The sequence below is a fragment of the Ischnura elegans genome, chromosome 8 (genome assembly GCF_921293095.1).
Source record: "Ischnura elegans chromosome 8, ioIscEleg1.1, whole genome shotgun sequence".
Lineage (NCBI taxonomy): Eukaryota > Metazoa > Arthropoda > Insecta > Odonata > Coenagrionidae > Ischnura > Ischnura elegans.
This window is the reverse complement of record NC_060253.1, coordinates 60,890,631-60,962,719: the sequence shown is the minus strand read 5'-3', so window position 1 is coordinate 60,962,719 and position 72,089 is coordinate 60,890,631. Positions and strand designations below refer to the sequence as shown.

General features: G+C 37.8%; 1 protein-coding gene across 1 annotated transcript; it reads left to right on the top strand.

Moving 5' to 3' along the window:
* The first annotated feature begins 41,351 nt into the window (after positions 1-41,351).
* On the top strand, positions 41,352-68,862 carry LOC124164420 (ATP-dependent DNA helicase PIF2-like). The gene is made up of 2 exons (XM_046541745.1): positions 41,352-42,671; positions 68,653-68,862. The coding sequence occupies exons 1-2, from the start codon at positions 41,352-41,354 to the stop codon at positions 68,860-68,862; spliced, it is 1,530 nt and encodes a 509-aa protein (XP_046397701.1).
* The last annotated feature ends 3,227 nt before the right edge of the window (positions 68,863-72,089 follow it).

The following is a 72,089-nucleotide window of genomic DNA, read 5'->3' as shown; positions in this document are numbered from 1 at the left end:
ATGGGGAAATATGTTTTGCATGTAGTCCCATTTTCGATATATATCGAATCTGCGTTTTCTGAAAATATATCGAATTGCTATAACACATACGATTCGGCATCCACGGGCATATGTTCGATGGTAAGAGATAGTGGATGACCAAAGAATGAATTTCGAATCAATAGCTATGAGCATTTTGCCGTTAAGATGTCAGTGTTATCGAACGTTCGATTCGATTATAATAAGAAATAGGAATATGGACATAACTTGATAAGTATTTCACGTAGATGAATGAAATTTGGTAAATGGGTACATATTGGTATTTGGCATAATGCACAGGGGATATACGTTTTGTATGTCGTCTCACATTCGATAAATATCGAATCTGCGTTTTCTTCAAATGTATCGAATTGCTATACTACGTTAAAATTAAGCAGCCAAGGGCATAGTTTTGATGGTAATAGATTGTGGATGACCATAGAATGAATATCGAATCAATAGCTATGAGATATTTACCATACAGTTGTCAGTATAATCGAAGTTCAATTCGATTATTATATGAAATACGAATATTGACATTACTTGAGAAGTATTTCAGGTAGATGAATGAAATTTGGTAAATGGGTACATATTGGTATTTGGCATAATTCACAGGGGATATACGTTTTGTATGTCGTCTCAAATTCGATATATATCGAATCTTCGTTTTCTTCAAATGTATCGAAAACTATACTACGTAGTATTACGCATCCACGGGCATAGTTGTGATGGTAGTAGATAGTGGATGACCATAGAATGAAATTCGAATAAATAGCTATGAGCATTTTGCCGTACAGATGTCATTATAATCGAACGTTCGATTCGATTATAATAAGAAACAGGAAGATTGATATAACTTGAGAAGTATTTCAGGTAGAGGAATGAAATTTGGTAAATGGGTACATATTGGTATTTGGCATAATGCACAGGGGATATACGTTTTGTATGTCATTTCACATTCGATATATATCGAATATGCGTTTCCTTCAAATGTATCGAATTGCTATAACACATACGATTTGGCATCCATGGGCATATGTGATATGATAATAGATTGTGGATGACAAAAGAATCAAATTCGAATCAATAGCTATGAGCATTTTGCCGTACAGATGTCATTATAATCGAACGTTCGATTCGATTATTATAAAAAACAGGAATATTGATATATAATTTGAGAAGTATTTCAGGTAGAGTAATGAAATTTGGTAAATGGATACATATTGGTATTTGGCATTATGCACAGGGGATACACGTTTTTTATGTCATTTCACATTCGATATATATCGAATATGCGTTTCCTTCAAATGTATCGAATTGCTATACTACGTTATTTTTAAGCATCCACGGGCATAGTTGTGATAGTAATAGATAGTGGATGACCATAGATTGAAATTCGAATCAATAGCTATGAGATTTTTACCATACAGTTGTCAGTATAATCTAAGTTCAATTCCATTATTATATGAAATACGAGTATTGACATAACTTGAGAATTATTTGAGGTAGATGAATGAAATTTGGTAAATAGGTACATAATGGTATTTGGCATAATGCACAGGGGATACACGTTTTTTATGTCGTCTCACATTCGATATATATCGAATCCCCTTTCCCTAAAAGTATATCGTATTGCTTTATCACATAGATATTACCATCCACGGGCATATTGGTAATGGTAATAGATATTTGATGACCATAGAACGAAACTCTAATCAATAGCGATGAGTATTTTACTGTACAGATGTCAGTATAATAGTAAGTTCGATTTGATTAATACAGTAAATACGAATATTGATATAACTTGATAAGTATTTCAGGTAGATCAAAGAAATTTGGTAAATGGGTACATATTTGTGTTTCTCATAAGGCAAAGGGGAAATCCGTTTTGTATGTAGTCTCACATTAGATATATATCGAATCTGCGTTTCCTTAGAATGTATCAAATTTCTATACCACATAATATTTAGTATCCACGGGCATAGTTGAGAAGGTTTATAGATAGTGGTTGAATAGAATGAATCACTATGGATATTTTGATGAAAGTTTTGACTAGATTTACGTATTTTTCAATACAGATGTCACTTTATTCATAAGTTCGTTTCGGTTATTTTAGCAAATATTCAAATTGACATATCTTCATAAGTATTTAAGGTAGACCAATTAAATTTGGAATTTGAGTACTTATTATTATTTCACTTACTGCTAAATAGAAAAATAATGCAGCTTATGGGGTAACTTTCGATTACCATCGAGTATCCGTTTTGATAAAATATATTAAATTGCTTTAACTTGACGTGGTGAATCTTTCGAACTTTTCAACAACCTATGGACCCAAGACCAAACTACTTATGACACAACGATACACACTATACCCTTCACTAACACGCTTGAAGAATTCAAGCATTATATACTCGTTACATATATTAAAGCTGCAATGTCATTGATCACTTATTCATTGATACAAATTCGCAGCCCAAACTGCCGGGCCGATCGAGTTGAAATTTTCGGTGGTAAAACTAAAAAAAAATTCATCGGGAGGAAAAATCTCAAAATTCCAAAAAGTGCGATACTTTTCGATATATATCGAGTTGAATTAACATGGCAGCCTTATGGGACTAAAACTATTTCCTTAATAACGACTTAACTAGGCGTCTTAGGGTAATCGCCTCCAACTGACGTAAACTAGATTTTTTGGTCGATTTTTCGATACCTTAGATTTTCGTCGATCTCTTTCGATCATTGTCGAAATAATTTTTAAAAATCGACAATGCTTTTCTTATGGACCAACTTTGGAATTTTTTTTGACCAACTTGCAAAAGTAGTTGGACGTTCGCCGCCTAATACATTGTTACTAATTTTTAGCCTGATTTTTTGGCTATCTCGGAATTTTCGTTTGTCGAATAGATTCCGAGTTATTAGCATTATCGAAATAACATTGTCGAGATAGGACGATCGATAAATATCGATTTGAGAGCTGGCGCTTCAAAATTAGGCTATTCAGCTCAAAAAAGCATGCCTACAAACGTACCTTCGGTACGTCCAGGTTTTCATTTTTATTTAGATTTCGTCATATTTAACGAGTTATTTCATTCCGAAATTTTCCCAAATTATTTTCTTGAGCCCGCGGCAATCGCCGCCATTCCTCCCCGCCAAGCGGGCGGTGGTCGGTCTCCGGAAGAAATACACGCATTTCCCTATCCCATTCATGTATTTAGGCGGGTGAAATTTGCGGAGGGCTGACAGGACTATACCCAGTAAAGCCTCACGGCATAAATTTTTAAAGTATTGATTTTTTCATTACGTATTCGGTATCGCATATGCAACAGTCATTTGTTATATATACGGATTTCCCATTGACATTGGCCATAGGCTTAGAAGGTGAATTTACTGCAATGGTGAAATGGAATAGAGCATAACTTCCAAAGTATTTAACCTAGGCCTATGAAATTTGGCAGATAGGTACATCATTGTATTGTTATTATGACCATATAAAACTAAGTCCAATAATGGCCATCACTTTCGATATATATCGAACCTACGTTTTCTTTAATTCTATCGAATGTTAATAACTATTTGAAATACATATCTTGAGAGTTACTTATGCCGGCATAACATGTGAACCGACCAACCAATGGAAAAAAAAACAAATGAGATGCGTATTACCGAGAACATATGTCAGTATAATCGAATTTTCGATTCGATTATTATGACGAAAATGAATATTGAGATAACTTTATAAGTATTTGCGGTAGATGAATGAAATTTGGTAAATTGGTACATGTTGGTATTGCTCATAATTCAATGGGGAAATTTGTTTTGTATGTAGTCTTTTATTCGATATATATCGAATCTGCGTTTTCTTAAAATATATCGAATTGCTATAACACATACGATTCGGCATCCACGGGCATATGTGCGTTGGTAATAGATAGTGGATGACCAAAAAATGATTTTCGAATCAATAGCTATGAGAATTTTGCCGTACTGATTTCAGTGTTATCGAACGTTCGATTCGATTATAATAAGAAATAAGAATATTGACATAACTTGGGAAGTATTTGAGGTAGATGAATGAAATTTGGTGAATGGGTAGATATTGGTATTAGGCATCATGCACAGGGGATATACGTTTTGTATTTTGTCTCACATTCGATATATTTCGAATCTGCGTTTTCTTAAAATATATCGAATGGCTATATCACATAGAATTTAGCATCCACCGGCATAGTTGTGATGGTAATAGATAGTGGATGACCATAGAATGAAATTCGAATCAATACCTATGGGATTTTTACCGTACAGATGTCAGTATAATCAAAATTTCGATTCGATTATTATACGAAATACGAATATTGACATAACTTGAGAATTATTTGAGGTATGTGAATGAAACTTTGTAAATGGGAATATATATTGGTATTACACATAACGCACAGGGGAAATACGTTTTGCTTTTCGTCACACATTCGATATATATCGAATCAGCATTTTCTTAAAAATGTATCGAAATGCTATAATACATAGGATTTAGCGTCCACGGGTTTAGTTTTGATGGTGATGGATAGTGGATGACCAGAAGAAGAAGCTCTATTACATTGCTATGAGCATTGTACTGTACAGATGTCAGTATAATCGAAAGTTCGATTCGATTATTATAACAAAAACGAATATTGGCATAACTTGATAAGTATTTGAGGCAGATGAATGAAATTTGGTAAATAGCTACATATTGGTATTCCTCATAATGCACATGGAAAATACGTTTTGTACGTAGACTCACATTCGATATATATCGAATCTGGGTTTCCTTAAAATGTATCGAATTGCTATACGCCGTAGAATTTTGCATCCACGGGCATGATTGAGAAGGGTATAGATATACGATGAAAACAACTATGAGAAATGGGTAACATAATTAAAATGCGAATAGATATTCGTATTTTTCAAAACAGATGTTACTTTATTTATAAGTTCTCCTCGGTTATTGTAGGAAATATTCAAAATCACATATCTACATGACTTTTTCAGTTAAAGCAATGAAATTTGGAGTGTGTTCATATTAGTGGTCCACTTACTTTTAATCATAAATGACTAAGATAATGCGCGGACTCTCGATTCACATCGAAAATAAGTTTTCATAAAATTTGCCCAATTGCTTTAACTTGACGCGGTGGAATTTTCTAACTTTTTACCAACTTATGGACCCAGGACTAGGCTACAATTGACACCACCATATCTTCTACCCTTTACACACCTGCTTGATATATTCAAGCATCATCGACTCGTTGGATAATATAAAGCTGCAATGTCATTGATCACTTATTCATTGACACAAATTCACAGCCTTAACTACCGGGCCGATCGAGATGAAATTTTCGGTGATAAAACTAAAAAAACATTCATCGGGAGAATAAATCTGAAAATTCCAAAAAGTGCGATACTTTTCGATATATATCGAGTTGAATTAACATGGCAGCCTTATGGGACTAAAACTATTTCCTTAATAACGACTTAACTAGGCGTCTAAGTGTAATCGCCTCCCACTGACGTAAACTAGATTTTTTGGTCGATTTTTCGATAACTTAGATTTTCGTCGATCTCTTTCGATCATTGTCGAAATAATTTTTAAAAATCGACAATGCTTTTCTTATGGACCAACTTTGGAATTTTTTTTGACCAACTTGCAAAAGTAGTTGGACGTTCGCCGCCTAATACATTGTTTCTAATTTTTAGCTTGATTTTTTGGCTATCTCGGAATTTTCGTTTGTCGAATAGATTCCGAGTTATTAGCATTATCGAAATAACATTGTCGAGATAGGACGATCGATAAATATCGATTTGAGAGCTGGCGCTTCAAAATTAGGCTATTCAGCTCAAAAAAGCATGCCTACAAACGTACCTTCGGTACGTCCAGGTTTTCATTTTTATTTAGATTTCGTAATATTTAACGAGTTATTTCATTCCGAAATTTTCCCAAATTATTTTCTAGAGCCTGCGGCAATTGCCGCCATTCCTCCCCGCCAAACGGGCGGTGGTCGGTCTCCGGAAGAAATACACGCATTTCCCTATCCCATTCATGTATTTAGGCGGGTGAAATTTGCGGAGGGCTGACAGGACTATACCCAGTAAAGCCTCACGGCATAACTTTTTAAAGTATTGATTTTTTCATTACGAAACCAGTATCGCATAGGCGACACTCATTTGTTATGTATACGGATTTTGCATTGACATGGGCCAATGCTTTAGAAGGTGACATTGCTGCTATGGTGAAACGGAAATGCGCATAACTTCCAAAGTATTTCACCTAAGCCTATGAAATTTGGCGAAACGGTACATCATTGTATTTTGCAGTCGACCATATAAAATGTAGTCCAGTACTGGTCATTACTTTCGATATATATCGAAACTACGTTTTCTTGGATTTTATCGAAAGCTAATAACTTATTGGAATACTCATCTCCGGGGATAGTTGTGCCGGCATAACATGTGAACCGACCAACCAATGGAAAAAAAACAAATGACATGCGTATTTCCGAGAACCTATGTCAGTATAATCGAATTATTCGATTCGATTATTTAAACTAATATGAATATTGAGATAACTTGACAAGTTTTTGTGGTAGATGAATGAAATTTGCTAAATTGGTACATATTGGTATTCCTCATAATTGAATGTGGAAATATGTTTTGCATGTAGTCCCATATTCGATATATATCGAATCTGCGTTTTCTTAAAATATATCGAATTGCTATAACACATACGATTCGGCATCCACGGGCATATGTGCGATAGTAAGAGATATTAGATGACCAAAGAATGAATTTAAAATCAAAAGCTAAGAGCATTTTGCCGTACAGATGTCAGTGTAATCGAATGTTCGATTCGATTATAATAAGAAATAGGAATATGGACATAACTTGAGTAGTATTTCACGTAGATGAATGAAATTTGGTAAATGGGTAGATATTGGTATTTGGCATAATGCACAGGGGATATACGTTTTGTATGTCGTCTCACATTCGATATATATCGAATCTGCGTTTTCATAAAATATATCGAATTGCTATACTACGTAAAATTAAGCATCGAAGGGCATAGTTGTGATGCTAATAGATTGTGGATGACCATAGAATTAAATTCGAAACAAAAGCTATGAGCATTTTGCCGTACAGATGTCAGTGCAATCGAACGTTCGATTCGATTATAATAAGAAATAGGAATATTGACCTAACTTGAGAAGTATTTGAAGTGGATGAATGAAATTTGGTAAATTGGTACATATTGGTGTTCCACATAATTCAATGGGGAAATATGTTTTGCGTGTAGTCCCATATTCGATATATATCGAATCTGCGTTTTCTTAAAATATATCGAATTGCTATAACACATACGATCCGTCATCCACGGGCATATGTGCGATGGTAAAACATAGTGGGTGACGAAAGAATGAATTTCGAAGCAATAGCTATGAGCATTTTGCCGTACAGATGTCAGTGTAATCGAACGTTCGATTCGATTATGATAAGAAACAGGAATATTGACATAACTTGAGAAGTATTTCAGGTAGATGAATGAAATTTGGTAAATGGGTAAATATTGGTATTAGGCATAATGCACAGGGGATATACGTTTTTTATGTCGTTTCACATTCGATATATATCGAATCTGCGTTTCCTTGAAATGTATCGAATTGCTATACTACGTAAAAATTAGTAATCCGCGGGCATAGTTGTGATAGTAATAGATAGTGAATGACCATAGAATGAAATTCGAATCAATAGTTATGAGATGTTTACCATACTGTTGTCAGTATAATCGATGTTCAATTCGATTAGTATATGAAATACGAGTAATGACATAACTTGAGCAGTAATTGAGGTAGATGAATGAAATTTGGTAAATGGGTAAATATTGGTATTAGGCATAATGCACAGGGGATATACGTTTTGTATGTCGTTTCACATTCGATATATATCGAATCTGCGTTTCCTTCAAATGTATCGAATTGCTATACCACATAGGATTTAACATCCACGGAGAAAGTTGAGTATAGCAAATAGCAAATATGCAAACTATATAACTATAGCAAATATGCAAATTTGCATATCTTGACTAATAGCTCAGGTAGTCCTAGGAAAATTGGTGGATAGTTACATCATAGAATTTTCCTAACTGGACTATGGAGATTAGTTTGTTGGCCGGCCTTATTGAGAAATAGATTAAGTTATGCTTTTTTCGTTGCAGTAGACATTGTCGTTTTCATTCCATTATCCTTGCAAATACCCTACAAGGCATATATTGCTAAGTATTCCCGTTAGCTGGGCCGGTATTAGGGCGTGGCGAACGCCCCGGGCCCCGCGCTTTTGGGGGACCCGCGTTCGTGAAAAAAAATTAAAATACACGATAGTTTTGAATCTAGGTATCATAACGGCGTAATTACGAAGTCTGCAAGAGCTTTCCGCTAATGTGTAAGTTAATCACCAAACATCGGAAAAACAGAAATTGCCATAACGTATTTAATAATTCCAAGTGAAGCTGGACTGTTTTCTGTTTATTTGTAGTCGTTAACAGACGCGTTTATTATTTTCTTCGGTGCTGCTTAAAAAACACTTTGCCTGTTGGCGTTGCTAACGTAGCTCTGTATGTTACCAGTGGCACGCATTTCCTGTTTGTACGTAAATTTTCATTATGAATATGTATCAATTTACAGGGATGTTAATACAAAATTGCATTAGCTTACTTAGCTAGATTGATTTGCAGAGAATCCATTTTAAACTTCCGTTTGGGGACATAACGTATTAATCTCTTATTTGTTACGATACGGAGAGTTATCCTTCCCATTTCCGACGAATTAAAACCTATCCCAATAACCATTTGGTAATTCTTATGAAGTGACATTATTTAATGCTTTATGGAATACTTTGTTTGCCGATATTTCTGTGTATTTATATTGTTTCCCAAGGTACATCTTCCTTTTGGAAGTGGAAAAAAGCCATGTACTTTAAATGATCTTTGCTAATAGTATTAATCATAACCACGTATAATGATTTGTGAATATGTTACAATAAGAAGTGGTTATCTAGCCATATGCATTTTTTATTACGTCTGCGTTTTACCACATTCAATTTTACTTTTAACATTTAACCTCAAGCGAAACCTTCTCTTTCCGGATTTTCTTCATTCCTAGAATTTATTTGGACTATCGCTAATCTCTTAAACGGATTTAATGAAGAAAAGAAAATATATCGGTTGGTCTTCCATTCGATACGGATGTTAATACCAAATATTAAAGAACAGTCTTGCTGTTCGCACACGGGCCGGCTGTATTCCGTCGAAATAATTTTCCTGCAGTGTTTCCAACGGCCACGCATAGTGAACATAATGTTTTACGATCTCATGAACTCGCTGTTTGGTGTTTAAGGTTGTCATGACTGACGGCGACCCGTTCACAGGCGGTGGAGTGGGGGAGAGCGTCTGCCTCCCTCGGAGACGCGGCGGGCGATGTAGTGGGGGAATAAATAGTTGACTGTGATAGGCTAGAGGGAGGGAGGAGTGGGGAGGGAGGGAGTAGCATAGACTTTAGGAGAGAGAAGGGAGGAAAGAGGGGTGCGAAGGCGCGAAGCGTCCGACGCCTGTACGCTATGGGAGGGGAGAACGTGGGTTGGTGATTTAGTAGGAGGGTGAGGTTTTGACAGCGGGAGGAGGAGAAATCCCGCGTTGCATTTCGGGCGGAGGGGGCCAGAATTTGAACGCATTCGTAACCGACTTCTGGCCACCTGTTTCGACACGTGTCTTCATTATAATTGCCTGAATTGTCACACTAGAAGGACGCTCTTGACAACTTCTGTCAATGTTTTTCGTTCTGTGAGAGTTATTTCATAGTGGTTGATCTATAATTTCCTGCTTATCATCTTCAGGATTATTGTTTTACTTCTCTTCTGAGAAATTGTGATTCATCGTCTTAATTAGTGTCTTTTGCAAACGGGATTAATTTTGTTGCGCGTGGTCCTTGGTCCGTGGTGGTGATTCGTCATGGCGTCGCCACAGCCGGGGCCCAGCGGTGAGTATGGCTTTCTTTGTATAATTTTCCTGTGTCATAATTTATTTGCCGATGCTATAAATATTTATATTGTTGATTGTTTGTCAAAGATATCGATATTTGCCAGTGTTTCGAGGGGTTTACTAAGCCGCGTGCAGACAGCAGTGTTTCGGTGCGGTTATGACCGACGAAGGACGTTTAGAGTGTAATTTAATATAAATTATGTTTTAAAATTCAGTGTTTACGGCGATTTAACAAGTGCTAAAGTTTTTAATCTTCGTTGTAACGGTGAATGAATGCTGTCTTGCAAAGGGATACGTCATATGACTTTCGCACGGAATCGTTGCGGCGTATTATTTATTTCGTCGTAGTTAATCTCAAATTGATTGTTTCACATGAATAAGATATTGCTAATTACGTTTCGCTACAAAGCCATATGACTTCACCTATATTGCTTGCGTTTAATTTTCCGTGTGAAGCTTTGTACTATCATTTGCAAAAGTCTTGCAACAAATCGAGCGGCGCTACTTTCGCTCCACAAAGATTGTTCTCGGAAGCTATGGTTTTCGGGTATATTCAGCAAACCATCAAGAGGCATCATGGTTCAATATTTGGAGAACGGGTCATTAGGTGGGTGAGATATTTTTTCATCCTTTTCAGTCTCGGGATTTGATCGTTTCCATTTAAGTGAAATTAATGTTCATTATATTCCCCCAAACACATTGTAGCATTTGATGCAGCAGTAAAGATCGAAGGTAATTCATCGGAGAGATTTTGTAAAGTTTGTAGCTTGGCTCTTTTTCAGTGATCTTAGCTCTTTTCAGAGAGCAGGAAATCACGAGTCGTTCACTGTCAACATGACAGTTTTTGTTTACATCTATCGACTCGGGTTGGTGTTTTTAATACAATATTTACGACATAAGATTCAAGGCAGCTTTGATATTTCATGCGTTTCTTCATAAAAATATCTGATCAAACACGTAAAATATGAAATTAGTTAAGCTGATCGGCATTAATCGTTGCGTAAGTAATAACAGAGTTGTCCTGCGTCCGTCAATCGGTAAAGATGTATTCCTTTCCACGTATTCAAAGTATGACCGGGAAAACTTAATTCCAGGTAAAAGTCCCATTTTTTAATGATTTTCGGATTTCAACAGGTATTGTTTGATGGTATGTCTACTGCGAAATTCGTGTGAATGCGTATAACAACTCTACGCTGCTATGTGATTGGTGATTAAGTTATCATATTTAGCTGCAATCATTTACATATACTATGATAAATTCGGGATATTGTAGGATACTTACTTAGCATCATTAATTAAGTTCTCTGCTTACATTAAGTAGGTTACGTGGTATTAGGAAATGTTTTTGTTGGCAATACGTTTTATGTTTAAGGTAAGATTGAAATCAGTGGAACTGCAGCTTATTTCATAAAACCTTTGAAGTCGAGTAAGAAGGACGTAAGCAAATCTTTACAGAATTTCTGCTTGAAATGAATGTATACGCTTGCTTCATTAGAAATACTAATACCGACTTAGAAACGTAATAACAAATAATGATAACTTATAAGGTCGATACCATACCGAAGTCGCAGGCGACAACATCATAATATTCGTATTGTATACACTAACCAGCCGAAACATAAAGTATGCGAATGCCTCCGTGCTCAAGTTATAATCATATAAACAAATAAAATACTAAGGTACCGAGAGAATGATTATTTTTTATCATAATTCGTTCCATTGAGAAGCTCATGAAAGCAGCTTAGTGTTACAACGACACCAAATACTTAACATTTTCATGCCAGACTAACTTATTCAATTTAGCTCAGTGGATAAACTCTGGGCTGGCGATAGGAAGGTCCTGCGTTCAAGCCTCTTTAAAGTTCGAAATTTTTTATCCTCCTCACAGCTGTATTTCATTTTGTTTTTCATTTTTTTTTAAATGTATGTTAAGAGGGTACCAAATGTTGAATTTTAGCATGTTTTACAAAATTTCTAATTTAAATGATCGTGCGACGGGAATCCTGCGTTGTTAGCGCGATAGGACGAATCATTGCGTTTCCCTTGAAGTAACTCGAATCAGAATCACGGGTGAATGTGATTCCCGGTTTCCTTTACATGTCCGTAACTGCTCATCATTATTACCCACTCTTAGATGACAACCCAAGGTTCTTGGATGACACCCACTAGGTACTCACTCTTTCAACGGGTTAATATTTTCAATTATCTACTCCAGTCAAGTACGAGTGTAAAAATAATCTCAAACGCCGCGACGACGCAACAACATGTACGCTCATTTACTCAACTGAGCATCGTAATGATTTCCTACGTCTCACTCCCGTGTCACGATGACCCGTTCGTGAGTCGTTCCCGAGCTACTATGAAGAATCATACCCAGATAGTGATCATTCAAATGTATTGGTGGCCAGAAATCGACAATGGAGCGAAAGTGGCGCCGCTCGATTTGTTGCAAGACTAAGCAAGAACGTTTTTAACGATTTGTTAGAGTACCAGGTACATACCAAGTGGAATCATTGTATGCGAAGAGTTAAAAAGATAATTAACAATGGAAAACATTTTCCTGGAGTGGATATTTTGCCCAAAACGCTTTAGTGAAAGCATATTGGCCCTCCATAGGTATGTACAGTCAGTATTATTTACATCCTTTTCTTTCGTAATTCAAATTAATCCCGGATAATTCATGAGGCGTTCATAAATGTCTACTTATATTAATTTCCTGTTCTCCAACACGCGTTTTGAAACTAACTTTTTCTTCCTCATTTTTTAATAACCAATTTTTCCGATTGTCCTTAATTATAATTGATTCAATTGCTTCCTCATCCTATTTTCATTTGGTGTTTAAGGCGAAATCTGAAGTCATGCCCTACACCTAGGAATGGACGGATTTTTAATGGCGATTTTTCGTGTTAGTATTATCAACGTGTGTGGTTCCCAAGCTGGAGTCATTGGCGGCCCCGTATCTTTATTTCCGGTGAAATGCGCGCAAAAACTTTAACGTAAATCTTAATTCGCCATAACTTATTAGCAAGTTTTCCAAATTTCCTCATTATTATTGACTCTATCGCTTCCTTATCCTACTTTTATTCGCTGTTAAAAGCGAAATCTGAAGGTGTTTCCTACACCGCTTCAAGCAGCGCACGGGTGTCGAATGGCGATTTTTGGTGTTAGTATTATCAACGTGTGTGGTATTTGAAGCTACAGTGGTTGACGACATCACGGCATGGAAGACAGGATGCGCGAAAACCATAGTTGTTCTGGGAAGGATTGCTGAAGCGATGGGCTGGGGTGCTTACGGAAGGTAGAGGGGGGGAGCTTAGGGCGAGTTGGTGGCTCAGCGACAAGAAACAAGGGAAGGAGAAAAAGAGTAGGGGGGGAAGGAGGGTGGCGGAGTGGGGGAAGGGCCATGCATAGCGTTGCAGGAGGGGGCCGCGCTTTTGGCAGCCGTGCGATTAATGCCTAATATCCCGGGTAGAGGGACGCACTGCCTGAATTTATCATTTGTCCTAACACACTCTAGCAGTAGATGTAATTTTTTTCGGAAATTATGAAAAAAAGGTTTGTTAATGGCGCCCAAATAATTTACCTTCATGCCGGCCATCTTGTGAATATTTCTTTTGAGTTCATGCGGTTTTCGTCATATCTTATACGTGCGGAGGAATAAATTGAATTATGTCATGAATATTATTGGCAATGGAAGTGAAGAAAGAAGCACTATGTAATGAATATTTACTCAATTTTCAATACCAACATTTTTATTGTTGAAATTCGGCACACGTGCAGTATCATGGACATAAACAACATGTTTCCGTGTATCCAAGCGAACGTGCAAGTGATGCTTTCAAATTAGTATCTTCGAACATGGCACTTCTCCGATGATAGTGTTTCATTTGAACAGCCCAATGCGAAATTTCACGCGTCATTATGCCAATTTATCGGAGGGGATATTAAGTTCCTAAATTTCAAGCTCATGACTTCTGTACTTTTCAAGTGGACTCTTTACGGGTCCGAAGCGAGGCGCCTGATCATCCACAATACTTGAAGACACCCGCAACAGTTGCCGGGGTGGCCCTCCCGTCGTCTGGGTGGTGCGGGCGAGAATAATCGATTTAATTATTCTGTCAAGTCTGTGTGGCTTATGAGACTACAATTAATTCCTTAATATCGTCATAAATAGTCGTCGAAGAGGCATCTTCTCCCATTGACGTAAACTAGATTTTTTGGTCAACTTTTTGATATCTCAACCATTCTTCCGTCTCTCTCGATGTTTGTCGAAATAATTTTTTAATATCACTGCGAAAAAGTTGACAATCAGTTCGACAAAATAGCAATTCTGAATATGAGGAAAAACAGCATCATTTATTTTCTATAATGGTGCGACCTTATGACTATGAGTATTGTTAATGCATATTATTGTTTTTCCTTACTCGATAACAACATTTAACCTTTATCTTCTTCTGGAAAAGTAATAATGAAAGTACAAAAATGTTATGATTTAGCTATTGTCATTGGGTATTGGAGGCGGTTTCTTAAATTGATTTAGGACAGAATGTGCACTCCCCGTGTTGATGTTAACAGGACACATTTTGTGGTCGGCATTTCTTGGTGTAGATCAAGCCAAGAATTTTTTTCTCGATTTGATAGTGTTTTTAGACACCCATATTAATTCAATGTGGCAATGAATACAAAGCGTTCCAGTTTTCGTGGATTGAAAATGTTTTTTACACCAAACCCTCAGGTGAAACCGTGAACGCCACTCATTGGTATGTACGATCATTATTTTTCATATCACTTACTTTCGATGGTTGAAATGATTCCTGCATATTACATTGTCTATATTTGGCGACTTTTCATTAGTGCACCTAAAATAATATCCGGCGTCAGGATAGTGCGTAAAGAAAATTCAACTTTTTCCTCCCGTTCAATGGATTAGTGAAACTTATTTTACACAGTTGTTCAATTCGTGCCAGGAGAGTACTTACCCGGCGATAGATAGGTAGATACACCAGTCGTCATTGTGGACGACCTTTTCCGTATATATACGGGAGGGAGCTTAACGCTATCAGCATTGCTAGCGCGTAATATTCTGTTTTTGAAATTATAATATTTGAGCTTTGCGACCGTGAAAACTTTTGATAGTGTTCGGAGGAATTTTTTTACTTCTTTCTTTAAATGTGTCTAACACTGCTTGACTTTATGCCTCGGAGCGAAAACGACATGTTTTATTCATTTTTAAATGGAAGTTACAAGTGATTTCACTATGATTTTCCACGAGATGTGTTAATCATTTCCCTTGAGAATTAAAGAGTATGCAAGTAGTCTAACTATTCTATGATTAGGCGTCATTATGGCGGTATTTGAGAATTCAATGTATATACTGTCTATTTAAAAGGTTTTACGCTATTTTCTACCAATGCAAACTTAAGTGTCAATGTATCTTTTTCATCTTATCTCAAATATAGCGTAATTTTTTGTAGTTATCAGTAATAAATCAAAAACAAAGTATTCATATTTATTACATTTATAAGTAAAATATCAACCTCTTTCTCAATAGCAGTTACTATTTCTTCAAATCAGGTATCAGACCAATACGGGCTATCCGATCCTATGATTCCTCTTCGTCAGATTCTGACGGCTCTTCCATCGCCGACTCAGAGCCCTTGACGTCAGGTAATGTTTCCTATATTTAATATTGTTAATATTAATATTTCATTTCTTTTAATTTTACGTTAGGTATTTTATTTTGGACAAAAACAAATATTGCGTTACTTAAACATGTTTATATTCGTTTTTATGAATTTTTATTTCTCAAAGATTTTTCATTTCCCTTTTTGTTTATTTTCTTATTATTATTAATTTCCAAATTCATAATGCATATAGTAACAATTGTTTAAAATTTCCTTTATTAAGGTGTCCCACCAAAAAAGCGAGGTAGGCCGTTCAAAAAGAAGAGAGGGAGGCCGAAAACTTCCAGCCTTACTCGGTCACAACAACACAATATAGCATCTAAGAAGTATGCCTCTAAGAACCCAGTTCCAAATCGCGAAGCCGTTCAACGATATAGGGAAATCCATCCGGAAATTCAAAGGGCAGCTTCGCAGCGATATCAGGCGGCCAATCCGGAGGTGAATAGAGAAGCCGTTCAGCGTTACGTAGAGGCAAACCCTGATGCTCGCACTCAGGCCTCTCAGCGATATAATGTAGCTAACCCTGAAATAAACCGCGAGGCCGTTGACCGTTATCGCAGAGATGTGAACACCCGTGTCCGCAATTTAATACGAGGATACGCTGGTCCGCCGTTGTCTCAAATACTGTGCTTAGGTAATCTTCCTGGCGAAGCTCTAGAGCATGTACCATCCCTCAGACTGCAAGTGGAGTCCTTAAGGTCAGAAATGATTTTCCGTTGTCCGTACTGTAGGGCCGCGCTCTTCCTTGAAGAATCTAAAAGGGCTAAATGGTGCTGTGGGGGCGGGGATTACGTAGTGAATGCTTTACCACAACTTGAGGCTCCTTTTTATTCCGATAATTATTTTCTAAAAAACGCGCGAGCTTTCAACAACTTTTTTGCTTTTTCCGCTTTGGGGGTTAGTGGTAAATTTCAAAATCCCGACGCAGGTGTTGCCTTTGTAAAGATTCAGGGCAGGATTTACCACCGCGTATTCGATTTGAGCTGGAAAGGGGAGAAAAATAATATGGCGTTATACGTAGAGGACCCGCAGGAGCGACTCAGGTTAGCGAGGGAAATAGAATTGAGGCAGGACGTGGTCAATGACGTCATGGAATACCTAGGTCAGGTCAACCGCCTTATTGCAGATTTGCGGAATCTCAATAATCACGTCTCCGAGTCGGCGCACTTGGTTTTTAAACAGACCTCAAGGAGGACCGATGGACCGATAATTGGAGATGCACCCGCGACGAATGAGATAGCTGGAATCTTGAGCACAAATTTCGAGTATCATCCGCACCAGGTCGTTGTATGGAAAAAAGGAGAGGCGAAACCCCATCAGGTACATTATTTGAGTGAGACGTACGAGGCGTTGCAGTATCCTCTTATATTCCCACATGCGTCATCGGGATGGTCACCCGCGCTGCGCGATCGTTCGGGTAATAAAATTACTCAGGTTAAATATTATAGGAAACTTCTCCTCTCAGAGCCAAGATTCACGTTATTGCGTCGGCTTTCTCAGGAGTATTTCGTAGACATGTGGTGCCGCGCAGAAGAGGAGCGTCTGCAATACGTTAAGCATAATCAGCGTAACATTTTGAGAATCGCCTCGAGACAGGAGCTGGACGAGTCAATCGCCGCTGAGGGAGACATTGTGCCAGGGAAGGTTTACCTGCCGTCGACGTTCACGAGTAGTCCCCGCTACATGCAGATAAGATATCTTGATGCAATGGCGCTGGTTTCGAGGAAAGGGAAACCCAGTTTTTTTCTTACCGTTACCTGTAATCCGTCCTGGGTCGAGATTAAAAATAGCTTAAACCCGGGTGAGAATGCCGTGGATCGGCCAGATTTATGCGTGAGAGTGTTTCAGGAGAAGCTTCGTAAACTTCTCAACGGCATCAGGAACGGCGTTATTTTCGGGGAGCTAATTTACATTCTTTACGTGATAGAGTTTCAGAAGCGTGGCCTTCCCCACGCACACATCGCTTTTCGCGTCGCCGGTGGCGGCCCGACGCAATCAGATGAGATAGATTCTTTCGTCAGGGCCACCATTCCACCGAGAGAGGAGGCGAATGGCCGACTTCACACGTTGGTCCTTCAGCATATGGTCCACGGACCATGTGGCATTAATAACGCGAATGCACCGTGCATGGACAGGGAAACCGGGAAATGTTCGAAGCGGTACCCACGGTCGGCAAACGAAGTCACTCACGCCGACCGGAGAGGGTTCATTCTTTACCGTAGACCTTGCGATAGGACCGTCGAAATGGGAAGGAACCGAGTCGTAACGGATGAGTGGATCGTACCTTACAATCCTGCAGTTCTCCTCCTCATGGAATGCCACTGTAACCTCGAAGTGGCTACGAGTCAAAGAGTAGTCAAGTATTTGTTTAAATATATTAACAAGGGACCAGACCGCGCGAGAGTAGCGATCGTAGAGGACCAGTCGATGGACGAAGTTGAAAACTACGCCAACCTCCGATACATCAGTGCCTGCGAGGCCTTATGGCGTATATTAGAATATGACGTCAGTTGCCGGGAACCGACCGTGCTAAATTTACCTATCCATCTCCCTCAGCAGGATAACGTTATATTTCGCCCAGGACAGGAGAGGGAGGCGCTTCAGAGGAGCAAATCCAAGTTGACGTTGTATTTGAATAGGCCGGAAGATCCAGAATTCACGCCGTTGACGTTGATAGATTTTTACGAACAGTACGTAGTGGATACGACCGCTAAGCCAGGGAGCATTCCTTTCGACGATGGTAATCATTTCATTCATAAGCGACAGCGTGGGAGCAGCGTAGCTCGACTTCGGTGGCTCTCCCCCACGCTGGGGGAATTGTTTTTTCTGAGAATGCTCCTGGCGCGATTTCCGTGTAGGAGTTACGAGGAGTTGCGCACCGTAGACGCCGTTACCTACGGATCTTTTCAAGAAGCGGCAATGGCAAGAGGGTTGCTCGACGAACTAGACGAATACGGACACGCTTTAGAAGAGGCTGCGACTTTTAAGACGGGAAGAGCCCTGCGACAACTCTTCTTCGCCGTAATTATGTTTGGTGCTCCCGCAGCCGTTCTTTGGGAAAGATTTAAGGGCCCCCTGAGCGAGGACTACGCGGGACGTTTAGACGAAAGAGCGGCCTATCATCACGCCCTATGCGATATAGATCACATGCTTCGTCCTCACGGAAGATGTTTGAGGGACATGGGTCTTCCTGAGGTCGAAGACGTAACTACGGAAGTCGGTCGAGAAGAGGTACGATGGAATCCCGAGGACGCCGCCAGGGCAGTTGAGGAGTGGCGTCCCAAGCTGACCGAGGAACAGCTTAGCGTTGTCGACGCCGTAATCACCGCCGTTAGGAATGTTCAGATGAGGGATAGAGTATTTTTTATTGACGGGCCAAGCGGGACGGGGAAAACCGTGGTTTTAAATCACCTGACGGCTAGGATGCGTGCAGAGGGCGCCATCGTGTTATGTACAGCCTCAACGGGAATAGCTGCTTTGAATCACCAAGGGGGTATCACCGCGCATTCAATGTTTCAATTACCGCTAGAGACGGACGACCCTAATGCACCGTGCGGCATTACCGGAGGGAGCCAGAGGGCCGATCTTATACGTAGGGCTTCGCTAATCATTTGGGATGAGGCGCCCATGTCACATAGAAACACAATAAACATTCTCGACCGATCATTGAGGGATATTTGTCAGGTGGAAGCGGCGTTCGGGGGGAAAGTTGTAGTGCTAGCCGGCGATTTCAGACAAATACCGCCTATTATTCCAGATGGGTCAAAGGCCGACATAATCGACGCTTCCCTTAAGTCATCCGCATTATGGCCTATCATTATTAAGAAAAAACTCCGTTCCATTCTTCGCTCTCGAGACGATCGTGCGTACTCGAAGTTCGTTCTTGCTGTCGGGGAAGATAGAGTCCCAAACGTAGCCATGGGGGAATATCAAACTATTCCTCTCGGTAATATTTCATTCACAACATCATTGCAGGAGCTTATAGATTTCGTGTATCCCGCTGATGTTTTAAGTAATCCAGCCCTATGCTGTAACCGCGCCATTCTGTCGGGGACTAATCATAACATCTCGGAAATAAATAGATTCGTATTGGACATGATACCGGGAGAAGTTGTTCGCCTGTGCAGCGCCGATAGCACACCACCGTGCGCGGGGGCGGTGGATAATACACTAATTCACTCCGACGTTCTCAACGCTATAAGTCACTCGGGTGTCCCTGATCACATTTTAGAGTTGAAGGTTGGCTGCGTGGCCATATTGATTAGAAACATCAGCTTCGAAGATCGTTTAGTTAACGGGACGAAAGTTATCGTAGAAAAAATATCCCGGCGATTCATTGAAGCTAGAATTCCGAATGCGACAGACACGGTAATGATCCCTAGAATACCTTTTAAATTTGCCGTTTCAAATTCAGGGATAGAAATGATCCGTAAACAATTTCCTTTGAAAGTGGCGTACGGAGTCACTATAAATAAGTCTCAAGGCCAGACCCTGGAAAAAGTAGGCGTCGATTTGCGGAGCGATGTATTTTCTCACGGTCAGTTGTACGTTGCTCTAGGCCGCGTTAGATCAGTGAACGACGTGAAAGTCTTAGTAAACGAAAACAGAGTAAGTAATGACAGGGCCCATACAATTAATATCGTTATGAAAGAACTATTAGATACATGAACACGATAGTTACGTTTGCACGGGAAAAACATGTAATTTTTGAAAACGTTCACTCAAATAGAAACACAACGACGACGATAACAATTTATGGTAACGGTGACTATTTCCTCGCGTAATTCACGGTTTGAAAAATGCTTTTAACAGGAATAATTTAGAATTAAAGTAATCGGGAACCGGTGTCCAATGAAGGCGTCGCAGTAAATGAATGCCAATGAAAATTTATTCATTCCTGGCAAACACCAAAGTAGTATTGTTTTCTCCCATGGGAAATAGTATATAGCCTTGGGAAGGTCTCGAAGAGCAGAAGACAGAAGTAAAAATTTTTGTTATTGAAGAAAGAACATTGAAAGAGTGCCCTCATTTTGCCCGCATAATCCTCGAAGTTTCCGTACGAGAAAAAAGAAGACTATCCTACTGCGTGTTCACTATCCGAATCCATAAACATGCGCTGCGCTGAGTTGTGTAGGATTGCTACGAGAAGTACGAGAATGCCTTCCATGTCTACGCTTTGAGGTGCTTAGGGTGACCTTATCCTCGCTCGAAAGAGTTGGTCACCAAGAAGATTGTAGAGTAGGGACATGTGAAGGCCGAGTACTGGCCATAGGGATAGGGTGTGTGAAGACCCTACGTGCCTTCCATCGTAATCGTTCTATATTTTACGGAGACCCATTAGGACGCTGTGAACGGCTGGTCTCCGGCGTAGGGGGGAGAAGGCACCACGGGTAATTCCACCGCAGAGAGAGAGAGGTATCCAAGAAGATTGAAGACTAGGGAAATGGAGGGGATTAGTTTCGTAATTCGTAGGTAGAAACAGTAGTCGTTTTAATTTAAAAAATACAAAAACCCAAAAAAATGAAAAAACTAAAATACATAAATAGTATATTAATTTTTTAGTATTGCATGTTGTTTGATCAAAATGAACTTTGTTTTTCCATCACATTATTTCCGTATAACTTCGAAAACTTCGAAGTTCCGCATGACCGGAGGTCAATTTTTTTTAACACACTATGAAGAAATAGTGATTAATGCATGTTATGGAAAACAGAAACCAAAATCAAAATTAAATTCAAACCGGTATTATGGAAAATTAATAATTGTAGAGTAGAAAATATATTAGTACACCATATGATGTATGTCGACTCTAATAAGAAGCACCTAGCATAATATATTATTGCATGGGCTCCAAGAGGAGATTCTTTGGAGTACGGTGTTATTAATTTTATTTACATTATATCAACTAACTTATCCCCGGTATGACTTAAGTAATATGATTTTGACATTAACTGAAATGCGTGGAAGTTCCGCATTGCTGTTGGGGAATACATATTTATTCAGAGCAAGAATGATTATTATTTTATGCATGTAATAAAAAAGGAAAAAAATTAAAATTTCTTGCACAGGACTGTGGAGTTGTGTTATCATGTGGATGAGTAAAGAATTCTGCTGCAATATTTGATTGTATCTATCTTATCGTGAATGTTAATCAGCAAAGTATTTTTAGGGTAATGGGGCCTGTTTCGAAGGCGTCTTAATTATGGTGGCAGTAGGGCGTCAATGATTGGGGATCCTGTCAGTTGGTGAAACAGAAGGGGTCCGCAATCATTGGCGCGATGTACCGGCCATCGGCATTCATATTCATGTGTTTGAATGCTGGAAACGGGTTACTAACGAGCTGTTTGTGGTACCTCACGGGTCAGCATGGAAAACCACAGTTAACCGAAAGAATTCCTAATGAAGAAGCAGGATCAATTTCAACAATTGTAAATTTATTGATACTACCGGTTTCGCTGGTAACAATATATTTAAAATTGTGAAAATTGCTCTTTCTCCTTCAATGTGTTCCGTTTGCACTCCATATCGCTTAATACCTAAGATTATATTCGAAAGATATTCTGTCTAAAAAAACCGAACTCGATCGTCGTACATAGAATCAGGAAGCTATATTACGTATTCAGGTCTTACTATTTTTGCCATTTCTCACATGAGATAGTTCTACTTGAAACACATCCTTAAATATATTCGTGTCCGAACTCCCATAAACAATAAATTACTACAAAATGGACCCTTTCAACATTTTCACCGTGTCATGCGATACACATTCACCTTTTTCTACCCGTTTCGGTGACTTTTTATATGAATACTTGAATGGCTTATGGACTCAATACTAGATCTCATATGACACTACCATGTCCAAATACCCTGTACACACACGCTTGATATATTCAAGCGCATAGCAACTCGTTTACATATATAAAAGCTGCAAATTGGTTTATCACTGACTGATTGATACAAATTCACAGCCCAAACTGCCGGGTCGATCGAGTTGAAATTTTCGGTGGTTAAACTAAAAAATAATTCATCGGGAGGAAAAATCTCAAAATTCCGAAAAGTGCGATACTTTTCGATATATATCGAGTTGAATTAACATGGCAGCATTATGGGACTAAAACTCTTTCCTTAATTACGACATAACTAGGCGTCTTGGGGTATTCGTCTCCCACTGACGTAAACTAGATGTTTTGGTCGATTTTTTGATACCATAACTTTTTGCGTATCTTACTCGATCACTGTCGAAATAATTTTTGAAAATCGACAATGCTTTTCTTATGGACCAACTTTGGAATTTATTTTGACCCACTTGCAAAAGTAGTAGGACCGTCGCCGCCTAATACAATTTGTCTAATTTTTTACCTGATTTTTTGGCTATCTCTGAATTTTCGTATGTCGAATTGATTCCGAGTTATTAGCATTATCGAAATAACATTGTCGAGATAGGACGATCGATAAATATCGATTTGAGAGCTGGCGCTTCAAAATTAGGCTATTCAGCTCAAAAAAGCATGCCTACAAACGTACCTCCGGTACGTCCAGGTTTTCATTTTTATTTAGATTTCGTAATATTTAACGAGTTATTTCATTCCGAATTTTTCCCAAATTATTTTCTTGAGCCCCCGGCAATCGCCGCCATTCCTCTCCGCCAAACGGGCGGTGGTCGGTGCCCGTAAGATATACACGCATTTCCCTATCTCATACGTGCATGTATACGGATTAAATTTGGAGAGGGCTAACATGGTTATGATCCCAGTAAAGCCTCACCGCCTAACTTTTTTGAGTATTGATTTTTTCATTACGTATTCGGTCTCGCATATGCAACAGTCATTTGTTACATATAGGGATTTCCCATTGACATTGGCCATAGGCTTAGAAGGTGAATTTACTGCAATGGTGTAACGGAAAAGAGCATAACTTCCAAAGTATTTCACCTAGGCCAATGAAATTTGGCGAATAGGTACATCATTGTATTATTATTATGACCATATAAAATTAAGTCCAATAATGACCATCACTTTCGATATATATCGAACCTACGTTTTATTTAATTCTATCGAATGTTAATAACTATTTGAAATACATATTTTGAGAGTTACTTATGCCGGCATAACATTTGAAACGACCAACCAATGGAAAAAAAACAAATGACATGCGTATTTCCGAGAACCTATGTCAGTATAATCGAATTTTCGATTCGATTATTATAACTAAAATGAATATTGAGATAACTTGATAAGTATTTGAGGTAGATGAATGAAATTTGGTAAATTGGTACATATTGGTATTCCTCATAATGCATGGGGGAAATATGTTTTGCATGTAGTCCCATATTCGATAAATATCGAATCTGCGTTTTCTGAAAATATATCGAATTGCTCTAACACATACGATTCGGCATCCACGGGCATATGTGCGATGGTAAGAGATAGTGGATGTCCAAAGAATGAATATTGAATCAATAGCTATGAGCTTTTTGCCGTAAAGATGTCAGTGTTATCGAACGTTCGATTCGATTATAATAAGAAATAGGAATATGGACATAACTTGAGAAGTATTTCAGGTAGATGGATGAAATTTGGTAAATGGGTACAGATTGGTATTCGGCATAATGCACTGGGGATATACGTTTTGTATGTCGACTCACATTCGATATATATCGAATCTGCGTTTTCTTCAAATGTATCGAATTGCTATTATACGTAAAAATTAAGCATCCGAGGGCATAATTGTGATTGTAATAGATAGTAGATGACCATAGAATGAAATTCAAATCAATAGCTATGATATGTTTACCATACAGATGTCAGTATAATCGAAGTTCAATTCGATTATTATTTGAAATACGAATATAGACATAACTTGAGAAGTACTTCAGGTAGATGAATGAAATTTGGTAAATGGGTACATATTGGTATTTGGAACAATGCAACGGGTATATAAGTATTGTATGTCGTCTCACATTCGATATATATCGAATCTGCGTTTTCTTCATATGTATCGAATTGCTATACTACGTAAAATTAAGCATCCACGGGCATAGTTGTGATGGTAATAGATAGTGGATGACCATAGAATGAATTTCGAATCATTAGCTATGAGCATTTTGCCGTACATATTTCAGTGTAATCGAACGTTCGATTCGATTATTATATGAAATACGAATATTGATATTACTTGAGAATTATTTGGGGTAGATGAATGAAATTTGGTGAATGGGTACATATTGGTATTCCACATAAGGCTCAGGCGTAACACGTTGTGTTTGTCGTTTCACATTCGATATATATCGAATCCGCTTTTCTTTAAAATATAACCAATTGCTATATCACATAGTATTTAGCATCCACGGGCATAGTTGTGATAGTAATAGATATTTGATGACCATAGAACGCAACTTTAATCAATAGCAATGAGTATTTCACTGTACCGATGTCAGTATAATCGTAAGTTCGATTCGATTAATATCGCAAATACGAATATTGATATAACTTGATAAGTATTTCAGGTAGATCAAAGAAATTTGGTAAATGGGTACATATTGGTATTTCTCATTAGGCCAAGGGGAAATACGTTTTATATGTAGCCTCACATTCGATATTTATCGAATGTGAGGCTACATATAAACATTCGATAAATATCGAATCTTCGTTTCCGTAAAATGTATCGATTTGCTATGCCACGTAGGTTTTGGCATCCACGGGCATAGTTGAGAAGGTGAGAGATAGTGGATGACCATAGAATGAATATTATTCAATATCTCTGAGCATTTTGCTTTTAGTATGTAAGTATATTCGAAATATCGATTCGATTTTTATAACAAATACGAATATTGACATAACTTGAAAAGTATTTGAGGTAGATGAATGAAATTTGGTAAATGAGTAAATATTGGTATTCTTCAAAATTTACATAGGACATATGTTTTGTATTTAGTCTCTCATTCGATATATATCGAAAATGCGATTACTTAAGGTGTATCACATTGCTTTACAACATAATATTTTGTATCCACGGGCATATTCGAGAAGGTTTATAGATAATGGATGAATAGAATGAATTTGTATGGATATTTTGATGAAAGTATAAATAGATTTGTGTATTTTTCAATACAGATGTCACTTTATTCATAAGTTTGATTCGATTATTGTAGCAAATATGCAAATTGACATCCAAAAATTTCTCCAACTTTTCAACAACTTATGGACCCAAGACACAACTACTTATGACACCACCATATCTCCTTACCCACCACGACACGCTTGAAGAATTCAAGCGCCAACATAAAGTTATTACACAATAATATACATAAACCAAAATGCAAAACAAAATACTTAGTGCAACAAAATTTTTAAAAAGCCCTAAAAAACCATTTTTACAGAATACATGTCCCCGTATACATAGCACCAAATCAGCAATAATACAATACATATCTACATTTACATTGCCCTCAAAATCCATTTTTACACAATAATATACTAAGACCAAAGAAAAAAGACAAGAAACACCAAATTTAAAAGTATATAGAATTGCAAAGCCCTCAAAATTCAATTTTATCATCCTTTTGATAAATATAGTGGCGTGAGTTTGGAAATGGCTCAAACAAAATTTCTTCCGGTAAGCCATTCCAATTCTCTATCCCCCGATGTAGGAAGGAAAATTTTAGCCTATCTGTCAGCTGCCTTGGGGCCTTAATATTATAATTATGATCCCTCATCCCTAGATAACTTGGTCCTTCTAACCTATTCGTTAGCTCCTTCCACGCAGGATCACCACTGTAAGTTTTAAATACACACTTCAAGCGTGCTTTCTTCCTCCTTGACTCTAAAGAATTCCATCCCAGCGTTTTTAACATTTCCGTGACGCTTGCCTTCCTTTTCAAATTTCCCAAAACAAATCTAGCTGCTAATCGCTGAACTTTTGCTAATTGCTTGATCTCCCGATTCAATTGAGGATCCCGTACTGATGCCCCGTATTCTAGAATGGCCCTAACAAACGTTTTATACGCGAATTCCTTTGTTTTTTTACAGCTTTTTCCAAGGGTCATCATCAAAAAAGGTAACGCCCTGAAAGCTTTGGTCGCAGTCTTTTCGGTATGTGGTCCCCATTGCAAATCCCAGCTTATTGTCACTCATAGGTAACTACAAAATTTCCCACTAATATCATTTACGTAGATAATAAATAGCAAAGGACCGAGCACACTTCCTTGCGGTACCCCTGAAGTGGCAGTGAATTCATCGGAAAAAAATATCACCGACTCTGACACGTTGTGATCTACCTACAGTAAATGAATTTATCCATTTTGCGACCCTACCATCCAAGCCGAGCGCGTTCATTTTTTAAAAACAGAATTTCATGATCTACCCCATCAAAAGCTTTTGAGAAATCAATCAGAACCCCATGGATTTGATTCCCGTTGTCAAGCCCCTCCACCAAATCCTGATAAAGGGATTTTAATTGACTTTCACAGGAGTAACCCTTACGGAAACAATGTTGTCCTTCCCAAAACCAGTTCTTTTTTCATAATACCACCTTGATATTATCCACGATCAGTTGCTCCATTAATATACACACGATGCAAGTTAGACTAACCGGCCGATAGGAATTAACACTATCTCGAGGCCCTTTTTTTACGTGGGAGCTATGTATGACTGTTTCCAATCATCGGGTAAATCACCATTGTTAATTATTACCGTGTGCATTGAAAATATGTTTTGCATGTAAATGATGTTGACGATTTTTCAATGCTGGTGTCAGTAAAATCGAAAGTTCTATTCCATTATTGCTGCAAATATTCAAATGTCCATATCTGTATGATTATTTCAGGTGCACCAAGGAAAATTGGTGAATGGGTACATCATAGTATTTTTCATACTACACTGTGGACATATCTATGTTGACTGGCCTTATGGATAAATAAATAAAGTGGTGCACTTTCCGATGCAGTAAACAGTATGTCGTTTTTACTCGATTATTCTTGCCAATGGCCTAAAAGGCATACATTGGTAATTATTTTCGTTAGACTAATGACCTTTTGCTGTTATCGTTCGTCCTGCTATTCACCTTACTGCCATTTCTCGGCCACCCATGTCGCGGTGGATCAGGGGGGCGGCAGGAGAGGCCCGGGACCTTGCTACCCACCCACCCACTGCCACCCATCAAACATGAGCCTTCCGCCAATATGGAGGTAAATCTTTAAAAAATCCGAATAACAGAAATATCCATCATGTACTTCATGATTCGAAGTGAAGCTGGCCTGTTAATATGTTGTCGTCAATATTAGCGTAAATAATTTTTCACGCTGCTGCTGAAATTCACTATTCGTTGGCGTCGTTAACGTACCTCTATACGCCAACAGTGGCACGCATTTCCTGATTTAAGTTACATTTTCATTATGAATACGTATCACTATGCAGCGATATTAATTTATAAATATATAAGCTTACCTAACCTCGATTGATTACCTGTTAAACCATTTTTTGCTTTATTTTGGGGACATAACTTTTTTGTCTCCCACCTTACCGTTTTCATTTTCATTCCTGGCAAAATAAAACCAATCGTAATTGCCTATTGGTAATTTTAAGAAGTCGGATAGTTTGATACTTGATGATCCCTGTGATGATGATGTGATGAGATATTTTCTGTGTGTTTTTGTTCCTCAAGGTGAATTTTCGTTTTTGAACGGGTTTCACTGTTGAAGCTTTCTTCTCATTATTTTGCAACAAATATCTAATATACGCCTAAGCCCAATATAACATCTTATAATTAAATATAGATTTATCCACTATACATTACAACCAGTGACGGATACAGAAAAAACTCAAGGGGGGGGCGCAACATATCTTGAGTTGTCTTTACTTCTATCGTAATAAGAGATGATCAAGTCATAGGCAAAGTATAAGAAAATTTTATTTAAAGTGATTATAAATATGTAAAAGACAATGCCATCTTATGATATAACAAAGTTACAATTGTGGTTTTGCAATGTTCGGCAATACAGCCGGACCCGCAAGGGGGGGGCGCGCGCCCCCTGCGCCCCCCATCTGTATCCGCCACTGATTACAACTAAGACTTCGATTCAGTAAGCCGCTACATTGTGATATGTTTTGTTTGTGTCGATCCGACATTCATACCTTCACACGTATTTATTACTTTCCGTTTCCAGACTCAATTCTTGAATTTGTCCTCGTGGATAAAAATCGTATTCGTCGTATAATCGTCGTAAGGATAATCGTCTTATGTGGTTCGTGTCGACTAGGTACGAGGTTTGTTAGGTTGGCGTCACTGAAGACAGATTGGGGAACGGGGAAGTGTGTGATGGCCAGTTTGCTCCGAGACGCGGCGACACGATTGAAGGGGAGGTGAGAAAAAGAGCGCTGATTGGTTAAGATGGCGGTGGGGAGAGAGTGACAAAAACGTTAGGAGGTGAGAAGGGGGAGAGACGGGTCAAACCCTCCCGCGGTTCGGGTCGCATGGAGAAGATGGTGGGTGAGGGGTAATGGCGGGGGGGGTTGAGGTGGAGAGAGAGAGAGAGAGGGCGGGAGAGGGGAATGCCCGACATTCATTGCGAGCGAGGGGGGGAGATTTTGAATGCTTGCGTAACGGACGTGGAAGCCCTCCCTCTTCCGGCTACCTGTTTGAACATGTGCTTTATAACTGCCTACATTTTCAGAGTAGACGGATGTGGCTGAAGCTCTCTGCAATTATTTTTTCTCTGTGGGAGTTTATTTACAGTGGTTCTTCAAGAATTTCGTGCTATTCATCTTCCCGATTATTATCTTATTTCACCCCCTTAGAATTTGTGAATCGTCGTTAATTTATTCAATAATCAGTGTTTTCCACAAACGGAATCCATTCTGTTGTTAGAGGTCCCTGTGAGAAAGGCGTCATGTCCTCTCCTCAGCCTGGTCCAAGTGGTATGTCTCCCTTTCTTTGTATTATTTTTCTGTTACAATTTATTTGCCAATGTATTCGATATGTTTACTGTTGTTTGTTTTTCAAAGACGTGGATAATTTCCAGTGTCTCGAGGGTATTTTTATGGCGCGTACAGACAGCAGTATGTTCAGTGTGGGTATGAGCGACGAAGGAGGATGCGTATAGAGTAATTTAATGTAAATGTTTGAAACTCCTGAGTCTACGACGGGTTAACAATTGATAACGATTTTCATTTTTGTTGTTATGGTTAAGTAATGTTGTCCAGATAGGGGAATTGTCATATGACTTTCACGCGGTCGAGTTGTGTCGTATTATTTTTCTTAGACGTAGTTAATCGCAAATGAATTATGTTTTGAGTAAATTAGATATTGATAGTTATGTTTTAGCTAAAAATCCATGTGACTTATGTACATTGCTTGCGTTCAATTCCCGTGTGGTGCCTTTGTGCATTTGATTGCAAGGGAAGTTATAAGGCAAGTGGTTTTAATGAAAATGTTCGAAACTTCTATGCTTACGATGGGTTAATAATTGCTAAATATTTTCATTTTCTTTGTAACGGTAAAGTAATGTTGTCCAGCGAGGGGAATCGTCATATGAATTTCACATGGTAAAGTTGTGCCGTATTATCTTTCTTCGGCGTAGTTCATCGCAATTCAATTATGTTTCACGTAAATAAGATATTGCTAATTATGTTTTCCCTTAAAAGCCATGTGGCTTTATCCACATTGCTTCTGTTTCATTTTTCATGCGATGACTTTGACATGTGACCGCATGAAGAACTATTTGCCATGTGGTTTTGCGTTATCGTGTATTTATATTTATTGTATACAATTACGCATGCATTGGAATTCCCTCACCCTATCTTGCTTCTTTATTTGCGTGTGGCGATTCATTGAAAAGTCTGTTGTCTTCATTTGTTTTACGGCACGCATTCTGTAGTCATTCTTACTATGTTCCAAACCAATATTGTCTTTCACGATATGTTATTATTTACATATTAAGTTTGCGAATTGGTGAGTACGAAGTGTTACAGCGATTATTATCGAAGGAAAACGTTTTCCTGAAGTGGAATTTCTTATCCTAAATGCTTGAGTAGAACAGTGTAGGCCCTTCTTAGGTATTCACGGTAATTATTATTTGCATCCTTTGCTTACGTTGATTCTAATAATTCCCGAAAAATTGCGACGAAGGAGGATGCGTATAGAGTAATTTAATGTAAATGTTTGAAACTCCTGAGTCTACGACGGGTTAACAATTGATAACGATTTTCATTTTTGTTGTTATGGTTAAGTAATGTTGTCCAGATAGGGGAATTGTCATATGACTTTCACGCGGTCGAGTTGTGTCGTATTATTTTTCTTAGACGTAGTTAATCGCAAATGAATTATGTTTTGAGTAAATTAGATATTGATAGTTATGTTTTAGCTAAAAATCCATGTGACTTATGTACATTGCTTGCGTTCAATTCCCGTGTGGTGCCTTTGTGCATTTGATTGCAAGGGAAGTTATAAGGCAAGTGGTTTTAATGAAAATGTTCGAAACTTCTATGCTTACGATGGGTTAATAATTGCTAAATATTTTCATTTTCTTTGTAACGGTAAAGTAATGTTGTCCAGCGAGGGGAATCGTCATATGAATTTCACATGGTAAAGTTGTGCCGTATTATCTTTCTTCGGCGTAGTTCATCGCAATTCAATTATGTTTCACGTAAATAAGATATTGCTAATTATGTTTTCCCTTAAAAGCCATGTGGCTTTATCCACATTGCTTCTGTTTCATTTTTCATGCGATGACTTTCACATGTGACCGCATGAAGAACTATTTGCCATGTGGTTTTGCGTTATCGTGTATTTATATTTATTGTATACAATTACGCATGCATTGGAATTCCCTCACCCTATCTTGCTTCTTTATTTGCGTGTGGCGATTCATTGAAAAGTCTGTTGTCTTCATTTGTTTTACGGCACGCATTCTGTAGTCATTCTTACTATGTTCCAAACCAATATTGTCTTTCACGATATGTTATTATTTACATATTAAGTTTGCGAATTGGTGAGTACGAAGTGTTACAGCGATTATTATCGAAGGAAAACGTTTTCCTGAAGTGGAATTTCTTATCCTAAATGCTTGAGTAGAACAGTGTAGGCCCTTCTTAGGTATTCACGGTAATTATTATTTGCATCCTTTGCTTACGTTGATTCTAATAATTCCCGAAAAATTGCGACGAAGGAGGATGCGTATAGAGTAATTTAATGTAAATGTTTGAAACTCCTGAGTCTACGACGGGTTAACAATTGATAACGATTTTCATTTTTGTTGTTATGGTTAAGTAATGTTGTCCAGATAGGGGAATTGTCATATGACTTTCACGCGGTCGAGTTGTGTCGTATTATTTTTCTTAGACGTAGTTAATCGCAAATGAATTATGTTTTGAGTAAATTAGATATTGATAGTTATGTTTTAGCTAAAAATCCATGTGACTTATGTACATTGCTTGCGTTCAATTCCCGTGTGGTGCCTTTGTGCATTTGATTGCAAGGGAAGTTATAAGGCAAGTGGTTTTAATGAAAATGTTCGAAACTTCTATGCTTACGATGGGTTAATAATTGCTAAATATTTTCATTTTCTTTGTAACGGTAAAGTAATGTTGTCCAGCGAGGGGAATCGTCATATGAATTTCACATGGTAAAGTTGTGCCGTATTATCTTTCTTCGGCGTAGTTCATCGCAATTCAATTATGTTTCACGTAAATAAGATATTGCTAATTATGTTTTCCCTTAAAAGCCATGTGGCTTTATCCACATTGCTTCTGTTTCATTTTTCATGCGATGACTTTGACATGTGACCGCATGAAGAACTATTTGCCATGTGGTTTTGCGTTATCGTGTATTTATATTTATTGTATACAATTACGCATGCATTGGAATTCCCTCACCCTATCTTGCTTCTTTATTTGCGTGTGGCGATTCATTGAAAAGTCTGTTGTCTTCATTTGTTTTACGGCACGCATTCTGTAGTCATTCTTACTATGTTCCAAACCAATATTGTCTTTCACGATATGTTATTATTTACATATTAAGTTTGCGAATTGGTGAGTACGAAGTGTTACAGCGATTATTATCGAAGGAAAACGTTTTCCTGAAGTGGAATTTCTTATCCTAAATGCTTGAGTAGAACAGTGTAGGCCCTTCTTAGGTATTCACGGTAATTATTATTTGCATCCTTTGCTTACGTTGATTCTAATAATTCCCGAAAAATTGCGACGAAGGAGGATGCGTATAGAGTAATTTAATGTAAATGTTTGAAACTCCTGAGTCTACGACGGGTTAACAATTGATAACGATTTTCATTTTTGTTGTTATGGTTAAGTAATGTTGTCCAGATAGGGGAATTGTCATATGACTTTCACGCGGTCGAGTTGTGTCGTATTATTTTTCTTAGACGTAGTTAATCGCAAATGAATTATGTTTTGAGTAAATTAGATATTGATAGTTATGTTTTAGCTAAAAATCCATGTGACTTATGTACATTGCTTGCGTTCAATTCCCGTGTGGTGCCTTTGTGCATTTGATTGCAAGGGAAGTTATAAGGCAAGTGGTTTTAATGAAAATGTTCGAAACTTCTATGCTTACGATGGGTTAATAATTGCTAAATATTTTCATTTTCTTTGTAACGGTAAAGTAATGTTGTCCAGCGAGGGGAATCGTCATATGAATTTCACATGGTAAAGTTGTGCCGTATTATCTTTCTTCGGCGTAGTTCATCGCAATTCAATTATGTTTCACGTAAATAAGATATTGCTAATTATGTTTTCCCTTAAAAGCCATGTGGCTTTATCCACATTGCTTCTGTTTCATTTTTCATGCGATGACTTTCACATGTGACCGCATGAAGAACTATTTGCCATGTGGTTTTGCGTTATCGTGTATTTATATTTATTGTATACAATTACGCATGCATTGGAATTCCCTCACCCTATCTTGCTTCTTTATTTGCGTGTGGCGATTCATTGAAAAGTCTGTTGTCTTCATTTGTTTTACGGCACGCATTCTGTAGTCATTCTTACTATGTTCCAAACCAATATTGTCTTTCACGATATGTTATTATTTACATATTAAGTTTGCGAATTGGTGAGTACGAAGTGTTACAGCGATTATTATCGAAGGAAAACGTTTTCCTGAAGTGGAATTTCTTATCCTAAATGCTTGAGTAGAACAGTGTAGGCCCTTCTTAGGTATTCACGGTAATTATTATTTGCATCCTTTGCTTACGTTGATTCTAATAATTCCCGAAAAATTGCGACGAAGGAGGATGCGTATAGAGTAATTTAATGTAAATGTTTGAAACTCCTGAGTCTACGACGGGTTAACAATTGATAACGATTTTCATTTTTGTTGTTATGGTTAAGTAATGTTGTCCAGATAGGGGAATTGTCATATGACTTTCACGCGGTCGAGTTGTGTCGTATTATTTTTCTTAGACGTAGTTAATCGCAAATGAATTATGTTTTGAGTAAATTAGATATTGATAGTTATGTTTTAGCTAAAAATCCATGTGACTTATGTACATTGCTTGCGTTCAATTCCCGTGTGGTGCCTTTGTGCATTTGATTGCAAGGGAAGTTATAAGGCAAGTGGTTTTAATGAAAATGTTCGAAACTTCTATGCTTACGATGGGTTAATAATTGCTAAATATTTTCATTTTCTTTGTAACGGTAAAGTAATGTTGTCCAGCGAGGGGAATCGTCATATGAATTTCACATGGTAAAGTTGTGCCGTATTATCTTTCTTCGGCGTAGTTCATCGCAATTCAATTATGTTTCACGTAAATAAGATATTGCTAATTATGTTTTCCCTTAAAAGCCGTGTGGCTTTATCCACATTGCTTCTGTTTCATTTTTCGTGCGATGACTTTGACATGTGACCGCATGAAGAACTATTTGCCATGTGGTTTTGCGTTATCGTGTATTTATATTTATTGTATACAATTACGCATGCATTGGAATTCCCTCACCCTATCTTGCTTCTTTATTTGCGTGTGGCGATTCATTGAAAAGTCTGTTGTCTTCATTTGTTTTACGGCACGCATTCTGTAGTCATTCTTACTATGTTCCAAACCAATATTGTCTTTCACGATATGTTATTATTTACATATTAAGTTTGCGAATTGGTGAGTACGAAGTGTTACAGCGATTATTATCGAAGGAAAACGTTTTCCTGAAGTGGAATTTCTTATCCTAAATGCTTGAGTAGAACAGTGTAGGCCCTTCTTAGGTATTCACGGTAATTATTATTTGCATCCTTTGCTTACGTTGATTCTAATAATTCCCGAAAAATTGCGACGAAGGAGGATGCGTATAGAGTAATTTAATGTAAATGTTTGAAGCTCCTGAGTCTACGACGGGTTAACAATTGATAACGATTTTCATTTTTGTTGTTATGGTTAAGTAATGTTGTCCAGATAGGGGAATTGTCATATGACTTTCACGCGGTCGAGTTGTGTCGTATTATTTTTCTTAGACGTAGTTAATCGCAAATGAATTATGTTTTGAGTAAATTAGATATTGATAGTTATGTTTTAGCTAAAAATCCATGTGACTTATGTACATTGCTTGCGTTCAATTCCCGTGTGGTGCCTTTGTGCATTTGATTGCAAGGGAAGTTATAAGGCAAGTGGTTTTAATGAAAATGTTCGAAACTTCTATGCTTACGATGGGTTAATAATTGCTAAATATTTTCATTTTCTTTGTAACGGTAAAGTAATGTTGTCCAGCGAGGGGAATGGTCATATGAATTTCACATGGTAAAGTTGTGCCGTATTATCTTTCTTCGGCGTAGTTCATCGCAATTCAATTATGTTTCACGTAAATAAGATATTGCTAATTATGTTTTCCCTTAAAAGCCGTGTGGCTTTATCCACATTGCTTCTGTTTCATTTTTCGTGCGATGACTTTGACATGTGACCGCATGAAGAACTATTTGCCATGTGGTTTTGCGTTATCGTGTATTTATATTTATTGTATACAATTACGCATGCATTGGAATTCCCTCACCCTATCTTGCTTCTTTATTTGCGTGTGGCGATTCATTGAAAAGTCTGTTGTCTTCATTTGTTTTACGGCACGCATTCTGTAGTCATTCTTACTATGTTCCAAACCAATATTGTCTTTCACGATATGTTATTATTTACATATTAAGTTTGCGAATTGGTGAGTACGAAGTGTTACAGCGATTATTATCGAAGGAAAACGTTTTCCTGAAGTGGAATTTCTTATCCTAAATGCTTGAGTAGAACAGTGTAGGCCCTTCTTAGGTATTCACGGTAATTATTATTTGCATCCTTTGCTTACGTTGATTCTAATAATTCCCGAAAAATTCTAGATCTACGATTGCCGTTTATCAATGTTAACCCTGTCATAGTTTCTGGTGTTATAAAATACGTAGAGAAACATTCACTTTTTCTTTCCGATAACTGAATTTGCAATTTTTCTAATTGTCTTCTTTATTACTAAATCAAATGCTCCCTTATCCCACTTTAATTCGCTGTTACAAGCGAGACCTGAAGGACGTCTGTACACCATTGCAAGGTGCACACGGATGGCGATTTGGGTTTCGCCATTATCGTGTGTGGTAGTTCGGGTGCGCGAAAACCATGCATGCTCTGGAATGAAGTGCTGAGGCGAGGAGCAGAGGTGCTTAGGGAAGGTACGGGGGGAGCTTCGCTGAGCCCTGCACTTTGCGGCTCGGCGACTAGAAAGGAGGAGAGGAGAGGGGAGGAAGGGTGGGGGAGTAGTGGAAGGGCCAAAAGCGTTGGAGGAGGGGCCACGCTTCTGGCAGCTGTGCGGGATAAGGTTGAAATACCGTTCCACACGGGACACGGAATTGCGCAGGTTAGAACTGAATTAATTTATAAAATCGCGTGGAATTGCGCGAATGTATGAATTAAATTAGAACAGGGGCTATTTTGTCATCTCACGTCAACGCATTCTCGCATGTTTTCTCGCAATTCACCGCTTTGCACGACGCAATTTTGACTACGCCTTCGTTGATACGTCCGATTGTACGAGTACGAGCTCCGTGTTAAACGGCCGGGTAAATGTTAATAAAAATGTCATCCAAAATAATAAGTTCTATTTCGCCGTTATTAATATTGGTAAATGAATTTGTTAAATGTTATAATATATACAATGTAATAATACATAATTTAGTAAATATATTTTGCCTAATGTTACCGGAGGATGGCGGAACAACGTCACCCAAAGCCAGTATCTATGTGTCTCATTTTCAGGCTATCTTTCCCTTAAGTACAACAAAGTAGTGCATTTGTTTCCGGCGACAAAATGTCTCCGCGAAAAAGTTGAGAATCCGTTCGACAAAATAGCATTTCTGATGATGAAAAACAGTATCAATTATTTTCTATAATGGTGCGAACTTATTACTACGACTATAGTTAATGCATATTGTCTTTCTCTCTTACGCGATAACAATATTTAACCATCATTTTCTCCTGGAAAAGTAATAATGAAAGTACCAAAATGTTATACTTAAGCTATTTTTATTGGGTATTGGAAGCGATTTCTTAATTTTTTCAGCAAAATGCACACTACCCGTGTTGATGTTTACAGGACTCATTTTGTTTTCAGTATTTCTTGAAGTTGTTTAAGCAAACAATTTTTCCACGTTGGTTAGTATTTACAGACACCCATATTACTTCAATGAAGTAATGAATGCGCACTGTTACGTGGATAGATATCAATGGAAGAAGTTGTCATTGAATGAAAATGATCTTTAATCCAAACGCTTAAGTGACGCGGTGTAGGCCCTTCATTGGTTTGTACGATAATTAGTTTCTATATCAATTACTTTCGCTGATAGAAATTATTGCCGAATAATACATCGTCCATGTTTGGAGTTTTTTTTTAATGGTACACGTAAAATAGGATCCGGTGCTCTGATAGTGCGTAAAAAACATTTTCATTTTTTCTCCCGATAAATGGATTAGTGAAACTTATTTCACGCAGTTATCCAATTCGTACCACGGGAGTACTTACCCGGCGTAACACAGATCCACCAGACGACGCTATGGACGACTCCTTCCATATTTATAGTGGAGGGAGCTTATATCTATAAGCATTGTTAGCGCGTAATACTCTGTTATTTAAACAATCACATATTTTTGTATTGTAACCATCATCTTTTTCATAGCTTTCGGAGTGAATTGTTATTTACTTTTTTCATTTGTTTAAATGTGTCTAACTATGCTTTATGTCATGCCATGGAATCGAAAACGTCATGTTTTATACATAAATGGGATGTTAAAAGTGATTTAACTATGACTTTTCCACAAGATCATTTCCCTTCTGAATTCAAGGTTATGGAAATTGTCTTACTTTCCAAACATTTGGCGTCATTATCGCGGTATTGAGAATACAATATGTTTACCGTCTAATTAACAGGTTTTACTGTATTTTCAACCAATGCAAATTATACTGTCAATGTTTCTTTTTTCACCTTATCTGAAATATTACTTTATTTTTGTGGTTATCAGGAATATATCAAAAACGAAATATTCATGCATTACATTTAGAAGTAAAATATCAAGCTCATCAGATCAGTTACCATTTCTTCAAATCAGGTATCAGACCAATACTGACTATCCGGTCCCATGATTCCTATTCGTCGGATTCTGACGGCTCTTCAATCGCTGCCTCAGAGCCCTTGGCGTCAGGTAACTTTTACTATCTTTTTACATTATTAATATTTATTTTCTCTTACTTTGCGGTTCAGCATTATATTTTGGAGAAAAACTTTTTCTGCTACCCATGAAAATTTTCATATTCGTTAAGAATATTCATTTCTCATACATACTCCAATATCCGTTTTTTTATTTTCTTATATACTTAATCCACAAACACATGAATTATAAAGTAATATTTTTTAATTTCGTTTATTAAGGTATCCCTCCAAAAAAGCGGGGTAGGCCTTGCAAAAGCAAGAGAGGTAGGCCAAAAACCTCCAGCCTTACTCGGTCTCAACAGCGTAACATAGCATCTAAGAAGTATGCGCATAAAAACCCAGTTCCCCATCGAGAAGCTGTTCAGCGATATAGTTCCGCCCATCCGGAAGTTCATAGGGCCGCATCGCAGCGATATCAGGAGGCTAATCCAGAGGTTAATAGAGAAGCAGTCCAGCGTTACATAGAGGCAAATCCTGAAGCTCCCAGTCAGGCCTCTCAGAGATATAATGAAGCTAACCCTGAAGTACACAGGGGGACCAACAACCGTTATAACAGAGATATCAACACCCGTGTCCGTAAATTCATTCGAGGTTACTCCGGTCCAGCGTTGTCGCAAATACAGTGCCTAGGAAATCTTCCCGGCGATGAACTGCAACACGTATCATCCCTCAGACTGCAGGTTGAGTCGTTGAGGTCAGAGAGAACATTCCATTGTCCTTCCTGTGGAGCCGCGCTCTTCTTTGAGGAATGTAAAAGGACTAAATGGTGCTGTGGAGGCGGGGATTACGTAGTGAATGTATTACCGCGTCTTGAGGCTCCCTTCTATTCCGACAACTATTTTCTAAAAAACGCGCGGGCATTCAACAACTTTTTTGCTTTTTCCGCTTTGGGGGTTAGTGGTAAATTTCAAAATCCCGACGCAGGTGTTGCTTTTGTAAAGATTCAGGGCAGGATTTACCACCGCGTATTCGATTTGAGCTGGAAAGGGGAGAAAAATAATATGGCGTTATACGTAGAGGACCCGCAGGAGCGACTCAGGTTAGCGAGGGAGATAGAATTGAGGCAGGACATGGTCACTGACGTCATGGAGTATTTAGGTCAGGTCAACCGCCTAATTGGAGATTTGCGGAATCTCAATGATCATGTCTCCGAGTCGGCGCACTTGGTATTTAAACAAACCTCAAGGAGGACCGATGGACCGATAATTGGAGATGCACCCGCGACGAATGAGATAGCTGGAATCTTGAGCACAAATTTCGAGTATCATCCGCACCAGGTCGTTGTATGGAAAAAAGGAGAGGCGAAACCCCATCAGGTGCATTATTTGAGTGAGACGTACGAGGCGTTGCAGTATCCTCTTATATTCCCACATGCGTCACCGGGATGGTCACCCGACCTGCGCGATCGTACGGGTAATAAAATTACTCAGGTTAAATATTATAGGAAACTTCTCCTCTCAGAGCCAAGATTCACGTTTTTGCGTCGGCTTTCTCAGGAGTATTTCGTAGACATGTGGTGCCGCGCAGAAGAGGCGCGTCTGCAATACGTTAAGCTTAATCAGCGTAACATTTTGAGAATCGCCTCGAGACAGGAGCTGGACGAGTCAATTGCCGCTGAGGGAGACATTGTGCCAGGGAAGGTGTACCTGCCGTCGACATTCACGAATAGTCCGCGTTACATGCAGGTAAGATATCTTGATGCAATGGCGCTGGTTACGAGGAAAGGGAAACCCAGTTTTTTTCTTACCGTTACCTGTAATCCGTCCTGGGTCGAGATTAAAAATAGCTTAAACCCGGGTGAGAATGCCGTCGATCGACCAGATTTATGCGTGAGAGTGTTTCAGGAGAAGCTTCGTAAACTTCTCAATGGCATTAGGAACGGCGTTATTTTCGGGGAGCTGATTTACATTCTTTACGTGATAGAGTTTCAGAAGCGTGGCCTTCCCCACGCACACATCGCTTTTCGCGTCGCTGGAGGCGGCCCGACGCAATCAGCTGAGATAGATTCTTTCGTTAGGGCCACCATTCCACCGAGAGAGGAGGCGAATGGCCGACTTCACACGTTGGTCCTTCAGAATATGGTACACGGACCATGCGGCATTAATAACCCGAATGCACCGTGCATGGACAGGGAAACCGGGAAATGCTCGAAGCGGTACCCACGGTCGGCAAACGAAGTCACTCACGCCGACCGGAGAGGGTTCATTCTTTACCGTAGACCTTGCGATAGGACCGTCGAGATGGGAAGGAACCGGGTCGTCTCGGATGAGTGGATCGTACCTTATAATCCTGCAGTTCTCCTCCTAATGGAATGCCACTGTAACCTCGAAGTGGCCACGAGTCAAAGAGTAGTCAAGTATTTGTTTAAATATATAAACAAGGGACCGGACCGCGCGAGAGTAGCGATCGTAGAGGACCAGACGATGGACGAAGTTGAAAACTACGCCAACCTCCGATACATCAGTGCCTGCGAGGCCTTATGGCGTATATTAGAATATGACGTCAGTTGCCGGGAACCGACCGTGTTAAATTTACCAATCCATCTCCCTCAGCAGGATAACGTTATATTCCGTCCAGGACAGGAGAGGGAGGCGCTTCAGAGAAGCAAATCCAAGTTGACGTTGTATTTGAATAGGCCGGAAGATCCAGAATTCACGCCGTTGACGTTGATAGATTTTTACGAACAGTACGTAGTGGACACGACCGCTAAGCCAGGGAGCATTCCTTTCGACGATGGAAATCATTTCATCAGCAAGCGACAGCGTGGAAGCAGCGTAGCTCGAATTCGGTGGCTCTCCCCCACGCTGGGGGAATTGTTTTTTCTGAGAATGCTCCTGGCGCGATTCCCGTGTAGAAATTACGAGGAGTTGCGCACCGTAGACGCCGTTACCTACGGATCCTTTCAAGAAGCGGCAATGGCAAGAGGGTTGCTCGACGAACTAGACGAATACGGACACGCGCTAGAAGAGGCTGCGACTTTTAAGACGGGAAGAGCCCTGCGACAACTCTTCTTCGCCGTAATTATGTTTGGTGCTCCCGCAGCCGTTCTTTGGGAAAGATTCAAGGGCCCCCTGAGCGAGGACTACTCGGGACGTTTAGACGAAAGAGCGGCCTATCATCACGCCCTATGCGATATAGATCACATGCTTCGTCCTCACGGAAGATGTTTGAGGGACATGGGTCTTCCTGAGGTCGAAGACGTAACTACGGAACTCGGTCGAGAAGAGGTACGATGGAATCCCGAGGACGCCGCCAGGGCAGTTGAGGAGTGGCGTCCCAAGCTGACCGAGGAACAGCTTAGCGTTGTCGACGCCGTAATCACCGCCGTTAGGAATGTTCAGATAAGGGATAGAGTATTTTTTATTGATGGGCCAAGCGGGACGGGGAAAACCGTGGTTTTAAATCACCTGACGGCTAGGATGCGTGCTGAGGGCGCCATCGTGTTATGCACAGCCTCAACGGGAATAGCTGCTTTGAATCACCAAGGGGGTATCACCGCGCATTCAATGTTTCAATTACCGCTAGAGACGGACGACCCCAATGCACCATGCGGCATTACCGGGGGGAGCCAGAGGGCCGAACTTATACGTAGGGCTTCGTTAATCATTTGGGATGAGGCGCCCATGTCACATAAAAACACAATACACATTCTAGAGCGATCATTGAGGGATATTTGTCAGGTGGAAGCGGCGTTCGGGGGGAAAGTTGTAGTGCTAGCCGGCGATTTCAGACAAATACCGCCTATTATTCCAGATGGGTCAAAGACCGACATAATCGACGCTTCCCTTAAGTCATCCGAATTATGGCCTATAATCATTAAGAAAAAACTTCGTTCCATTCTTCGCTCTCGAGACGATCGTGCGTACTCAAAGTTTGTTCTTGCTGTCGGGGAAGATAGAGTCCCAACCGTAGCCATGGGGGAATATCAAACCATTCCTCTCGGTAGTATTTCATTCACCGCATCATTGCAGGAGCTGATAGATTTCGTGTATCCCGCTGATGTTTTAAGTAATCCAGCCCTATGCTGTAACCGCGCCATTCTGTCGGGGACTAATCATAACATCTCGGAAATAAATAGATTCGTATTGGACATGATACCGGGAGAAATTGTTCGCCTGTGCAGCGCCGATAGCACACCACCGTGCGCGGGGGCGGTGGATAACACATTAATACATACGGACGTTCTCAACGCTATAAGTCACTCGGGTGTCCCTGATCACATTTTAGAGTTGAAGGTTGGCTGCGTGGCCATATTGATTAGAAACATCAGCTTTGAAGATCGTTTAGTTAACGGGACGAAAGTTATCGTAGAGAAAATATCCCGGCGATTCATTGAAGCTAGAATTCCGAATGCGACAGACACGGTAATGATCCCTAGAATACCTTTTAAATTTGCCGTTTCAAATTCAGGGATAGAAATGATCCGTAAACAATTTCCTTTGAAAGTGGCGTACGGAGTCACTATAAATAAGTCTCAAGGCCAGACCCTGGAAAAAGTAGGCGTCGATTTGCGGAGCGATGTATTTTCTCACGGTCAGTTGTACGTTGCTCTAGGCCGCGTTAGATCAGTGAACGACGTGAAAGTCTTAGTAACCGAAAACAGAGTAAGTAATGACAGGGCCCATACAATGAATATCGTTATGAAAGAACTATTAGATACATGAACACGATAGTTACGTTAGCCCGGGAAAAACATGTAATTTTTGAAAAAGTTCACTCGAATAGAAACAACAACGACGCTAACATTTTATGGTCACGGTGACTATTTCCTCGCGTAATTCACGTTTTAAAAATGCTTTTTACAGAAATAATATAGAATTCAAGTAATCGGGAACCGGTGTCCATGAAGGTGTCGCAGTAAATGAATGCCAATGAAAATTTATTCATTCCTGGCAAAGACCAAAGTAGTATTGTTTTCTCCCATGGGAAATAGTATATAGCCTTGGGAAGGTCTCGAAGAGCAGAAGACAGAAGTAAAAATTTTTGTAATTGAAGAAAGAACATTGAAAGAGTGCCCTCATTCTGCCCGCATCATCATTGAAGATTTCGTACGAGAAAAAAGAAGACTATTCACCTGCGTATTCACTATCCGGATCCATAAACATGCGCTGCGCTGAGTTGTGTAGGATTGCTACGAGAAGTACGAGAATGCCTTCCATGTCTACGCTTTGAGGTGCTTAGGGTGACCTTATCCTCGCTCGAAAGAGTTGGTCACCAAGAAGATTGTAGAGTAGGGACATGTGAAGGCCGAGTACTGGCCATAGGGTTAGGGTATGTGATGACCCTACGTGCCTTCCATCGTAATCGTTCTATATTTTACGGAGACCCTTTAGGACGCTGTGAAACGGCTGGTCTCCGGCGTAGGGGGGAGAAGGCACCACGGGTGTTTCCACCGCAGAGAGAGAGAGAGTAATCCAAGAAGTTTGAAGACTAGGGAAATGGAGGGGATTAGTTTCGTAATTCGTAGGTAGAAACAGTAGTCGTTTTAATTTAAAAAATACAAAAACCCAAAAAAATGAAAAAACTAAAATACAAAAATAGTATATTAATTTTTTAGTATTGCATGTTGTTTCATCAAAATGTACTTTGTTTTTCCATCACATTATTTCATTATTTCCGTATAACTTCGAAAACTTCGAAGTTCCGCATGACTGGAGGTCAATTTTTTTTAACTCACTATGAAGAAATAGTGATTTATGCATGTTAGGGAAACAAAAACCATAACTACAAATAAATTTAAAACGGTAGAACAGATAATTAATAGTTTTAGTGTAGAAAATGTATTAGTACACCATATGATGTATGTCGACTCTTTCATAAGAAGCACCTAGCATGATATATTAATGCATGTGCTCCAAGAGGAGGTTCTTTGGAGTACGGTGTTATTAATTTTATTTACATTTTATCAACTAACTTATCCCCGGTATGAGTTATGTAATATGATTTTGACGTTAACTGAAATGCGTGGAGGTTCCGCATTGCTGGTGGGGAATACATATTTATTCAGAACAAGAATGATTATAATTTTATGCATGTAATAAAAAAGGAAAAAAATTAAAATTTCTTACACAGGACTGTGGAGTTGTGTTATCACGTGGATGAGTAAAGAATTCTGCTGCAATATTTGATTGTATCTATCTTATCATGAATGTTAATCAGCAAAGTATGTTTAGGGTAATGGGGCCTGTTTCGAAGGCGTCTTAATTATGGTGGCAGTAGGGCGTCAATGATTGGGGATTCTGCCAGTTGGTGAAACAGAAGGGGTCCGCAATCATTGGCGCGATGGACCGGCCATCGGCATTCATATTAATTTGTTTGAATGCTGGAAACGGGTTCCTAACGAGCTGTTTGTGGTACCTCACGGGTCAGCATGGAAAACCACAGTAAACGGAAAGAATATCTAATGAAGAAGCAGGATCAATTTCAACAATTTTAAAGTTATTGGTGCTACCGGTTTCGCTGGTACCAATATATTTTAAATTGTGAACATTGCTCAGCTTCTTCATTATGTTCCATTTCCACTCCATTTCGCCTAAAACCTAAGATTATCTTCGAAAGAATTTCTGTCTAAAAAAACGAATTCGATCATATACATAGAATCTGCAAGGTATATTATTATGTATTCAAGTCTTACTATATTTGCCATTTCTTACTTGAGATAGTTGTATTTGAACCATATCCATAAATATATGTGTGTCCGAACCCCCCTTAACAATTAATTACCTCAAAATGGATCCTTTAAACATTTTCAGCGTGTCTTACGATACACATTCAGTTTTTCCCATCCGTTTCAGTGACTTCTTATGTGAATAGTTGAATGGCTTATGGACTCAATACTGGATCTCATATGACACTACCATGTCCAAAATACCTTTTACACACCTGCTTGATATATTCAAGCATCATCGACTCGTTAACGTCCCTATAATAGCTGCGATTTGATTCACTGATTGTGTGATTGATACAAATTAGCAGCCAAAACTGTGATAGGTGTGGGTATATGGAATATTGGACGTAAAAGTAAAAAAAAATTCATCGGGAGGAAAAATCTGAAAAGTTGAAAAAGTCGATTAGTTTTCGAGATATATCGACTTGAATTAACATGGGAGCCTTATGGGACTAAAACTTTTTCACTTTTATTATGTATTTTTAAATATGTGAGGAACATGAGATTCCCTTGGTATAAACTAGATTTTTTGGTTGATTTTTTGGTGTGGTTGTCAATGCGATAAATTAATATTTAGTATTTTTTATGATTTTTTGAAAGTGCCCCATGCTTTTCTTATGGCACTACGTTAGGATTTTTTTTGACCAACTTGCAATCATCACAGGACAAATTCCTTGAAACGCAAGATACTAGATTTTTTGGTTGATTTTTTGGCTATCTCGAAATTTTCATATGTCGAAACAATTCCGAGGAATAAACGATTTCGACTTCCCATTGTAGAGGTGGTCGAATTTTCAATCTTGGATTTCGGCGTTGAGACATGTGCCATATGAAAATTTGGAATCTTTAAGAAAAACCGTTAGAGGGTTCTCCGAACCCTCACGTTTGAGCTTACTTTCGCCGTAACCCTCTTGGTTAATTCATAATTAAATTCCGAAAAATGTCCTGCAAGCGAAAAATCATTGTCGCCATTTTTTTGTGGAGCATGCAATCTTGAATATCTTAGCAACCGTTTAAGCTAGAGGAATGAAATTTTCAGAGTAATAATATTATTAAAATGGTCAAGTTTTGCAATGATGACCATTCCGCTCGATCGATTCATGTGCGAGTTATATCGATACGAATCTCCTTGGATACGCTTTAATCGCTAATAACTTTTTTATTAATCAAGTTTTGAACATGAATGTCTTACAAAATACGACTGAAAATGTCATTCATCCGACAAAAGTTAAATCAGGCGAATCGATTGATTAGACTCGAAGTTATGATCGATACAAGGTTGTATTCGATTGAGCCATTTTTTGGGCTTATTTACATAGTTACGGAAATAAAAATTTTAACAATATGTAAGGAAAAAAATGAATTATGCGCACACATAAATAATTTAGATGAATTATGTTTCCTACTGAAGATACATCGATTTGAATTTATATCTTTTTGTATTAGGCCCCCGTAAGAAATACACGCATCCCGTCCAATTACGTCACCAATATAAGAACATAGGCTAAATTTTGAAAGCGGGGATATTAGAGAAGGCAGGGATAAGGGAGTGACCATAGAAGTGATATCAATAGGATTGCGGATTTTACAGTACAGATGTCAGCAGTGTCTAATGTACGATTCGATTAGTATAGCAAATACGCAAATTGGCATAACTTGATAAGTATATACGTTGGACCAATGAAACTTGGTAAACAGGTACATCTTGGTATTCCTCACGATACTCTATGGTAGTATGTTTTGTATTCAGTCTCACGTTCGATATATATCGAATCTACTTTTTCTTCAAATATGTCGAATTGCTATAACATATAGGATTTTACATCTAGGGACATAGTTGACCAGGAATTTTAAAGAAGTTACCCATACACTGGACGTTAAACCAATAGCATTGCGGATTTTACAGTACAGATGTCAGTATGATCGAAAAATCGATTCGATTATTATAGCAAATACGTAAATGGGCATAACTTCCATAGATTTACCGTTGGATCAATGAAATTTAGTGATTGGGTACATATTGGTATTCCTCACGATGTCCAATGAAAATTTGTTTTGTACGTAGTCTCACATTCGATATATATCGAATCTACTTTTTCTTCAAATGTATCGAATTGCTATAACATGTAGGATTTTACATCCAAGGACATAATTTACTAGGGATTAAATAGTAGATACCCATTGACTGGATTTTAAACCAATAGCTTTGCGGATTTTACAGTACAGATGTCAGTATGATCGAAAAATCGATTCGATTATTATAGCAAATACGTAAATGAGCATAACTTCCATAGATTTACCGTTGGATCAATGAAATTTGGTGATTGGGTACATATTGGTATTCCTCACGATGCCCAATGAAAATTTGTTCTGTACGGAGTCTCACATTCGATATATATCGAATCTACTTTTTCTTAAAATGTATCGAATTGCTATAACATGTAGGATTTTACATCCAAGGTCATAGTTTACTAGGGATTAAATAGTAGATACCCATTGACTGGATTTTAAACCAATAGCCTTGCGGATTTTACAGTACAGATGTCAGTATGATCGAAAAATCGATTCGATTATTATAGCAAATACGTAAATGGGCATAACTTCAACAGATTTAACGTTGGATCAATGAAATTTGGTGAATGGGTACATATTGGTATTCCTCACGATGCCCAATGAAAATTTGTTCTGTACGGAGTCTCACATTCGATATATATCGAATCTACTTTTTTTTAAAGTATATCGAATTGCTATAACATGTAGGATTTTACATCCACAGGCATAGTTGACCAGGTATTAAATAGTAGATACCCATAGACTGAAAATTTAACCAATGGGATTGCGGACTTTACCGTACAGATGTCAGTATGATCGAAAAATCGATTCGATTATTATAGCATATACACAAATTGGTATAACTTGAAAAGTATACCCGTTGGACCAATGAAATTTGGCGAATGTGCACATCTTGGTAATACTCACACTGCCCAACAGAAATATGCTTTGTATGTTGTCTAACGTGCGATATATATCGAATATGCTTTTTCTTCAAATATATCGAACCGCTTTAACATATAGGATTTTACATCCAAGGGCATAGTTGGCCAGGTATTATATAGTAGACACACAGACTGAAAATTAAACCAATAGCATTGCGGATTTTACAGTACAGATGGCAGTGTAATCGCAAGATCGATTCGATTATTCTATCAAATACGCAAATTTGCAAAACTTGATTAGTTTATACGTTGGACCAATGAAATTTGGCAAATGGGTACATCTTGGTATTCCTCACAATGCCGAAATGAAACATATTTTGTGTATAGTCTCACGTTCGGTATTAATCGAATCTACTTTTTCTTAAAATATATCGTATTGCTATAACATATAGGATTTTACATCCAAGGACATAGTTGACCAATATAATTATGTGGAAGATAGCCATTGACTGTAAGTTAAATCAGTAGCATTGCGGATTCAACAATACAAATGCCAGTATAATCGAAGAATGGATTCGATTATTATAACAAATACATAACATTGGCACAAGTTGAATAGTGTATCCGTTGGACCAATTAAATTTGGTGCTTGGTACATCTTGGTATTACTCACAATTCCCAAAGGTTATATGTTTTGCATGTAGTCTCACGATTGATGCATATCGAATATGCTTTTTCTTAAAATATATCGAATCGTTATAACATAGGATTTTGCATGCACGTACATAGTCGACCAGGAATTTTAGTGTTGATGATCAAAGATTGGAAGGTAAATCAATCGGATTGCGTATTTTCAATGCACGTGTCAGTATACTTGATAATTCGATACGATTATGATAGCAAATATGCCAAATCTTTTTTGCAAATTGGAATATCTAGAGAATAACTATTTTTTAAGAACAAAGAAATTAGAGGAATCGTTACAATTCAGTATTTTACAAACTGCATTATGGACATTCGTTTTGCAAGTGGAATATCTATATATATTTATCTAAAGAATCTGCGTTGTATTTTCAAGAGTGGCTTATCAAAATGCTTATGGACTTTAACAGTTGAAAAATAACCACATAATCAACACTCTCTTGAAATTTTTAAAACCTTATTCCGATTATGTGTCAATGGTTAACTTAATGGATCAAAGAATCAATTATCCGTCAAATAAAATCATATTGAAAATAACAAATATTTCTATCAGTGAAAAATTTAGTTCCTTACCCTTTCAAAAAACGGCGGGGAAATTTTTGAATATGAAACCACTTATGGGCACATGACTCGAAAATATGTGACACAACTATGTTTCCACCCCCCCTAATTACCCGCTTGATGAATTCAAGCGCCCAATCGACTCGTTACATATATAAAAGCTGCAATGTCATTGATCACTTATTCATTGATACAAATTCACAGCCCAAACTACCGGGTCGATCGAGTTGAAATTTTCGGCGGTTAAACTAAAAAAAAATTCATCGGGAGGAAAAATCTCAAAATTCCGAAAAGGGCGATACTTTTCGATATATATCGAGTTGAATTAACATGGCAGCCTTATGGGACTAAAACTCTTTCCTTAATTACGACTAAACTTGGCATCTCAGGGTAATCGTCTCCCATTGACGTAAACTAGATTTTTTGGTCTATTTTTTGGTACCTTCGTTTTTCGTCGAACTCTTTCGATCACTGTCGAAATAATTTTTGAAAATCGACAATGCTTTTCTTATGGACCAACTTTGGAATTTTTTTTTACCCACTTGCAAGAGTAGTGGGACCGTCGCCGCCTAATACAATTTATCTAATTTTTTACCTGATTTTTTGCCTATCTCGGAATTTTCGTATGTCGAATAGATTCCGAGTTATTAGCATTATCGAAATAACATTGTCGAGATAGGACGATCGATAAATATCGATTTGAGAGCTGGCGCTTCAAAATTAGGCTATTCAGCTCAAAAAAGCATGCCTACAAACGTACCTTCGGTACGTCCAGGTTTTCATTTTTATTTAGATTTCGTAATATTTAACGAGTTATTTCATTCCGAATTTTTCCCAAATTATTTTCTTGAGCCCGCGGCAATCGCCGCCATTCCTCGCCGCCAAACGGGCGGTGGTCGGTGCCCGTAAGATATACACGCATTTCCCTATCTCATACGTGCATGTATACGGATGAAATTTGGAGAGGGCTAACATGGTTATGATCCCAGTAAAGCCTCACCGCCTAACTTTTTTGAGTATTGATTTTTTCATTACGTATTCGGTATCGCATATGCAACAGTCATTTGTTATATATACGGATTTCCCATTGACATTGGCCATAGGCTTAGAAGGTGAATTTACTGCTATGGTGTAATGGAAAAGAGCATAACTTCCAAAGTATTTCACCTAGGCCTATGAAATTTGGCAAATAGGTACATCATTGTATTGTTATTATGACCATATAAATTTAAGTCCAATACTCGCCATCACTTTCGATATATATCGAACCTACGTTTTCTTTAATTCTATCGAATGTTAATAACTAATTGGAATACTCATCTCCGGGGGAAAGTTGTGCCGGCATTACATGTACAACGACCAACCAATTGTAAAGAAAATAGATGACATGGATATTTCAGAGAACTGGTGTAAGTATAATCGAATTTTCGATTCGATTATTATAACTAAAATGAATATTGACATAACTTTATCAGTATTTGCGCTAGATGAATGAAATTTGGTAAATTGGTACATATTGGTATTGCTCATAATTCAATGGGGAAATTTGTTTTGTATGTAGTCCCATATTCGATAAATATCGAATCTGCGTTTTCTTAAAATATATCGAATTGCTATAACACATACGATTTGGCATCCACGGGCATATGTGCGATGGTAATAGATAGTGGATGACCATAGAATGATTTTCGAATCAATAGCTATGAGTATTTTGCCGTACAGATGTCAGTGTTATCGAACGTTCGATTCGATTATAATAAGAAATAGGAATATTGACATAACTTGGGAAGTATTTGAGGTAGATGAATGAAGTTTGGTAAATGGGTAGATATTGGTATTTGGCATCATGCACAGGGGATATACGTTTTGTATTTTGTCTCACATTCGATATATATCGAATCTGCGTTTTCTTAAAATATATGGAATTGCTATAACACATACGATTTGGCATCCACGGGCATATGCGCGATGGTAATAGATAATGGATGAACATAGATTGAATTTCGAATCAATAGCTTTGAGCATTTTGCCGCACATATGTCAGTGTAATCGAACGTTCGATTCGATTATAATAAGAAATAGGAATATTGACATAACTTGAGAAGTGTTTGAGGTGGATGAATGAAATTTGGTAAATGGGTACATATTGGTATTTGGCGTAATGAACAGTGGATATACGTTTTGTATGTCGTCTCACATTCGATATATATCGAACCTGCTTTTTCTTCAAATGTATCGAATTGCTATACTACGTAAAAATTAAGCATCCACGGGCATAGTTGTGATTGAAATAGATAGTGGATCACCATAGAATGAAATTCGAAGAAATAAATATGAGAATTTTACCATACAGATGTCATTATATTCGAAGTTCGATTCGATTATTATATGAAATACGAATATTGACATAATTTAAGAATTATTTGAGATACATGAATGACATTTTGTGAATGGGTACATATTAGTATTTCTCATAACGCACAGGGGAAATACGTTTTGTATGTCGTCTCACATTCGATATATATCGAATCTGCTTTTCATTAAAATATATCGAATTGCTATATCACATAGTATTTTGCATCCACGGGCATAGTTGTGATGATAATAGATATTTGATGACCATAGAACGCAACTTTAATCAATAGCAATGAGTATTTCACTGTACCGATGTCAGTATAATCGTAAGTTCGATTCGGTTAATATCGCAAATACAAATATTGATATAACTTGATAAGTATTTCAGGTAGATCAAAGAAATTTGGTAAATGGGTACATGTTGGTAATTCTTATTATGCCAAGGGGAAATACGTTTTGTATGTTGCCTCACATTCGATATATATCGAATCTTCGTTTCCTTAAAATGTATCGATTTGCTATACCACGTAGGTTTTGGCATCCACGGGCATAGTTGAGAAGGTGAGAGATAGTGGATGACCATAGAATGAATATTAATCAATATCTCTGAGCATTTTACTTTTAGTATGCAAGTATAATCGAAATATCGATTCGATTATTATAAAAAATACGAATATTGACATAACTTGAAAAGTATTTGAGGTAGATGAATGAAATTTGGTAAATGAGTAAATATTGGTATTCTTCAAAATGCACATAGGACATATGCTTTGTATTTAGTCTGTCATTCGATATATATCGAAAATGCGATTACTTAAGGTGTATCACATTGCTTTACAACATAATATTTTGTATCCACGGGCATATTTGAGAAGGATTATAGATAATGGATTAATGTAATGAATCCGTATGGATATAATGATGAAAGTTAGAATAGATTTGCGTATTTTTCAATACAGATGTCACTTTATTCATAAGTTCGATTCGATTATTGTAGCAAATATGCAAATTGACATATCTTCATAACTATTTCAGTTAGAGGTATTAAATTTCGTGTGTGAGTACATATTAGTATTCCACTTGCTGTCAAATCGAAGTTAATGAAGATTATGGGCTAAGTTCCAATTAATATCAAATATGAATTTTCATAAAATTAATCGACTGGCTTTACCTTTGACATGGTGAATTTCTCCAACTTTTCTACAACTTATGGACCCAAGACAAAACTACTTATGACACCACCATATCTCCTTACCCACCACGACACGCTTGAAGAATTCAAGCATTATATACTCGTTGCATAATATAAAGCTGCAAATTCATTGATGACTTATTCATTGATACAAATTCACAGCCCAAACTGCCGGGCCGATCGAGTTGAAATTTTCGGTGGTATAACTAAAAAAAAAAATCATCGGGAGGAAAAATCTCAAATTTCCGAAAAGTGAGATACTTTTCGATATATATCGAGTTGAATTAACATGGCAGCCTTATGGGACTAAAACTCTTTCCCTAATAACGTCGCAAAAAAAACTCCTAGAGACATTATCTCCCATTGACGTAAACTAGATTTTTTGGTTAATTTTTTAATATCTTAGTAATTCGTCGATCTCTTTCGATCACTGTCGAAATAATTTTTGAAAATCGACAATGCTTTTCTTATGGACCAACTTTGGAATTTTTTTTGACCCTATTGCAAAAGTAGTAGGACCGTCGCCGCCTAATACAATTTATCTAATTTTTTACCTGATTTTTTGGCCATCTCGGAATTTTCGTATGTCGAATAGATTCCGAGTTATTAGCATTATCGAAATAACATTGTCGAGATAGGACGATCGATAAATATCGATTTGAGAGCTGGCGCTTCAAAATTAGGCTATTCAGCTCAAAAAAGCATGCCTACAAACGTACCTCCGGTACGTCCAGGTTTTCATTTTTATTTAGATTTCGTAATATTTAACGAGTTATTTCATTCCGAAATTTTCCCAAATTATTTTCTTGAGCCCGCGGCAATCGCCGCCATTCCTCCCCGCCAAGCGGGCGGTGGTCGGTCTCCGGAAGAAATACACGCATTTCCCTATCCCATTCATGTATTTATGCGGGTGAAATTTGCGGAGGGCTGACAGGACTATACCCAGTAAAGCCTCACGGCATAACTTTTTAAAGTATTGATTTTTTCATTACGAAACCAGTATCGCATAGGCGAAACTCATTTGTTATGTATACGGATTTTGCATTGACATGGGCCCATGCTTTAGAAGGTGACTTTGCTGCTATGGTGAAACGGAAATGCGCATAACTTCCAAAGTATTTCACCTAAGCCTATGAAATTTGGCGAAACGGTACATCATTGTATTGTGCATTTGACCATCTAAAATGTAGTCCAGTACTGGTCATTACTTTCGATATGTATCGAAACAACGTTTTCTTGGATTTTATCGAAAGCTAATAACTTATTGGAATACTCATCTCCGGGGATAGTTGTGCCGGCATAACATGTGAACCGACCAACCAATGGAAAAAAAACAAATGACATGCGTATTTCCGAGAACCTATGTCAGTATAATCGAATTATTCGATTCGATTATTTTAACTAATATGAATATTGAGATAACTTGACAAGTTTTTGTGGTAGATGAATGAAATTTGGTAAATTGGTACATATTGGTATTCCTCATAATGGAATGTGGAAATATGTTTTGCATGTAGTCCCATATTCGATATATATCGAATCTGCGTTTTCTTAAAATATATCGAATTGCTATAACACATACGATTCGGCATCCACGGGCATATGTGCGATAATAAGAGATATTAGATGACCAAAGAATGAATTTAAAATCAAAAGCTATGAGCATTTTGCCGTACAGATGTCAGTGTAATCGAATGTTCGATTCGATTATAATAAGAAATAGGAATATGGACATAACTTGAGTAGTATTTCACGTAGGTGAATGAAATTTGGTAAATGGGTAGATATTGGTATTTGGCATAATGCACATGGGATATACGTTTTGTATTTTGTCTCACATTCGATATATATCGAATCTGCGTTTTCTTAAAATATATCGAATTGCTATAACACATACGATTTGGCATCCACGGGCATATTTGCGATGGTAATAGATAATGGATGACCATAGAATGAATTTCGAATCAATAGCTATGAGCATTTTGCCGTACAGATGTCAGTGCAATCGAACGTTCGATTCGATTATAATAAGAAATAGGAATATTGACATAACTTGAGAAGTATTTGAAGTGGATGAATGAAAATTGGTATCTGGATACATATTGGTATTTAGCATAATTCATAGGGTATAAACATTTTGTATGTCGTCTCACAGTCGATATATATCGAATCTGCGTTTTCTTCAAATGTATCGAATTGCTTTACTGCGTAGAAATTAAGCATCCACGGGCATAGTTGTGATGGTAGTAGATAGTGGATGACCATAGAATGATATCCGAATTATTGCCATGAGAGTTTTACCATACAGATGTCAGTACAATCGAAGTTCAATTCGATTATTATATTCAATACGAATATTGACATAACTTGAGAAATATTTGAGGAAGATGAATGAAATTTGGTAAATGGGTACATATTGGTAATTCACATAACGCACAGGGGAAATACGCTTTGTATGTCGTCTCACATTCGATATATATCGAATCCGCTTTTCATTAAAATGTATCGAATTGCTTTATCACATAATATTTAGTATCCACGGGCAAAGTTGAGAAGGTCATATACAGTTGATGAAAAGAATGAATGGAAATGTATAATATGATGAAAGTATGAAGAGATTCGCTTTTTTCTCAATACAGATGTCACTTTATTCATTAGTTCGAATCGATTATGGTAGCAAATATTAAAATTGACATATTTCTTTAACTATTTCAGTTAGAGGTATGAAATTTCAGGTGTGAATACATATTAGTATTTCACTTACTGTTGAATAGAAATTAATGAAGATAATTGGCTTACTTTCAAAGTATATCAAATATGCGTTTTCATAAAATATATCGTATAACTTTAACTTGGTGTGATGGAATTTTCTAAGTTTTTACTAACTTATGGACCCCGGACTAGGCTACTTCTGACACTACTCTACCTCCATACCCTTCACTAACACGCTTGAAGAATTGGTAAGAGATAGTGGATGACAAAAGAATGAATTTCGAATCAATAGCTATGAGCATTTTGCCGTAAAGATGTCAGTGTTATCGAACGTTCGATTCGATTTTAATAAGAAATAGGCATATTGACATAACTTGAGAAGTATTTGAAGTAGATGAATGAAAATTGGTAAATGGGTACATATTGGTATTTGGCATAATGCACTTGGGATATACGTTTAATATGTCGTCTCACATTCGATATATATCGAATCTGCGTTTTCTTAAAATATATCGAATTGCTATAATACATGGGATTTAACATCGACGGGCAAAGTTGAGCAGGAATATTATAGTGTAAGACCACATAATGAAATTTGAATCAGTAGCGTTGCGCATTTTACTGTTTTTGTGTGAGTATAATCGAAAGTTCGATTCGATTATTATAGGAAATACGTATATTGACATAACATAGTAGAAATTTGAGGTAAATGAATGAAATTTGAATAATGGGTACATATTGGTATTCCTCATAATGCAGATGGGAAAAATGTTCTATGTGTAGTCCCACATTCGATATATATCGAATCCACCTTTCCTTAAAATATATCGAATTGCTATAACAGATACGTTTTAGCATCAACGGGCATAGTTGTTATGGTAAAAGATAGTTGATGACGATATTATGAAATTCCAATCAGTAGCTATGAGATATGTGCCGTACAGATGTCAGTATTATCGAATGTTCGATTCGATTATTATAACAAACACGAATATTGAAATAACTTGAGAAATATTTGACGTAGATGAATGAAATTTTGTAAATGGGTAATTATTGATATTTCACTTGATGCAAAGTGCAAATACATGTTGCATGTGGTATAACATTCGATATATATCGAATCTTCGTTTCCTTAGAATATATCGAATTGCTGTAGCACTTACAATTTGGCATCCACAGGCATAGTTGAATTGGTAAAAGATAGTGTATATCTTTTGAATTAAATTGTAACCGAAAGCTATGAGCATTATGCTGTGCCGTTGACAGTATAATCGAAATTTTGATTCGTTTATTATAACAAATACGAATATTGAAATAACTTGATAGGTATTTGAGGCAGATGAATAAGATTTGGTAAATAGCTTAATAAAGGTAATCCTCATAATGCAAAGGGGGAAAAAGTTTTTTTTATGTAGTCTCACCTTCGATATATATCGAATCTGCGTTTCCTTAAAATGTATCGTATTGCTATACGACGTAGAAATTAGCGTCCACGAGCATAGTTTAGAAGTTTATTGATAGTGGATGGATAGAAAGAATAGAAATGGGTGACATAATGAAAATATGAAATGATATGCGTATTTTTTATACAGATGTATCTTTACTCATAAGTACGATTCCATTGTTGTAGCAAATAATCAAATTCACATATCTTCATAACTATTTCAGCTAGAACAATGATATTTTTAGTGTGGGTACGTGTTAGTATTCCACTTACCTCCCAATAGAAATCAATGAAGATAATTGGCTTACTGTCGATATATATATAATCTGCGTTTTCATAATTTACGTCCAATAACTTCAATTTGACGTGGTGGAATTTTTGAACATTTTACCAACTTATGGACCGAGGACTAGGCTACATATGACACCATATTATCTCTTTACCTTTTGAGTACACGCTTGAAGAATTCAAGCATTATATACTCGTTATATATTTAAAGCTGGAAATTCATTAAAATTGCGTGATTGACCATAATTAGTAGCCCAAACTACCGGGCCGATCGAGCTGAGATTTTTTGTGGTAAAACTAAAAAAATATTCATCGGGAGAAAAAATCTGAAAATGCCAAAAAGTGCGATACTTTTCGAGATATATCGATCTACTTTAACATGGGCTCTTATGGAAAAAAAATAAATTCGCGATATGACCGACTAAATATCGCCGCACGCGGACGAGATCCAAATGGGAAACATTAGTTTTTTGACCGATTTTTTTGACATGCGAAAAAAGCACCTAGGTCGAACCGTTTTCGAGATATCGATTTACACGCGTTCTTATGTGATTTCGATTTGAGAGCTGGCGAACGAAACTTAAGCTATGTAGCTCGCGAAGATGTTGGCACAAGCCTAACTATTCGTTAGACTTTGGGTTTTCTTTTTTAATTCGGTATTGTAATAGTTTATGAATTATTTCATTTTGAAATTTTCCCTAATTATTTTTTTGGCTTCCCGGCGATCGCCGCCATTCCTCCCCGCCAAACGGCTTGAGGTCGGACTCGGTAAGAAAGACACGCATCGCCTCATAGGAGGGAGCATGGCAGTAGACGGGAGAAATACGATAAGTATGGGACGATACCCAATCAACCATCGCGGTCCATTCTTCGAAATGCATTGCTCTTTTGTTTTCAAATTATTATCTTAGGCCTCATGCACCATGGGTGGGTATATGAGTTTGATATAAGGGCCGCCATTGCCTGTTCGCCTAACCTATGCTGCCATTGAAAAACGCGAATTTGCACTACTTGGTTGGTATTACAGGTAGACCAATGAAATTTGCAGGAATGGTACATCTTGGTATTCTTCACGGAGCAATGTTAAACATACTACTGCTGGTGGGCTAACCTTCGATATATATCGAATCTACGTTTTATTGTATTTTATCGAATGCTAATAAGTACTTGGAATATGCATAAATGGGGACAGATTAGCCAGCCTAACATTGAGAAAGACCAAGAAATGGAATATCAACCAATGAAATTGCGTATTTCAGAGTTCCAGGGTTAGCATAATCGAAAGTTCGATACGATGATTATACCAAATACGTAAAATAGCATAACTTCTTAAATATTTTTGATAGACCGATAAAATTTGGTTATTTGGTACATCATAGTATTCCTCATAATTCACTGAAAAAATATAATTTGTATGTAGTCTCATATTCGATATATATCGATTCTTCGTTTTCTTAAAATGTATCGAATTGCTATAACACATAGTATATAGCATCGAAGGGGTAAGTTGAGGTGGTATTAAATAGTTGATGAGCGTAAAAAGAATTCTGAATCATTAGAATTGCGCATTTCACCATACAAGTGTCAGTGTAATCGAAAGTTCGATTCGATTATTATACCAAATAAGTAAATTGGCATAACTTGATAAGTATTTTCGTTACACCAACGAAATTTGGTAAATGTGTACATCTTGGTATTTCTCATGAAGTACACTGGGAATAAGTACTGTATGTAGTCTCACATTCGATATATATCGAATCTGCGTTTTCCAAAAATATATCGAATTGCTATAATACTTAGGATTTAACATCCACGGGCAAAGTTGAGGAGGAATATTGTAGTGTAAGACCACAGAATGCAATTTGAATCAGTAGCATTGCGCATTTTACTATACAGGTGTCAGTATAATCGAAAGTTCAATTCGATTTTTATAGCAAATGCGAATATTGGTATAATTTAATAAGTATTACTGTTAGACCAATGAAATTTGGTGAATTGATACATCTTGGTATTACACATAATGTGTTGCGTAAATATGTTTACTATGTAGTCTCCTATTCGATATATATCGAATCTGCGTTTTCTTAATATATATCGAATTGCTATAATACATGGGATTTAACATCCACGGGCAAAGTTGAGGGGGAATATTATAGTGTAAGACCACGGAAGGTAATTTGAATCAGTAGCATTGCGCATTTTACTGTACAGGTGTCAGTATAATCGAAAGTTCGATTCGATTATTTTACCAAATACGTAAATTGCCATAACTTAATAAGTAATACTGTTATACCAATGAAATTTGGTGAATTGATACATCTTGGTATTACACATAATGTGTTGTGTAAATATGTTTACTATGTAGTCTCATATTCGATATATATCGAATCTGCGTTTTCTTAATATATATCGAATTGCTATAATACATGGGATTTAACATCCACGGGCAAAGTTGAGGGGGAATATTATAGTGTAAGACCACGGAAGGTAATTTGAATCAGTAGCATTGCGCATTTTACTGTACAGGTGTCAGTATAATCGAAAGTTCGATTCGATTATTTTACCAAATACGTAAATTGCCATAACTTAATAAGTATTACTGTTAGACCAATGAAATTTGGTGAATTGATACATCTTGGTATTACACATAATGTGTTGTGTAAATATGTTTACACTGTAGTCTCACATTCGATATATAACGAATCTGCTTTTTCACAATTTATATCGAATAGCTATAACATATAGGATTTTACACCCACGGGCATTCTTGACCAGGAATTATATAGTAGATGACCATAGACTGGATATAAAAAAATGTCATTGCGGATTTTACATTACAGATGTCAGTATAATCGAAAGATCGAATCGATTATTGTAGCAAATACGCAAATTGGCATAACTGGATTAGTATATACGTTGGACCAATGAAAATTGGTGAATGGGTACATCTTGGTATTCCTCACATTGCCCAATGGAAATATGTTTTGCATGTAGTCTCACATTCGATACATATCGAATCTGCTTTTTCACAAATTATATCGAATAGCTATAACATTTAGGATTTTACACCCACGGGCATTGTTGACCAGCAATTATATAGAAGATGACCATGGCGTGGAAATAAAATCAATATCGTTGCGGATTTTACAGTGCAGATGTCAGTATAATCGAAAGATCGATTCGATTATTATAGCAAATACGTTAATTGGCATAACTTCAATTGTGTTTCCGTTGGAGCAATGAAATTTGGTGAATGGGTACATCTTGGGATTCCTCACAATGCCCAATTGAAATATTGTTTGTGTTTAGTCTCACGTTCGATATATATCGAATCTACTTTTTCTTAAAATATGTCGAATTGCTATAACATATAGGATTTTATATCCAAGGACATAGTTGACCAGGAAATATAGAGAAGATTTCTATTAACTGGAATTAAAATCTACGGCATTGCGGATATTACAGTGCAGATAGCAGTTTTATCGAAAGATCGATTCGATAATTGTAGCAAATACGCGAATTGGCATAACATGATTAGTATTTACGTTGGACCAATGAAATTTGGTGAATGTGTACATCTTGGTCTTCCTCACAATGCCCAATGGAAATATGCTTTGCGTGTAGTCTCACGATCTATATATATTGAATATGCTTTTTTTTTAAATATATCGAATCGTTATTACATACAGGATTTTCTATCCACGTACATAGTTGACCAGGAATTTTAGGGTTGATGATCGAAGACTGGAACAGGATTGCGAATTTTCAATACACGTGTCAGTATACTTGATAATTCGATACGATAATGATAGCAAATATGCCAAAGCAATTTTTTTCAAATTGGAATATCTTGAGAATAACTATTTTTTAGTACCAAAGAAATTTGGGGAATCGTTACAATTTAGTATTTTACACACAGCATTATGGACATATGTTTTGCGAGTGGTATATCTTTATATATATTTATCTAAGGAATCTGCGTTTCATTTTCAAGTTTCGCTTATCACAACGCTTTTGGACTTTAAGAGTTGAAAAATAACCACAAAATCATCACTGTCTTGAAATTTTAAAAACCTTATTCCAATTATGTCTCAGTGCTAAACTTAGCCTATTCAAATAATGAACTATCCGTCAAATGAAATCATATTGAAAATAAGAAATAATTTTAAAAGTAAACAATTAAGTTCCTTACCCTTTCAAAAACCGGCAGGGAAATTTTTGAATATTTTAAACACTTATGGACACAATACTCGACAACACGTGACACAACAATGTTCCCACCCTCCTAATTACCCGCTTGAAGAATTCAAGCACCCAATCGACTCGTTATGTATTAAAGCAGCGTTGCTTGACAGTTCCAGGTAATATTAAGGACATAAGGATATCATCCAACAATACGAATTCGCTCATCTGGCAGTAGCCGGAGTATAAACGCTCATCTCCAATTCTACAAGCTTCGGAGGTCAGCGTTTATGCTCCGCGTTTATTTTAGTTTATGTTTCAATTTAATCACCACGGAAGCCTCCATAATAATATTATCAATTGATATTTAAAGTCGCGGCACCTAAAAGAATGTATGCCAGCGTAACAGCGTACTACTTGAATTACTTAATTTTTCCAGCTCTGAAGGGAAGAATGGGCACGGAGAGTTTGATTAAGACAAATAAATTGTATTCACAGGTTTTCAGTTAATGATCAAAACTGATAATAAATTTGGAAGAATCTTGACTGGGCTACAGTTCCGACAGATAAATAGCTGCCGTAAATTCCAGAAAAAAAAAATTTTTCGCCTGAATGGTGAGGGAAGGCTAGTTGGTCATCTCTAGGATGCAGTCGTCTACTTATAAAAATATTATGCACGGGGCGATTGTATTTGTAAAGGGCGTAATTTTGGGCAGGGAGGCGAGATTTCTCCTGAGAAACGAGGAAAAAATTAAGTACCGTAAATTGAATAACTTCAATGACTCAAGCGTGTGGGAATGGCCACGGCATGAACTAATACTCTTTCACCCTCAATACCGGTTCTTCTTCAGGTTCAGGTTTAATTCTTAATACAGGTTCACCCGGGTAATAACATATAATGAGCTATCCTACCTAAAATTTGTCTTGACCCCTCACACTATCATCCATTCCATTGTCAGCAGTTATTGATAAGCACTATTAGCTACGGTACAAATCCAAATGGGCAGAATCGCCCAAATAAATTTGAAAAATATGCCGCGCCTACTATAACACCTGCAATGGAATATAATTATTTGCGTAAGGCAGTCTCGACACAGGTGCTTGTACCTTTGGGGCTACCTAAAGCTCCGAGTTATTTTTTCTTAAATAATGTAAACAGTGATGGAGTGAATATATTATATTATTATACATTATTATTATAAATTTTCATATTTCATATAAACGTTTATAATATTTGTGTATCTCGTGACAAGAAAAATTAATCTTTCCTAACACCGAGGGGAAGGCAGTGCGTGACAAGGGCCATTGTTACCGGCTGCTTTTACCGATAGGCGCTCATCCCCTCGCGCAAAAAATAGAAATCGTTCAAAAATGAACGAAAATTTGTGAACGATTGATAATGTATATACATAGATACGAAAGGTCAGCCAATGACAAAAATTTCAAAATTCGCACTGCCCGGGCAACCGTTGCTTAGAAAATATTGCTTAAGTAAAAATAAAATAGCAATCGTTTTAATTGCGGGAGACGTATGAAACTCAACATTCATGCCATATGAGCCTAACTCCATGACATATGTAAAGTTAGTAATGCGTGATTAACATTTTCTAATGTTCAAAGTTGAGGTTTACTTAGAAAGGATTTACAGCAATCGGTAATTTCTTATTTTGTGCGCTCACCGTGCAATGTAACAAGAAAATCAATGGTTTCTATAGCATGAAGATGTGATAAAGGGTATAGGGTTTATAAGCGCCGGAAATTTGCGGAATAAAGACGTACGAATTAGTAGACCTTCTTTCATCCCTTTTTAACGGTCATAAAATTTACGGAATACGGATTTAACCACCTTCCTAGGTGAGAGGAAGCGACAATATCGAGGACTAAATGCTCGCTTAGACCGGTAACCATCCATGGAAAGCCACATGGGAGAGACAATTGGAGTAGGCAAGGCTAGAGGGTCGAGGGTGGTGGCTTGTTGAATGAGCCCACTTTCCTTAAAGACTGGACTGCACCCCAGGGTGCTTAGGAGTCCCGGGCGCCACGGGTGGTTATTCCCATCACGCGCCGTCAGTGTTCCGGCACAAACATCGCAAGGTCGTAGGGGGCGAAGATATACCCTCCCCATCCTGGGTCATGGGAATGCCGTCCCAGGTGGGGTCATCATGACTGTTTGAATAACGATGTCTCCACGGGCGGTGGATGAAGCTAAGGTCTACCTATTAATCCATTCATTATTTCATTCAAGTCCTTCCGCAAATTCACGCGAATTCTGGTGGTAAATAATAATTGTATCACGTCCAAAAGTTCCAAATACGTACTGTTTTCGTGGAGGATGAATCTCTCCCTATTAGTCGCTCGTATTTCCGTCTTTTTTTGCGTCGATTTATTCGTTTAAAAATTATATTTTAATCGTGAAATTTTCTGGCTGTATAGAGTAACCCTTTGTCTGCCTGTATCTAAAATTTTAAAACTATGAATATAGTGATTAGGCATGGAGTGAGCTCTACCATAACTTATCGAAACAAAACTTAGGGTCGAATCCCTTAGCAATATACTGACAGCCAAAAGAAGACATTAGGGTTCAAGGAGTTTTTTTTTTCAATTGAGCCACCGTAGCCATCGTAAACTCTTGATTGATGCACAGTTCATCACTGCATGCTGGACAAATAAAAACTTCGGCGGAATGCAGTATGCATCCATATGTTATCCGGAATATAAGTCTCAGTGCAAAAAATTATATTGTAGGTGTGCATGCTCGCAAGATCATTTTCAAGGTTAAAAGGACGCATTACTCCCAATTGACCGGAAATATTTTTCCAAGAATAACTCGCTTATAATTTGAATAGAGATGGTAGAGGTAAGAGAAGCCTCATGAAAACCTTGATAATGAGACGGAACAGCCTTAGATATAGTTTTAACTTCCTTACCATATCTTGGTCAATAAAGTTGTTCCCTCCGATATATCAGATACAATGGCCTGATGAAGAAAATCGTCGTAGGGGAAGTAAATGACATGAACGGAAAAGGAAGACCTCAAATGAAATATATGGAACAGTTAATGAAGGATTTGAAAGTGAATAAATACGTAGATGTGATAAGATTAGCTGATATGAGAATTGATTGGAGAGCTGCTTCCAACAAATCTTAGGATTGTTGACCAGTGATGATAATGATGAGGGCTTGAAATATCTATTCTAGTAGATGTCTGTTCATAATTTCTGAATCATTTTATAAATTATGAGAAAAGTTTTAATCTTTAAAAAGCGAAAAAATTGTGACTAAAGTATATTTATAAACCATGAAAATCTCAAAAATGATAGCAATTTTTTCAGACGAATGGTGCGTCACCAAAACACTGCTCGAGCATAGTAAGTGCGGAAGTTGTCTCGCGACCGACTTTGTTTGAGAGTTGGTTTGTTTCGGCCACTTGATCAAAAACAAAATTTTGAATTTCCAAGTTTGTTTGAGACATTGTATTGCAACAAATAAGTCTGATAAAAGTTATTCCAGCATTTCAGGAATTGACATGGTAAAACTATCCTTCACTACTATATGGCCTTCCTTTTCCTCCCAGAAAAATACTCATTCACCGAATACATACGGATACTTACAACCATGACATTGCCATAAAGAACATTCTATTCTTCATTCTATTTTCTTAGCCTTGAGAAAAGTAAATACAAGAATCCACTGAAATAAATGATTTGGGTTCAGTTTGCAGACTTCAATATTAGTCTGTTAGTTAATAATAATGGCAAATTCATCGAATGCAATAAATATTTATAAAATCTTGGTTGTCACTGACTGTCAAAAAATACTGTCATTGGGGTGCACATATTGCGAATATATGGCAGAGCCTTTGTGCTATGTCATGTGTGAAACCCAAGATCACCACAAAGGCAAAGGGAAAGCGATATGCAAGAAAATTTGAGCTATATCCTAGCAGTGAAAGCAGCCAAAAAGGTGATGTGTTGAACCATGGAATAAGGCTCAATATAACGATACACTAGATGAAAACGTAAATACAGCAAAAATGACGCATTTTGTTGCTTTAGCTACCGGTTCCCCAAAGACTCCTCTCGTTTCCATGGCTTCCCGCTGCCCGAATCCATGCATTAACTCTGCATCAGTACTCCAAAAATGCTTTTAGCGGAAAAATCATTCAATTATGCGCATGCACAACCACGGGGAATCCCAATTCCACTCTCCACCTTAAGTTGATGCAGTTTTGTGCAAACCGAGTGCTACTTCACCACATGAAAGGAACTGCGCATAATTTTTCCACCACACCTCACAAATTAAAAAAAAACCACAGCCCCTTTTTCGCCGAGAAAAATAATTATTGACGCTGAAACACTTTGAACAATAACGCCTCTTCCTGGTTTCAACATAATTCCATTACTTACGAACTTCAACCGTTGGTGTATTGAACTTTGCACCCGTGCGCGTGGCTGCGTACAAAGTCACTTTTTCCTACAATGCTTTCCAATACTTGCATTGTATAATGCTACGTTTGAGTTTGGATATCTTGAGAGCTTCAATTTTTTTCGCCTTTAGTTTGAAAGTGCAGAAAGAATTCATATTCGAATTACAAAGCTATGAAAATATGTAGACGGCAAAGTATTGGAGGTAATGAATTTAAGAACGCGTGATCAAAAAATAATAATAAATGGAAATAAAATTAATTCTCCAGGGCCGTACTCTTTGGTGGGTAGATGGGGGTGAGAAGATAATTGGAGCAAATCTGCGAGGTGCGTGAGTGAGTTTCGCGTTTGTACAATATGTTAGTGTTTTATCTTGTTTTCGTTCATTACTCCCCTTGTTAGCATTATATCTTCTCACCCCCATCTGCCCACCAAAGAGTACGGCCCTGAGGAATTAATTTTCTTTCAACTGTTTAACGGCCGTAGTTCGTTCAATCACTTATAATAATAATAAATATCATAGTACAGAATTTGCCTGGAAACAAAATGTAATTTTACCAAGATGCGAACCCAGATCCATTTGCGGGTCGAGTAGGCTTCAACTAGCATTATCGAGTGGGCATGCTGGGAATAAATTTGCTGTGGGGTCTATCAGAATTGCTTCACTTATCTCAAATTAACACATATGTTTGCAATTTAAATTAATGCTTATTAATGCAACGATAATTAGGTAGATCAATTAAGAATTGAAGCTGAGGTCTTCTAAAATATAACGAAAGGTAATTGGAAAGTCGGAATTTCAAAATTTTATTCACTTTTCAATGAAAAGTGAAAGGCACTGCGTGAATATGACTAACTAAATTTGCATGAGGATGGCTATCGGGGAACGGTAAAGGTTCCACGTTCACGGGGGAACAAAACTATACGATCGACATGATTACATCCAGCACCGTAGATTCTGATCATCGAGGTGACCCCAAATACTTATTGAATGTAATTTGCAGAATATCTTGCACTCGAATACTTATAATTTTGTGACTATTCTGGTGTGTCTTGCGATGGCGAATTAAATTGGGTTTGTAGCCTAAATCTTCAAAATATACATTTCCTAACACATTTTCACTGCTTTTTCCTCAAACTCTTATTTTTACCCATGATAGCCATGTTTGGAGGTGTACAAAAATTAACGCATGGCCAAAACTTTGAGTTCCTATTCTCGGAAACTAGGGAATGGCGCATTTATACACAATGTCAGCATTTTTATCGTTGCTGCACTTCATAATTACGGCAGATTTTTTGGTTAAGAATCCATGCTTTTTCACGATGAACACCCGACAGCGTTAGCACAGCTATAATCCCAATGCAAGAGTAATATCTCTTTGAGAACGAAAATATGAAGAAAACTCCATAAACTAACCATCTTAGTGGATAAAACACATCAGCATAAGACGCTGCATTTATTTTAATGCAAAACGTATGTGGATTACTCAGTGTAAACTGTCAAAAATGTAATTTTCTAGTGAATTCGTGGAGAATTTTTATCTACAATTGACTTTTGGTGAAACTGTGAACGTATTCTGACATCGGGAAACAAAAAATTAAAAAAATTACCTACTTCCATATTCTGATTACTTTACTACATGAACGTTGATTTTTAGTCATTTTATATTGATGGGATATTTTCAAAAAGACTTAAAATTGGTGACCATATCCAAAAACAAACTAGTTAGAGGGTATCGGCATCTTATCTCACGTATGACATACGAATTTTCCAACCTAGCTAATAACCTCATGTGCTTACAAGTCTCAGCGTTCCACGGACATTTTCGCTACTAAATGATACCTATCGAAGTTAAAAAGATAAGTTTTCAAATAAGAGAATCCGTAGCAAAGCACGAGAATATTGTAGAGTCGGACTAATAATCCTGGCCATATTACGGCCAAAATAAAAAATCACACCCGAATAAATTAGCTGCACCTGCGTCCGATACAATCGTGGCTGCGCACAGTGGTCCAAAATCGGAAAAAGCCGGAAAAAATTCAAAAATAGCGTTTTTTGAGGTAGAGACTTGAAACTTGACGTGTATGCCCAAAAATAATTGGTAATCATGAAAAAATAAGTTATTTTTCATAGATCTCATCCGTTGCTAAGATACAGGGGACGAACACGACCAAATTTCCAAAAACACGCCCGATCTCATGTTTCTTCGAAAAATTTATAAGTAAAACTGCTGGTAGAGTTTTTGAAGGATTTTAATGAAGTATAAACACTATATTCCAGCAAAATGGTACTTTATCTACATTTGCATGATTTTGAAATATTTTAGTTGATATCAATGTGGTGTAATGACGTAAAATGGTGACTCCATTTTATGGCAAAACCTTACGTAAAGTAGACATTATCTTTAGTTTGAGAAATTATAGTTCTCTAATTTTTACTGAGAGTATTTAGTAGAGATAGCTTAGAATATAAAGAAAAAAACTTGGAAAAAAGTTTCCGGCTGAAAAAAGTAACGCAATATTTCGATCGCGCTCCACGTCCCTACTCCGCGACGCGGAGGCTTAGAGACTCGGTGATACCGAAGGATATGTCATGTTGTTTGGAACTTGAGATGAGAGCGGGCGTGTTTTTGGAAATTTGGTCGTGTCTATGAAAAATGACTTATTTTTTCATAATCATCAATAATTTTTAGAGCATATAAGTCAAGTTTCAAGTCTCTACCTCAAAAAACGCTATTTTTGACTTCTGTTAGGCTTTTTCCGATTTTGGACCACTGTGCGGCGTGGTGAACAGCAAGAACGGATGTGATGACGCTTGTAGGTCTAGTCAGCTACCTAGTTGGGAGGGGCGCTGGGTTCGGGGTCGCACGGCTGAGAGGGCGGAAGGAGGTGCAGTAATGGCAGGAGAGCGGGAGATGTCTGAGGGAGCCGAGTTGAATGGGCCGCCGCGTCGCCCCACTTGATGAAATCTCAGAAAGCGAATCACGCGCTTTGGTGTCACCTCGGATGAAGGCCATGTGCCAGCGAGGTACTCGGTGACTTCCGTCTGTAGGGCTGCCCGAATGAGGTGGTAAGTTAGGGACACGAATATTACAAAAGTGGATCCTCAAGCGGGTCTCTAAAGTTGTTGTCACCCATCGCGCATTTGAACGGGTTTAATGGTTCCACTCGTAACACTTACGGACAAATTGATCCGAGTTTCTCGGGGGAATTAGATAAAATCGGGGGTAATGACCTAAATTTATACACATGACGATGTGATCTATCAAATTCATTACTTTTTAATGCTATCCCTCGCAATAACAAACATTATAAAGTGGATCGTATTGCACTCATCACCGATGAAATGCGACCGAATTGGTAAGAGAAATAAACCTTTTAGAGGATAGAATTTGGTCTCCAAGTAGTTCACTTGGTAGGTGAATTCGAGATATAATAAGGGGAAAAATCTTAAAACAGCCCCCAGTGTAAAATGATCAAATACGTATTCGATCGCCCTGGCACGCCGGCTGGAGGCATAGCGACGTTTTTCCATTGTCTTGACGCGTGAATATTCTTGACGTTAGTTTTTGGCTCCACTCGGGAGGTAGGCTTTTAATTTCCCTACCTTCTCTATTTTAAAATTCCGTCTCTTCTTCCCAGGGCGCATTTTGGCCGTTTTTGATTATTATTTTGACGTCTGACTATCTCGAGCATTGTCGTCTGTTGTAGACATCCGTCTAAAGGTGCCCACACACGTGCAGGATTTCCTCAAGGTTTGGACTGAACAGTCCATGCCCAGAGGATTTCCTTCGCGTGAGTGTCGTGGCCTCGTGGCCACCAAACGGCCTCTTCAACCCAAACGAACGAATCGAAAAACTATTCCGTCCGCCTCTGAGGCGGGGACTGTACGTGTACATGCGTGCCGTTTCCTTCAGTCTACTTGAAGTTTTTGAGGTGTTCACGCGTCAGTCAGGTGATTTTCTTGTTTCGAATTTTTCGGATCGCGAGATCTTGGAACAATGTCTTAGTTTATACGACAATGAGTCTTGTTTATTGAAAGGCTTTAGACTCTTATTTCCTTTTTCAAGAGTAATTTTTTGGAATTATGCAGCTCGTTACCGCCAACAAGATATCGTCCTCCATTACTGTCTCAAAATGAACTTAAGGAAACACAACTCACTTGTGTGGTTAAGGAAAGTGCAAGCCAAACCTTAAGCCCTAAGCCTAGGTTCCAGTTCTCAAGGATCGGCCTGCAGGTGTGTGAGTACGTTTAGCTGAAGAAGAGACAGGTCAGTGTGCAGTAAGCCTTTGAATACGCTAGTCAGCCGTTGGCCTCGGACGAGCGCGTGCCGGCATCGTAAAGGAAGCAAGGTAAGTGCCCACATCGTCGTCTTTCCTTACTCCCGTTATAATATTTCTCTCCCCGTTACCTTTATTCCCGGTATATTATATTTTGTACCTGGCTCGTATAGGTTTGCCTCCCATTTAACTGTTCGATGTAGCAGTAAATGCCATCAGTGGCGGATCTATGGGGGCTATAGCTAAGGGGGGTATAGCTCCCCCCTTAGACGTCCAATTTACACTAGATAGAATTACAATTTTCTTCGGACCCCTAATGCTGTTGGTAAGTTAACCCCCACTTAGCCCCCTTGGTCCCTATCCTGGATCCGCCAATGATTACCACCAGTGAATATATCAGTGATGAACGAAGTTTGTTTTATTTTGCGTAGGGCTTTACATTTATTTTCTTCCAAATGCTATAACACCCACTTCCGACTGCCGATTGACCGACTGAGATTTACAAATGTTTGGGTTGAACGAGACGAGATGCGACAAAAAGTGACATAATCGATTCCCACAAAAATCGCCTGAAATCGTATGATAAATTGTCGATACACTAAACTTTCTATCCATTAAGGCTTGGTTACTCGGCACATTAACCCGTACAAGTGAATGCCTCTTTATGTGAATTTTTTTCGTGGACCGGAACGGAACATGTACGAATGCATGACCTAAATAAGAAAAGGTTCGATTTTCTACTCATACATTCATACAAGTTACACTGTACATTTTCGTGTTCATTCTTGCGTTCACACATTTTGCCATTAACTAGTACGGGATAATGCATCGTGTAACCTGGCCTTAAGTGTTGCCAACTGCCTCTATACCTTTATTTTTTGGGGTCATTTGGGTGTCAATAAAGCGATTTTTCAAAAATGTCATTTTCCGAATATAGATCATGCGACACGTCGAGAAACAAATTTTCAGACCGAAATTTTCTTGTTCTCCTTCATCAGTGATTACCAGTGGAGTAACTAGGAATATTCTTAGGGGGCAAGTGGGGGAATGAAGGAGACTGGAGGGGCGCCTGGCAACTCCCCCAGGCAACTGGGTTCCGGGAAAAAAGGGAAGGTTTTGAAAATAACATTCCTGTAAATACATTTTACTTGTGTAATATTTCTAAACCTGCCGCGTGAACGGCGGTGAAATATACAAGAATTGCCATGAGAATTAAATTCCCCTGGACCGGGAATCGAACCACGGACCTTTGGCTTTCCGGGCCACTGCGCAGACCACTATGCCATCCAGGTTCTTTAATTCTCATGGCAATTACACCGAGGCTCATGGTACTAGGTGTTAGCCTCGGTGTAATTACCATGAGAATTAAATAACCTGGATAGCGTAGTGGTCTGCGCAGTGGCCCGGAAAGCCAAAGGTCCGTGGTTCGATTCCCGGTCCAGGGGAATTTAATTCTCATGGCAATTTTTGTACATTTTACTTCATTAATAAATTATATTTAATCTAAAGAAGATGCAGTTATTATATGTCAAAACTAGAGTATATGTTTAAAAAATGTTTATTTCTCTGAGGCTTTGGGAGTGATCTATTCCTCCATCCCCCTATATTTACACCATAGGTAACTACGTTATCGCGCCGAATGTTTCACTCCAGTTGAGAATTTAGTAGGCACTGAGACTTTTGTTCAAATTGTGGGAATGGAATAAAACTTGAGAATGTTTTAAAAAATGTAGTGGATTGTTTCCGGAGAGATAAACCAATAATTCGTAAATAAAGTACATAGAAGGAAGTTATACAAAATGGAGTATTATAATGGCCAACGTCTGATACTAAACACACATCAAATATCTCCATTTATGTCGAAAAAGATCAAATCTCGAGGTATATGAAACGTTGGTATGCAAATAGT

Coding starts and splice junctions, on each gene's coding strand:
- LOC124164420 (XM_046541745.1), top strand. CDS start 41,352: ATGGCAAGAGGGTTGCTCGACGAACTAGACGAATACGGACACGCGCTA. Junction 42,672..68,652: donor ATCACATTTTAGAGTTGAAG/GTTGGCTGCGTG, acceptor GACTTCTGTTAG/GCTTTTTCCGATTTTGGACC.